Raw genomic sequence first — 72,089 nt, forward strand, 5'->3', positions numbered from 1 at the left:
CTTTTCTCGTTGGTACGCTGAAAATTCGAGGAAATTCGAACTCTCACACTTGAGTTTAAGGTTTCTAAGGGATTGGGTGTGAAACCTTTAGGATTGAATCGATAGAAATTGGGCGAATTGGTTTTCTCTCTCCTAGGGTTCTAAGTGGCGAAATGGAGAAGAAAGAAATTGGGTGCGATTTTGTTTTGGGATAATTCTAAGGTTTAGGTAAAAAGACCATCCTACCCTTACCTTGTAATCTATTATCAAGCAAGGGTTTGATCACACGCTCTCGCGTGCAACATCCAAGTTTGCGCACATTATACAGTAATTGCGACCCTGTCGTCAAATAACTTGTCCAGTTCTACAGTTTCCGGTTTACAGGCGACAGACTCTTATTGACTATATAAGTATTTAGTTATGCGCACACGAATTTACCATGTATCAAATTATTTTATCACTTATTATTTATCTTCTTTTTCGATCTTCGTATATTCTAAGTAACCAGTGATATGAAACCTTAGAATTTTTCAAGGGGTTTTTCCTTAACTAACTTGGTTTCTCGGTTGGTGTTAAATTAATTTACGTTACGTTAGGCTAACCGTCTATCCGACTGGCCACATACATAATCGTCCCTAAGGTTCAAATATCTTTTTCTAATTTATCCTTAATAAGAATTCAGGACTTTACAAAGTTATTCTTGTAACTGGAGAATAAGTGTCAAAATAATCTAATCATTCCTTTTGTCTAAAGCCTTTAACCACAAGTCTAGCTTTATACTTGTCGATTGATCCATTAGTCTTAAATTTCTTTGTGAATATCCACTTATATCCCAAAGTCTTAGAACTTGGTAAATTAATCCACCAATTCCCATGTATGATTTTGCATTATGGATTTAATCTCGTTATTTATTACTTCTTTTCAATAAGTAGCTTCTGGAGATGACATTGCCTCCTTGAACGTTTGAGGATTATTTTCTAACAAGTATGTTAGAAAATAAGGTCCAAAAGATGTTGACCTCCTTGACCTTTTGCTACGTCTAGGTTCCTCCTCAATTTCGCTCTGTGTAGGATGGTTACTAGTTGTAGCATCTAAAGTTCTCTTTGTTGAACTTGGCTCTATATACATGTTATACGGAAATATATTTTCAAAGAATGAAGCATTCCTTGACTTAATAATTGCATTAACATGTATATCTTGAATTTCTGATTTATGAACCAGAAAACAATATGCACTACTATTGTTTGCATATCCAATGAATACACAATCAATAGTCTTGGGTCCTATCTTTACCTTTTTAGGTTTAGGGACTTCCACTTTAGCAAGACACCCCCACACTTTTAAGAATTCATAGAAAGTCTAATGACCTTTCCACAATTCGTATGATGTTTTAAGCGTCTTCTTGTTAGGAATCTTGTTGAGAATGTAATTGGCAGAAAGAAAAGCTTCCCCCCACAAATTCTAGGGTAAACCAGAACTTAACAACATAGCATTCATCATCTCTTTTAGAGTTCGGTTTTTGCGTTCCGCAATACCATTTGATTGAGGTGAATAAGGAGCCGTAGTTTGATGAATGATTCTATGTTCAGAACAGAAACCTTCAAAAGGTGATTCATATTCACCTCCTCTATCACTCCTTATAGCCTTAATCTTTTTGCTTAGTTGATTTTCAACTTCATTTTTATAGTGTTTGAACACTTCAATTGCCTTATCTTTACTTCTCAACAAGTAAACATAACTATATCTAGTGCTATTATTAATAAAAGTAATGAAATACTTTTTACTACCTCTAGTTTGTACGTACTTAAGATCACATATATCTGTATGTATTAAGTCTAGAGGTTCAGTACTTCTTTCAATGGAATGAAAGGATGATCTGGTCAACTTGGATTCTACACAAGTTTCACATTTATGGTGTGGGTCTATTTTTATCTTTGGTATATAGTCCAAATTAATTAATCTACGCAAGGTATCATAATTAACATGTCCTAATCTACTATGCTATACATGTGAAGACTCAATCAAGTAAACAGAAGATTCATCTTTATTGGCGCTCTTTGGCACAATAGTAAAACAAGATATCCTAAAGAGCCCTTCCTGAAGATAGCCTTTTCCCACGAATACATCATTCTTAGTTAGTACAAATTTATCAGAAACAAAGACCAACTTAAAGCAATTCTTGCTCAACAGCAACCCAAAAACCAAATTCTTGCGAATGTCAGGCACATAGAGCACCTCATTCAAAGTTAGTTCCTTCCCAGAAGTCAACCTCATCACCACCTTTCCTTTGCCTTCAACCTTAGACGTAGAAGAGTTTTCCATAAATAGTTGTTCTTCCTTTTCCATAGCATGATAAGTGGTGAACATCGACTTGTTGGAGCATATGTGGCGAGTAGCACCAGTATCCACCCACCATTCCATTTCATTTCCAATCATGAGACATTCAAAAACCACAGCAGATAGGTTCATGTCATTAATATTATCAGAAAGCGTGTCCATTGTCACATTTGCTTCAGTCTTTTGCTTCTTGTACTTCTTTGGCTTGTGACATTCACTTGCCTTTTGTCTAGCTTTCCCACAGTTGTAACACTTGCCCTTGAACTTAGTAGGCGTACTACTCTCTTCGCCTTGAGCTTTGTCTTGGCGCTTCCTCTTTCCCTTAGCACTTGATCCTTCCACAACATTGGCCTTTGCTACCATGGGATCCTTGCCCTTCTTCTCAGATAGGTGGTTATCTTCCTCTATCCTTAGACGGACAATCAGTTCTTCAAGATTCATATCTTTGCGTTTATGCTTAAGATAGTTCTTAAAATCCTTCTAAGATGGTAGTAATTTCTCAATCATAGCAGCCACTTGGAAATATTCTCCTAGGGTCATTCCTTCAGCAATGACATCATGGAGGATTACTTGAACCTATGTGGGGGATTTCTTGAAGTTCTTGGACTTGACTTATGACGGTCTTACTATCCGTCATTTTGAAATCAAGAAATCTGCCAACTATGAATTTCTTAATACCAGCATCTTCACTCTTGTATTTCTTGTCCAACGAATCCCAAAGTTCCTTAGCAGTCTTGAACACACTATACACATTGTATAATGAGTCAGCCAACCCACTAAGGACATAATTTCTACACAAGAAATTAGCATGAAACCAAGCATCCTTGGCCAAAACCTTCTCCTTGTCGGTTTCATCAGGGCTTACATCAGGAGCCTTATCCCATAGAAACCTTGCCAAGTTCAGGGTGGTCAGATAGAAGAGCATCTTCTGTTGTCAGCGCTTGAAATCAGTTCTATTGAACTTTCATGCTTCTCCCCATGAGGAACAGAATGGGAAACAACAGTAGGAACAGTAACAACAGGAGTAACTGGTGGTGTTGCCATATTATGAAATACAACTACACTTTGTTATTCCCTTAAACCAAAAATTAAAAAAAGAAGAAAACAGAAACAAATTCTGTTCAGTAAAGAAGAAGAAGAAAAAGAAATATGTCTTAAGTTGTTAGGAATATACAACTTAATTGTACTTACTCTTTACCAATTACCAAACTATACAAACCTTTTGTCATGTAAGTGTCTTGTACTTCTTAATTAAATCCGAGCCTAGTGTAGATACACTATGTCCTTAAGACAGATTTTTCCCCTCACGGTGCTTGAAGGTTGATAAAAAATTGTCTCCCAAGATAGAACGGATTTCCTTCTATAGAAAGCTAGCACTTCAATTCTATAGAACCAGCAAACACAGCATAGTATTTGACTAAGAACAGAGGGAGAAAAGAAAGATCAAAACTCTGTGTGATCTGGTGTGTCTTTCTCTCCAAATTCATCCACTATTTATAGGTGAGTGGTGCCTTTTCGAAACAACACAATGACTTTTGGGAAAAAGTAAGCAACTCTTTGAAAAGTCACATGTTTCGAAAAGACATACCATTTCGGCATAAAGCACTGTTTCGAACCAGTGCTTATTTCGAAAGGTCACACCTTTTTGGTATGATGCACTGTTTCAAACCAGTGTACATTTTGAAAGGTCGCACCTTTTCGGCATAATGCACTGTTTCGAACAAGTGCATTCTTTTGAAATTTTTTTTCTCACTTTACGTACTGTTTCAAGAAAAACCCATTTCATCTCAAATGAGATAACTTGGGAGACAAACTACTCATTTATATTTTAATGGATTTGTGCAAATTCAATTTTCTAACATCTTTGGCAAAGGTTCTTTGTGTTAAATTCATTCTTCAAGTTGTGTCAACAAGAAATTGGTCCTAGTGTCCATTTGTTTAGTGAAAATCACTCTCAGAACAAATAGTGTCCGAATTTAAAATAAATATTTTTCAATTTTATTCTTTTTGTTGCTTTGCAATGAACAATGAGTGTTCATACCTTATGTTGATGTATGATTGTTCATACCCAATAAGTGAACGTACCTCATAAAATATATTAATGTATGAACAATAATTGTTCATAGTTAATGTTGAGATATAAACAATAATTGTTCATACAATATACATCGGGTCGTTTCGGTTGGGTCGGACCTTTAATTATTTCGTGTTAGGAGTATACTTGACTTTTCATCTATCCAAACCGTTTTTAATTTCGTGTCAAAGTATACTTGACTTTTGATCTACCCAAACCGTTTTTAATTTCATGTTAAAGTATACTTGACCTTTTATCTACCGGAACTGTTTTTAATTTCTTGTAAAAGTACACTTTACCTTTCATCTACCGGTCGCGAGTGATTAAAAAAATATAGATCTTAAGAGGTACTTTTTCCCGAGAGAGTCACTCCCGGTATGAATTGATCAGTCTGACCTTTCACTGTGGTACACGCATATCGCTGGTAAGCGTGTTCAATACCTAAATATTCTAGTTGTCAAGTGATTTGAAAATTGAAACACTGCCTAAGAATTAGGACAATCCAAAACTATAAAAGTTGAATAACCGATCAGGAGACACTTGCCAGGGCATGTGATTTTGGCATCAAATATAAAACATGTTGAAACTTATACTCCATCCTCCTATCAGGAGGTCCACATATTGTTTATGGATGTACACCTATCATATATGAAACTTATCCAAAAATAAATATTTCATAAAATATTTTTTTTAAAAATAATTGGAGATTATGTCTACGAAAAGATTTTAGCATGATCTAAAACTTATAAGTGCACTAATAAATATACGACTTTGTTAAGTTTTGTTAAGTTTACGTGTCAAATTCACATATATTGCCAAAACCTGTCATGTGTCAGTGATCGAGATGTGATTTCCCACCTTACCTTTTCATATTCTTAAGAATTAGAGTGAATTTTCCGAGCTTATATCAATAATTGCCATAGATAACTTTGAATAGTGGATCAATCAGGCTAGAATGCTATATCATGGCTAGAAATGTGATGAAAGCTTGCATGACGTTGCTGATTGTGTATTCCTCAACATCTTACTATAGCAGGGACCAGTTTAGAGGCGAGTACAATACCAATCTGCCATCATTCCAAGTCTCCAAGTAGGATATGATCAACAGTGTCCACTTTACTAGTGTGGATTCCATAGAAAAATGAACTTAGCCAAGTTAGGGGGTTTGCTTAACTTGGCAATTGGAATAAAGGAATGAAAAATGGAATATTACCAACTCTCAAAGTTGAAGAGCATATCCTGTATAACTTAATAAAGATCAAATTCCTTCTGAGCTTAATTCATCCTTTAAAAGCAGTAGATAACCACTGCTCCATATCAAGTTCTTGTTTGTTCTTTAATATATATACTTGCACCGCCTTTTTAGACCGCTTCACCTTCATCTTACCTGAGTGAAGTTCAATTCTAGCTTTCTAGTTATTTGGCCAGATGGCTAGACCAGGGCACCAGTGGGATAGTGTCGTCGACATGTCTATTTTATCAGCAGAAGGGATTGAATTCCTGATTTCTGGGGAAGAAAAGGTAAATTTTGTAATCCGAATTTTTGTATAAGTTTGAAACCTTTCTTTTTAACAATACATACTAGTTTAAGACAAAATAAAAATCAATATGTACTAGCTTAAACTATGTTTTGGTCCTACAGTTGTTTTAATAATCATGATGTTGTACTGTAGTCTTGTTTTATGATGATCCATGATATATACGTTTTCTTCATGAGCGCCCTGCTTTGGTATAAAGCAAAAATTTGTGTGAACTAGTTATGTTATAATTCAAATACTTGAGTGCCTGTACGTATTACTAAAAGGCTTTACATATGAGTTCTGATAATCTATGGCAATTCGACATTACAGATCAAAATTTATTGATTGTTTTCAGTCCTTCCAAGGATTCAGGAGAACTACTCTTATAACTCCTCAAAACAATTGTTAGGCTGTATTTGAAAGTAGAAACCGACTTTAGTCTGCTTTGCAGTTGGTTCTTTTAGGAACTTGGACCAGATTTAGACATACCTCTGATATTAACAGTCTTAATGTGCCTCTTGATTTCTGATGTTAGGTACCTATATCATCCCTTAATCAGCATACAATCTGTCTGTACTTCTCGGCGAATTGGTGTAGGCCCTGTAAAACATTTACTCCTCAGCTGGCGCAGCTCTACAAAACCCTGAGAAGCATAGGCAGAAAGCTAGACATCATCTTTGTTTCCTTTGATCGAGACGAGGATAGCTTTAAAGAACACTATAAGTGCATGCCATGGTTAGCAGTCCCGTTCAACTTAAATATTCGAAGACGTCTGTGTGATATGTTCCAAGTAAACTGCATCCCTTCATTGATTCCATTAGGGTCAAATGGAGGATCAGTTGAAGAAGATGTAGTAGGATTGATTGAAGATTATGGTATCGACGCCTTTCCCTTCACTAGGGAGAGAACAGAGGAGTTACAGGCCTTGGACAATGCAAAGCGTCTTCGTGGGAGTCTAGAGGACCTTTTAGTGTATGGACAACGAGATTATGTCATAGCCGCAGATGGAGAGAAGGTGAATTCATTGAAATGTTGTTGTTGATTTGTTTTCTGATGATATCTTAGTAAAATCACAATTCATGCTTTGCAGGTGCAAGTTTCTGAACTCTTTGGTAAAACAGTTGGCCTCTTCTTTGGGGCACATTGGTGTCCTCCATCCCGTGTCTTCACCACACAACTAGCAGAGGCCTATAATGAGCTCAACATTATTCAAAATAGACGTTTCGAAATAGTTTTTGTGTCAACAGATAGAGACCAAGACGAATTCGATATCAACATTAGTTCCATGCCATGGTTAGCAATTCCTTACGAAGACAAAGCCAGACAAGTTTTATCTCGGATTTTCAGTGTCAAAGGAATTCCAGCTCTGATCATCTTAGGACCGGACGGGAAGACCCTTAGCACCAATGCGAGGGCCATGATCTCCTCTTATGGTGCTAAGGCTTTCCCCTTCACTGAATCAAGGGCGACCGAAGTCGAGGAGGCCTTGAAAAACGAAGGTGATAGATTACCACAGCAAGTCAACGATCCAAAACATGAACATCAACTTAAGTTAGATACAGCCAAAGCCTATTTATGTGACTCTTGCAATAGGCAGGGTAGATTCTGGGTTTTTACCTGTGACGAGTGTGATTTCGACCTTCATCCAACATGTATAGAAGAAAACATAAAGTAATAAATAAGACATGTGATAGAGCTTGTCATGAATTGAAGCTTATAGACTTGGTAGTAGAATGTAACAATAATTAAGAACCCCATGTCTAATGTTCATTGATCATGCTATGTTATAATGTGTCTGATTGGGCAGGAGAAACTACGTCCATGAACTAAAACTTTTTCCATTCTCACCATGAGCTTATCATGTTGAAATTCTCATGGGGGTAGGATAATTTTCCCATGAAAAATTTCAGCAAAATTAAGTCACCTGAAAACATGAAAGCACATGGATTAATGGACACAATGTAAGAGAGACAAATAGCAAGAAAATTAACAGCCTATGTGGTTTCTCGCGTAGTGTAGATGCTAAACATATTATCACACAAGAATGGTATCCTGTACTTGAACAGTTGAACATGGTAGCGTTCCTGGCAGAATATACCCTGCCAATTTGCAACTCTATTTAGCACATTAGAGTATTAGACCAAAATGCAATATAACGGAAAGTTTCATCCGCTTTCATGCCACTCAGTAAAAATAGTAAGATTAAATATGAAACTTGAATATATTTCACAATGTTCTGATTCGTTTGCAGGATGCATTTTGTTAGGATTATGCCATCTTCCAGAAATAGTTACATGCATTTTGTTAGGATTATGCCATCTAAGTGCTATTTGGGAGGCTTTCTTGGAGAACAAAGAATAAAGAAAATTACCGGAGTGGGATACTTGCTACTTTTCACTACTTTCCTTAGAACTGAGATTGGTTCAATACCTCAATTAGTAGTTTGCAATGTTTGTTGTCCTGCTATTTTCTGTTGTTGACTTCTTGTTACTGTTGCTTTTATTTTCATTTTTCTCAAAATTATCAATGAGAAATAAAAATAAAAATGACTACTTCTAGAGAATTGAACTCTTAGAAGGTTGGGTAACCTTGCATCGAAAAAAAAAAACTCTTAGAAGGTTGACAAGGAGAATACAAGCAACAAGTTCTCTAGATAAAAGTTTTTATAGGACCTGGTCTCTGGGAATTGACCTGCTTTGCTATTTTTAGTGAATAAAAGAACAGTCCGGTAATTATGGGAGGAAGAGAAATAAGTTGAAGGCCATCATCTGGTTGCTATTTTGGAAACTACTCCATACAAAAAGTAAGCAAAAAGTTTACGCCCATCTGTTTGCACCTCTAACAATCTCTTTCTTGAGAAATCATAAAAAATCAAAAATAAATAAAAATAAATTGAGGTTGATGGATACATTGAATGAGATTGTGGCTTTCAAGCCTATGCAGCATTCCTAGCTAGCTAGGTAAAGAACAAAAGTTTAGTGTCTTGATTGGAAGGGAAACCTTATTGGTTAAGTATATCTGATTCTGTTTGAGAGAAAGAGAGAGAGAGATGTGGCTCTCCAAGGGGAATGCAGAGAAGAAGGAAGATGGGAATGGGTTGGTAGCAGTTGCCATAGACAAGGACAAAGGCAGTCAGCATGCTTTGAAATGGGCAATAGATCATATCCTTGGCAGAGGCCAAAGTGTAATACTAATTCATGTCAAGCTAAAAGCAATGACATCTGTTGCTGGTACTCCAAGTAAGGCCCCCTTCTCCTCTTCTCGTTAACAATGAAAATGAACGCGAACTGATTTGATGTTCCTGTTTTACTTATTCTGACGATGATGACAACAATTATTAGCATCATAATATAACAAGAATTACCCTAATGACAAAGAAAACATAGGCATGCAGTTTTTCCTGATCAATGACATCCTCAATTCAACCAAGTTCTTGACAAAGAATTTCAGGAAGAATATATATCTTAAAATTTTCAAACAAATAATATGTTATCTATGTCTGCCTCATTGAGCATTTGTAACTTTTGTCAAATTTCAAGAAAGACGACGATCATAGAAAGCAGTCCTATATATGCTACAGCAATAATATTTCTTTTGTTTATTTTGTGCCTTCAGCAGGAAACCGTGGCTTCCATGACAATGTAGTAACACTGACCAAACAACAGATTGATCAGCAAACTAAAGAACTGTTCCTTCCCTTTCGCTGTTTTTGTACCCGAAAAGATGTAAGTACTCAAGCAACTTTACTTCTATCCAACAAAAAGTGCGGTTTACAGTATTTCATAAAACCGATAATTGTTTTTTACCTTCTCATAGGTTCAAAATCACTAAATGTCGAAGAAAAAAACAATACTAACCTTTGTTTTACCTCCTCAAATGTTCGTCTCAGATAACATGTCGTGACATTGTACTTGAAGACATTGATGTAGCGAAAGCATTAATTGAGTACGTCTCCCATTCCGCCATCGAGACTCTGGTTGTTGGTGCCTCATCAAAAAATGGATTATTCAGGTAATTACTTCCGGCAATCGTACCTTCAGAGAAAGCAAAAATTAGCAAAATCCTTCTTCATAACCAAGAACTCAAAAATAACAAAGAACTTAAAAGTAACAGATGATGATTTAACAAAAGTTCCATACATATTGCAAAGAGTAGAACACATGGTGGATGCTCTTGCAATTTTTTCTTGAGATTCTATTTTTGGTATTTTCATGGTACCTTACAAAAAATAATACAGATGAAGACATTCCATTATTATTTTGAGTACTGTTGAGATCATTGATCATTAACTTGAGTATAATATGTCCAGTGAATTATTATAGCATGCCCCAAAAGTAATAGTTTCTCTTTTTCTAACATCTCATTATTCACAACTGCAAAAGTAAACTATAAGAACAAATAGTGTTCTCTTGGCTTCTTTCAATTCACAAATGATTCAGGACATTCTCCTTGTAGGGTGCAATTATTTTTTGCATCACAGTTAAAAAAATAAAGACACATTTATCAAATCTATTTTGACTTATCATTGGAAAATGATTGTTCACAGAAAATTCAAGGCAACAGATGTCGCGTCCATTGTCTCAAAAGGAGCACCAGATTTCTGCACCGTGTATACTATCTCAAAAGGGAAGATGACCTCTATGCGATCTGCATCTCGACCAGCCCCCACTATCTCCCCCCTCCGGACCCAAATGCAGAACCAAGTCAGCAACGTAAGATCAGAGCCAGCCGAAGCACACTTGGTGCATAATAGTAGTAGAAGATGTCAGTGTTATGAATCAGAAAACCGTTCATTTCTTAATATCATTTCCTTAATAATCATTCTAAAGAAAATTTCTGGTTACTGTTTCAGCTACAGCAAGCGAAATGACACCTTCTCGTCAGTCGTATGAAGATGTGGATTATATCAAGTACGTAGCAAGCACAAGTCCTTTTAGTCATACGAATATTCTGTAGGCAGAAGTGGGATGAATTTTCTTGTTTACTTGTTTTTATTGGGAAGCAAGGATGATCAGCTTATACTCTAAGGCAGGATATCTGGACATTTGGTTCATGGGAACGAGTTGCAAAACTTAGACAATGGGTAAAACGTAAGGATATAATAACATCAATGTGTTCTGCACCTGGAGTCATATTAATTACCACAAGATAGCATATGTCCAGGTGGAGACAGTCAACGGTGCTGCAACTCCTGTCTTGTGCCAACGGTCCCAATAGTATGATACAGACAACATGACATTTGACAGTTTCCTGATGATTATGACTAACAAAACGGAAAAGAAAAAGATATCGAAATTGTAACTAGTATATAGTTAACCACCACCACCGGAATCTTGCTTTTATGAAAGGATTAAACAATCTTCATATTTGGAAACAGGTCACCATTCACCAGAGGAGGCAGGATGAACGGAAATTCCTATACTGGGGACCTTCCTCTTCCAGATGCTGATATATCCTTTGTGAGCTCTGGAAGGCCAAGTACCGATCGCATGTTCCCTTCCCTCTACGATCACTTTGACTCTGGTCGTACCCCTTCTCGGCTCTCAAACAGCTCAGACATTGACAATCGGAGTGTTGACTCGATGAGGTCTGGAAATAGGTCACCCGATCTTTCATATGCAAATGAGTACTCAACATTCTCGCAGGAGAGTGGAACATCTTGGTCATCACAGAACATGGTAACACTATGAAGTCCTAGAACAAAGTACACATAGAGACAAAAGCACCTATATTCTAAGCTCTTTGCTGAAAAACATTTATTCCCATAATCTTCTCAGTCTCAGTGATACACAAAACACTGCAATCTGGCTAGGAGATCTCTATGATTAGAATCTCATGCCAAATTTTTATACTCAGAGATCTCTATGATTAGAATCTCATCCAACCATGCACGCCTACAATTGTTTTTGGGAAGTCGGTGGATAGTGCACTTGTCCTGACATTCTGACCAATTGATACCTAGCTTTTCTGTATATCAAGCTATATGCAATCCCCTAATAAGTGCAGCTAAGCAATTTTTCATATACATAGAAGTAGTTTATCATGTCACACCAAGTTCAATTAAATTATTAGCGGGTGTGCAAAAAACAACTGCAAGACAAAATGAAGGAAACAAAAGGGGATATTACACTCACACGGTTATAGATGAAGAAAACAAAAGTGGCCTCAAATTTATTGTGTGAAACTGCAGGAAGATGTGGAAGCTGAGATGAGAAGGCTAAAGCTAGAGCTAAAGCAAACGATGGACATGTACAGCACAGCATGTAAAGAAGCACTGACAGCAAAACAGAAGGCAAGACCATCTCTCATCTGACTGCTTTAAGCTTCACTCACCATTAATTACATGGTTTAAGTTGACGCAATGAAACACAGGCAATGGAGCTCCACCGCTGGAAAATGGAAGAACAGCAGAGGTTAGAGGAGGCCAGATTAGCTGAGGAAGCAGCTTTATCAATTGCAGAGAAGGAGAAAGCAAGGTGCAGAGCAGCACTTGAGGCAGCAGAAGCAGCAAAGAGGATTGCAGAACTGGAAGCCCAAAAGAGAATAAATGCAGAAATGAAAGCGCTCAAGGAATCTCAGGAGAAATTGAAGGTATTGGATGCTCTGGCACAATCTGATGTCAGATACAGGAAGTATCCAATTGAGGAAATTGAAAATGCCACAGAATTTTTTGCGGAACCTCGTAAGATTGGTGAAGGGGGTTATGGACCTGTATATAAAGGTTATCTTGATCACACAGCAGTCGCCATTAAGGTTCTACGCCCAGATGCAGCTCAAGGAAGGTCGCAGTTCCAGCAGGAGGTGAGATACTGATAAATTACCCCTTAATGCACATAAGTCAATTCCTTAGCTTAAATTATATGCATGATAAACCTTCAGTGCTCTTACTGCATGTTTTAAGGATTTAATCATAGCTACAATTCCTGTTTCGAGATTCAAAATGCTTAGAAGCTCTAAATCCTAACTTATGTGCCCTCTATTTAGGTTTATACATTAACCTCTTACCTAATAGATTATGTGTCCTATATTTCGGGTTATAAATACCCCCTCAGACCAATTAGGCTCAGAGTACTAAGAAACATTAAAAACATTTGTGATAACTTTGTTGCTACTTTCTTTCTCTGGAAATTTAAATGCAGATCGAAGTCCTAAGCTGCATTCGACATCCTAACATGGTTCTGCTACTCGGAGCCTGCCCAGAGTACGGATGTCTGGTGTATGAATACATGGCAAACGGGAGTCTGGATGACCGTCTCTTCAGGCGAGGGAACACACCAGTTCTCCCTTGGCAGTTGAGATTTCGAATTGCAGCAGAGATTGGTACTGGCTTGCTCTTCTTACATCAGACCAAACCAGAGCCTTTGGTGCATCGTGACCTAAAACCTGGAAACATCTTGCTCGATCGAAATTATGTCAGTAAAATTAGTGATGTCGGCCTCGCCAGACTGGTCCCTCCATCCGTAGCTAACCATGTCACCCAGTACCGCATGACATCAACCGCTGGAACATTCTGCTACATTGACCCGGAGTATCAGCAAACAGGCATGCTTGGCATAAAGTCAGATATCTACTCCCTTGGGATCATGCTCCTACAACTAGTAACAGCAAAGAATCCAATGGGCTTGGCTCACCATGTTGAACGTGCAATTGAGAAGGGGACATTCGATGAGATGCTGGACCCTGCAGTGCCAGATTGGCCAATTGAAGAAGCCACGACCTTTGCCAAGCTAGCACTCAAGTGTGCAGAATTAAGGAGAAAAGACAGGCCAGATCTTGGCCATGAAATCTTGCCAGAGCTTAACAGATTGAGATCGCTTGCAGAAGAAAACATGCCCACCATCATGCAAATTGGAAGTGGTTGTGCCTCGCCAAGCTACAGCCATTCATCTATGACTCAGGTGACTAATGACTAAAGACCTAGAGATAAGTCACATCAGTAACCCTAAACTTTTTGCACTGATAGGAGATAGAACTCGAGAGATGTCCTCTTAGAGCTCTAACAAGAAGAAGAAAAAAAAAAAAAAAAAAGGAGGAAATCCCATCTAGAAAAGAGCGGACTGATGTTAATGTTTTCTAGATCAAGTAGGTTGTCTATTAAAGGTTTAACGGTACCTGTGGAGCTACACAGGGCCCTTAACTATCTTGGGATGATTCTGGCGAATCACTAATTATTCTAAAAGCTTGAACTTGTAGTCTTCTTTTTCAGAACCCTGTAGCTAAGATGAACAAACAAATTTAGATACCTTACTAACTGTATACAAATTACAACAGGACGTGATGAGTGACCCAGTACACATTCCCTCGGGATATGATAGCTCAAGGAGCCGCTCAGGTGGATCACCTTTGCCAGAAAGACGTAGTGTGAACTGACAGAGACTCGGATGGACTACTATTCCGGTACACATTCAGAAAAGTAAAGCAATGGTTGTCTGTGTAGGTTTTGTGTTCTTTTTACACTAGATCTAGAGTATTCAAACTGGGAGCAGAAGCCAGTTTCTTACTACATCATATATATATGTATATGTACCATCGATATGCTAACCTAGATGGTAGCAATCACTTTTTTTTATCTCCAGCAACATTAAGAACATATGATAGTGGAAAAGGCAACTACATAAATTTTCAAGTTCATGAAGGGAGGGTCTCAGTTTTCGTCAGGAAAGCAACAAGGCACCTTCACGCCAATTTTCTTTTATTTCTTTCTGTAAATGATACTGCTGATTAGCAATGTATTCAATCAAAGTAATAGATCAAGCGACATAAGAGTGTTCCGGACTCCGGAGAATCAAATTAGAAATTTAACATATTCTCGCTTCCAGGGCCTTCTCTTAGGCATCAATACACAAGCTAAGGCGCTTCAACAGATCAAGAATTTATACAGAAAGTAAATGTGGAACTGAAACTAGTACAGGGAGTTGGAGCCCAAGATTATGGAGAATAGGTAATGATACACTGGAAGATAGTGACCGGAAGAACAAAACAGTTTGGCAAACTCTACCACTATCCAGTCTCCTTGAAGCATTTTTTGAGCTTGAAAAGTCTAATGGGGGCCACTGCTTCTTACAGAAGAAAACAGGATAGGGGAAGATCCTTTCATTGGAGAAGCAGAAGGGTTTTTTGTAATCCACAGTAGCATAAATTTATACAAATCACAGACGGTGGGAAAGCGAGGTACCAGTTTCCCAACTGTGTTTACAGAAACTCTAGTTGAAACCCATCTACCAGGAAAGCACATTTCTCTTTGGCAAAGCTCTAAATGCTTTACCATAGGGCATTCCCTTTCGTCAATGTAACAATGGAGACGACTAGCCCATATATGTTTTTACTGGAAAATCCTATCTATCATGGATTAGAATAAGGTAATCTCAGTATATAGAGGAAAAGGACTATTTATGGACTATAGAGTTGTAGCTTGTAATATGATTATTCAAAAAACAGGATAACATGGGGTTACCAGAACCAGAGATCTGATCATTCTTATGTATTAAAAAATGCTTGTAAAGATTACATGAAAAAAATTGAAAAGTAATTCTTGTACCTTAGCATGAGGTTCATTCTTGTTGGCCTGTTGTATTAAGAACTAGAGGTTGACTATTCAAACATGTATATTCCTGGCTCCGGCAAAACAGATATTGAGTCATATACTCCAGACCAAAAAGTTCCAACAGAGTACCAAAAATTTTGCATACAAAATCATCATGACCTTTGTAACTGGAAAAATTGCACATACACACAAGATGGTTTGAAGCAACCACGAAATCTCTATCCCTAATGTAACCATGAAAGAAATTTAATAAGGCCCTATGCTCTTTTTATCTCTTCTTGTCCATATTTCCGTCTTTTTCTCCTATTCAATAACAAAATGACTATAACAAAGTTAACTTTAGGATACCTAAGGATGTTCCAGAGATATTTCCAACATTCTGCATATCAAATGCCTTGCAAACAAAAGTGTGCCACAGAGAGAGACCTTCTTTCCTTTTTATTTGAGGAAGTCACAAGCCTTCTAATATTTTTGTTTAACGCTAAGAGAAAGGCTTTATCAATTCTCTAAATGAGAGAAATGAACCTAGAAACAACAAAAATAAGTATATCTGAACATTGGTATATGAAACTCTGAGGAAGCTCCTGAATAAGTGATCTTATCTAATATTAAGTACTGTTTCCTTATTCTATGAGAAACTTTAGGTCATTTCAGGCAACTAATTGCAGCTCGAATCACTGTTGGAGAACTAAAGTTAAATTTTTCTACTTACCTGGACATGCAACACTTAATAATTCCAAAAGATCTGGTTACACCGGTACTTTTTCTTGAGATAAATTATAATTAGCTCTTTGTAAGTTGATTTCCTTCGCGCTTTATACTCCAAAAGTGCCTCTGAGCTTGAATGGAAATCTCCTTTTCCAAACACTTCAAACACTAATGGATCTGTCGATACATGTGGAGAATCATCAGTACTCATTTTGTTTAAAGCAAAATTCAAGTTCCTTCCAAGCTTCCTGTCCAAGTATGCATCAACTATGCACCCATATGTCACAAGATCAGGGGTGACCTTTTCGTGTTTCATGTGCTCAAGACTTACATGGAGATCCCAGAACAAGGACATCCTTGAAAAAGCTAATGCCCTAATATTAAATGTAGTAAGATCAGGAGAAAATCCAGCCTCCACCATATTCAAAAATTCTTTTTGCAGACTTTTCATCTTAAAATTAGCAGCATAGGATAACAGAAGGAAGTTCCAGAGAAGATTTCCAACATTCCTCCTTCCCAGACCCACGTCCCTTAAAAATTCACCTAATTTATAGAACTTCCTCTTTTTTATATATGCAGAAGCCATTGCTCTAATCCCTTCTTCCTCTATGAGAATTCTAGATTTTTTGAAACGACCATATGCAACTTCCATCTCTGTTAAAGAACCAAATACGCTATAATATCTTAGGAAGGCATTTCCAGTGGCCGAATCTACGGGTAAACCACTTGAAACCATATCCATCAATGTAGACTCCATCATCTGAAGCTGTCCTGACTTCCCAAAACAAGAGATAGCAGAAGAGTAAGCCTCAGAACACAAGCTGAAATCTCTTGAAATCACTTCATGCAAAATCCTAACCACCTCATCAAAATGTCCCATCTTTCCATATGCATCCATCAAATGTGAAACTACTTTGATATTTGGCACAAAAGAGCTATTTATAATTTCATCCCATATAGCCCGGGCCTGGGAAAAAAGCTTCTTATCTGCAAAGCGTAGCATTAGGGTTGACAAGGTCGCATAACAAGGGATTTCTTTGCTACCTAACATGCTCATCGGTGACGCAAAATCCAGATAATAGTCCTCTCCGGTAACACTTTCATTCTGCTTCCAACATCGAATTTTCACCTATTATATAAGCAATGCATTAAAACTTGTACATCAACATTTGCACCTTTCCAAAATAAAGCCATAATCAATATATAAGGAATAAAGTAAAGTACCTTAGTATCTGAGCTATTTTTAGGGAAATGACTGAAAGAAGAAAATATAAGAAGGGGTTTGTTTTGGATATTGTGAAGGAGAGAAAGGGAAGAAGATAATATAGCTACTCCCATGTTTTTTCAGAGAGGAAGAAGAGTGAGGTGTAGATTGTTGAATCAAGGAAGCCACTCAATACTGAAAGAGTGATGTGATGTGATTGGTTCGCGGCATTCAAACAAAGCCCATTTTATACTCGACAATGATTGGGCTTGAAGGAACATATCATGGGCCGGATCGGTTACTCATTGCTGCTGGCGAGAGTTTTTTTTTTTTTTTGGTAACAAATGGTTACTTGTTGATTGTGTTTAGCCTTGGGGAGACTTGTGGAAGGACATGTTGGGTGTTTTGTGTTCTGGTTTATTGATGTTTACGTTAGAAAATGTTATTTTGGGATGAACAAGAATAGCTTTATGTACTATTTTAGATTTCGTAAACAAAAATAAAGTTGCTGCTTATTAGCTTATTAGCTCTGCCAACCACAAAGCCTAGATTTTAAACCAGGAAATCACAATTCCTTGAAAAAAATATTTCATCCCTCTCACTGATTGTGATCTTCTAAGAGATTTCTCTACATACGATGGAAGCAGAAAATAAAGATAATGAAGAGATATTCCAATTTAACCTACAAGACATACAAACTAAACTCCAAAAAAGTCTTGTAGAGAGTCAATCACACAAAGACATTACTCTCAAACCACGACCACTGGAAGAAGAAAAAAACTGGAAAAAATCAATTTTTGGAAGACTCTTTGCGTCACGATATGTTACAGAGGAGGATATTGCCGGGAGTTTGAGTTAGAACAAAACTGGAAGATAAGAGCAAGTTTTGAAATCACAAAAATGGCAAAGGGATCCAACTTATTTGAATAGTTTGGAATCAAATAAGGAGTTTGTTATGGAGAATAGACCATGGAGCATCCAAGGCTACCTCCTCTCTTTCAAGAAGTGGGAGCCAAACATCCCCCTAGATCACTATAAGTTCTTCCTCTAGGTTCAAATCTTTGACCTCCCCCTAGAATGCCATAACAAAAAATATTATGGATATAGGGAAGACTCTAGGCCCGATACTAGACACAAATATTTATGGTGAGACTAAATTAAATAGGACGTCTAGGGTGCGTCGGGTGCACCCAAATTTCGCATGCGCAGGATTTTCAGCCACATATTTTGAAAGGTAAAATCGGAATAACCGGGTGAAGAAGTTTCAATTGGGTCACTAAGCTACCCATTAAACCACTAGTTGCAGCATACTTTAGTTAAACTACTACATATAGTATATACGTTAGTATCGAACAATAAATGACATATTGAATCTAGTGAACGAGATTAGGCACAGCTGAAAGAGGAGATAGTGTTGATGGAAAATTCGGTGGGACAATTGGAGCTTCAGGAAGCACCTATGACCTATTAGCGCGAGACATAGTTGCATGTGGCTTTTTGAAGTGTGTGGTGAAGTGTTGGGGTTTATACCAATACCAATCGATTTCCCCACTATATATGTATTTGAACACAATTCAACTCCAGACAAATTTCTAAATATCAACTACAACCCTATGCTAACATGCCCAACTCGCTAAACAACTATTAACAACAGATAATAATGTAAAACAGAATTAAACGCATACCATAACACAAAGATATACCGTGGTTCGACCAATGATGTCTACTTCTACAAGAGCTAGTCCTTTTATAATATGGGAAGGAATATTACAATCTCTCATTTCAGTCTCTCACCTTACTAGATCACTCTTATCTTTTTATAGGGTTGTCTCTCTGTAAATGTTATCTCTCAATTTCAAGATTGGGGTTTTCTTTGACTTTTGTGTTGTCTCTCATGTATTTGGTTTTGCCAAAAACCCAAACTTATGATGCAAAATTCGCGGTTCCGCAAAAATAGAATCCTGCCAAAATAGGCATGGGCACGTGGTGCGTTCAGAATTGTTCTACAACGGCACAGAATGCGCTCTTGCCTTGGACGATGTCCAGGCGCTTGAGCGCTGGGTGCACTCCAGATTTGCCTATGGAGGGCGCGGGGTCATGTCTTAGACGATGTCCAGGCTCTTGAGCGCAAGGTGCGCTTCAGAATGGCTTGTGGAGGGTGCGGGTTGCGTTCTGTCTTCTCCACACAAGCTTAAAATGAATTTCTCTCCTCTCCTCATGTGAGGGATAACTCTAACATGAAGCATTGTGTTGACTATTGTAGAGAGTCCATGCTCGTTGCCATTCTATAACTTGTTGTCCTTTCTCTATAAAAGCAAAACTTTCGTGCAAAGTATTCGGAAACCCCGTTACTTGCTTGTGGCACTCAAACCATGGACTCAAGATTAGGTACTTCACGAAGGACAACATGAAGTACCTAATACTTCACGTTATAAACCCAAGATTAGGTACTTTAGTAATATGATACTTTTACTCACATAGTCAATAATATGGTACTCAAAGTTACATATACTTCAATAATATGATACTATAAATCACATATTCCATAATATGATACTATTCATTACATATATTGTAGGAATATGATACTATAAAGCCCATAATACTTCAATAATATGATACTCTTATTCACAAATTCAATAATATGATACTCTAAGTTACATATACTTCAATAGTATGATACTATTAATCCCATATTCAATAATATGATACTAGTAGTTTCATATATTTCAGGAATATGATACTATCAATCGCATAATACTTCAATAATATGCTATACTTAGTCATATTTTCCATAATATGATACTCAAAGTTACATATAATTCAATAGTATGATACTCTGAGTTTGATATACATTTAAGTGCTACAAAACTGGTGTTGAGATTGCGTTTAATCATATGATAAAAGTTTGTGTTTAATCATATAATAAAACCATTGTATCTCAAACTATTTTTCCTAAAAAGTCGGCATACTACCTGAGATTGCGTCTAGTTAGTGCAACTTTGTTTTGTATCTCATTACATTATGGATTCCAAATAGTAAAGAAGATTTATGTTAAAAAGAGAGTTATGGAGTTCTGACAAGTTATTTTCATACTTGTCATGTGTTCACAGTGCAAATGTGTTATATCAGATTGTATCTTAACTGCTAGCATGGCTGAACAGACATAACAAAATGGGCTATTACCGAAAAAGTTACAGCAAAATGAGCAAAAAGACACATATAAGTGCTTCAGTTTAAAAAAGTTGTCAAGCGCTTGTCGAGTGTTTCAGATACATACATCGTGAGCATTATAGAGTTGCAATCATAAAAATGTCAGGTTACATCTTACCAAGTTAAAACTTGCAATCAGAAAAAGAGAGAAAAATGTTAGAATACATCTTACAAGGAGCCATCTTACAAAGCTATAATGTCGCGGAAGTTCAAAGTTGAACTTTGCATTACACATTACATTTTTCAATTTATTTTTAGGTTTGAGAATTCAGACAGAGTCATTTTCAGTGTAACAATGGGTTCCGCAGTCAAAGTGGTTGTTTTCTTTCTTGATGCCATCTTCACTACATCACGAAGCCATTGAAATCCCTGGTAGCTCTTACATTTCAAATACCTTTCTCCAACATTTAATCCATACTTGGTAGTCTTAATAGGCTTCCTCCCCTTGTAGTCTTTTGTATTGCATTCACAATTTACCCAAGGGCACTCGTTCATCCAATGGCCTGGCTGACCATACTTAAAGCATTCGTTTGTTGATGAGCTTGATCCATAAAGTTGATCAGAAACAACTTCATCTAACCATTGCAAATAACTTCGACATGAATCATGCTGGCACTTCAAGTACTTCCTTCCTGGATTGCTTGTTGTTTGCGATTTGCCCAACAATCGGATCCCATCACATATAGTTTCTTTACAGCGAGAGTACATAAATTGGCACTCATTAGCAAAGTGTCCAAGTTGATCACATACCTGACATTCAACCTGTGGTGAACGAAACATGTACTTCTCAATTTGAAACTCATGAAGATAGCGACAATGAACAAATGTCTCGATCAGCAATTAATTCAGAAATTAAACTTCTTAATAGGCTACTTCAGACCAATAACTCAACCAAGTTCAATTATTCAAGAATTAGTAATCCATGAAGGATGGAAAACCTTCACACAACCAACAAATTTTTTCATGCTCTTTATACTTGATAAATTAAAATTTATCTCTCTTAACATTTCAAAGATCAAATTCTTCGTGCTCTTTATACTTGATAAAATTCTAAGTGAAGAATGACACTCAATAACTCAAAATTTTCTCTTATTTACCCCTAAAACTTAAACTTAATCAAACTCATGAATTTAAAGGGAAATTACATTCATTTTTGCAAAATTAACGTGCTCTTATGCTCGCTTCATGCTTCTTATGCTTGATTGGATCTTATGCAGTAGCAATAACTGAGATTTTTTTTAAAAAAAAAGGTAAAAACCCAAAACCCTAACCCTAGATGTTTATATAAGAGAAAGGTAAATGGAGGGATGGGTTATACTGTTGGAGCATACGGAGGGAACAAATGTATTGACTAACTTATATTAAAACAGTAGATGTAGCATACTCCAATTAAGTCACTAGATGTAACATACTACTATTAAATTACTATCTGTAGCATACTCCTATTAAACTACTACCTGTAGCATACTCCCATTAAATCACTATATTGGATTTAATAAGTATTGCGAGCGATGGCAAAGTGGTAGAGCTATATTGGAATAAAAGTCTTTTCCAATGCGTACATCATAATGAAATATGCATGTCGACGATAATTTGAACGCGAAAACGTAGCCGTAATTTGAATGTGAACACTCAAGTACCACACATACCTGTAATTTGAATGTGAACACTTAAGTACCAAATATATTCGTAATTTCATTTAAAAACATAACCGTGATTCAAAAACCAAACCACAATGTTTAGGCATTGAAACACAAGCTTAAACACTTAAGTGGACCCAAGAGTGAAACACCAAACTACGTTACAACCAGTCAACCACAATTCTCATATGCTATTTATTATATCATAGACACATGCTATAATGATTGAAAGAAGATGATGGCTGCTCACATTGTGTTTTTCTGCATTTTGATTTACATTTCTTTTCATAGTTGCTTGTCATACTTTCTACTATATGAGGCCCTAGTATATATGCTATTATTTGATACTAGGACTACCAAATGGCATTGCATGTAGTAGCCTAATTACAATTTAGTAGAAAGTCCATTCTCTTTTCTCTTATTTTATGGCTGTCTCCATCAAATGAAGTCCAAATGTATGTTAATTACCAATAAGAAAAGAAAACAATACAAGTTTACAATTTGATATTATGAAGGTCAGCTATACAATATATAATATTTATGTTCTACCTAATCTAACATGAGCAGAATACTTATGCTGTCATTTTCTTTTCATATGCAGAGTACTTATGTTGTACCTAATCTAACTTGAGCAGCCATCTAACTTCTCTAAAAAAAATAAAGTAAATCAAAATAAAAAACAAAGGCTCCATCAATAAACAAGCCCCAAATCTGAAACAATTATATACCTAAGATACGTGACTTTTCTAGAAAAATTTCGGCAGAGTCTCCTCTGTCATTTTCAATATTTTCATAAAAGACCTGTCATAATCTGAAAATTAAAACAATGTACTTCTCAGTCATTAACCCAGCTACTTAACCGTCTTGACGAATGCCAGAGCAGTTAAATAACCGGTTGACAAAAATGAGATCATTGCAATAGAAAGTACGCCAAAGAACTTAAATGTCTCGACTAATTACAGATCATCCAAGCACCTCGTACAAAGCCATTACCGAAAACACAAATTAAATATATACTTCTGTGTCCGATAGCTATCAAAAGGTTTAACATAATTAACAAATGGTACTTACTATACAACTTTCAAAAAAAGAAACAAAAGAGGTCTAAAGATAATACCTAGGGACCTTCTGAGTTCTAATGGTAGTTACATCAGAACCCTCCAATTGGTTTGTATAACACACATGTTCTGGATACTAAAAAGCATACTCCATCTAAGAACTAATACACGATATCCAACCTGCGACATTACAATTGATATGTCGAAAGTAACCTCTAACAAAAAGAAAAAGTTTCCTGTTTTTACCTAGAACTCTACCCCACATTACCTACAATGGTACCACATCAACTATCCAACATTGCACCTCCATTACACAACTTACACAGATATGGACATAAGTTATAAAGTTGTATCATCCAAAAACAAGTTTTATTCCCAATCTTAGCAACCTAGCTCTCATTGTTGTAACAATTACCTCTTTGACCTAGTTACTCTGACAAGTGCTTGTTCTTTTACATCCTGCTACACTGGTACTACTTCCTCCTGCCGTACTGGTATCGGTTCATGGGATCCCAACATTGCTACTGTGTCAGAGACTAATGGAAGCGTAGCACCTAAGGGAGCAAGACATGGAGGCATAGTCAGAGACCTAATGTGAACTAGTATAATGTGCTATACAGCTGAAGCTAGGTCGTATAAGAACAATCTTACATAAGGAATTACAAGCTATTCTTAATGGCTTGAAATTGTGTATACTAATAGGTAGGTTATAAGAAGATAGAGATTGCAACTGACTCGAGATTCTTAACAAGAAAGAAACCATGCCATAGTCTGTTAAAAATGAGGCGATAGAGATTTGGGAGTTAATGCAACAGCCTAGCCAAGTGAAGGTTGTTAATTTTTTTTTTAAAAAAAAGTCTAATAGAGCAGCTGACTTTTTAGGCTCCCTAAGGGGTCCAAAAGGGAAAGATAGATCTTACATGTAGTAATACTGTTTATGTAGGAAATAGAAATATGTTGTTATTAGCACGAAAACATAAAATATTCATTAAGTGTTAGTAGAGTTTCACCAAGTTTTGTCGGCAATGCATTTGTCTCCTTCAAAGTCTTCTTTTTATGCTGGTATTTTCTCTAATACTTTTGGTATTCCACGGTGACGTTGTAATCAGGTTGGAGGAGCTCTAAAAATATTTTTAATTCATGTCATTACCACTTGCAATAATAAGATGCTTTAGAGTAGTGTGGCTTATAAAAGCCCCACGCCGTGACGATAACAATCTCATTAGGAAATTTAAAATTAATATTGGTTAGACAAACTACCTGGAGTGACATCAAGTGAAGAATGTCCGGGTTTTCGGCGCAGGCAAGTTTTATTTGGGAGGCCAGCTTTAATTGCTTGGATTTCTCTATGTTTGTCCATATCTGGCTTCTTCTTCACTGGACCAACTAGATAGGGAAATAATAAACATTTTAGATGATAAGTCCTCAAGTCCTTATACCTTATAAATTTTTTGGAAAAATTTAACTTTCATGATACACAAATAGATAAGGATGATAAGACATTATCGACTTACCATCCATTCCACAATCCCCGGTGCTTTCCACAGTTGTCATAACAGGAGGTGGACTTTGTAGATGACAACCTGTTGAACCTGCTGCCTCATCGATGGAGATTGGAGCTGCTTGCTCAATCGTCTTGGACCTCTTTTTCACCAGAACATCTATATACGCCACAAAATGATATATAGTAAAAAGGCAGATGAAATAGGTGTATATAAAACATCTTCTATTTAAAGAAATTCACACTCTATAAAGTAACAACCTCTATTTTAACATTCTCTACACAATCTTAGAACATTACTTAATTAACTCCCCATAATTGGTCCATGTAAAGACAAGAGCAGGAGTATTTCTGTTTTTTAATTTATCAAGGCAAATTCAAACTTTGAAGATGGTAATAAAAACACATTAAAGTTGCTACGACAAACAGACTTCCTTCTCCTTTCTCCAGTGCGTCTTTCGTGTCCACAGAAGTAGGGAGTGCCTCTGTGCTGCAAAAGGCAAACACGGCCAGAGCCCAGGAGTGAAGAGTGACGACACCCTACTTCATTGGAAAACCCTATTTGTCACACCCTCCCATGATTTTGAACACATAACCCCTAACCTCCTCGCTAAGAGCATCTCCATTAACCAATAGTGAAATTGTCTTTTCATAATTATAATTGTAATTGTTTATTGATTTTAATTATTATACACATATATTACTTTATAATATAATAAAATGCGGGGAACACGTTGCTCAATACTTGTTCTCGGTCACTTTTAGTGGATTCTTAGCTTCGGCATAGCACCAACCTTGGATAACATGTAAAAGCCTCAAAGGTGTTCCTATGTCACGAAAAACCGCATCCAACATGCCCTGTGTTATTTTTCCAAACTCATTTTCAATGGAGTTATTATGCACACAACCAAGTTTCAAATTTTTAATAGAGCCCAGATTAGGTGATCATGAGACTGTAGAAACTACATAATCCTCTACAAAACATCCACATCACATGAAATGAAAATAAAAATATCGAAGACCCGTTTGGTGAAGAAACTACGTATACATTCCAGTCCAAATATTTCCAAAATTTTACCACTATAACCCAAGTGCATGAGCATGGATCACAATCTAAATCATGGTTTAATCCTAGGTACAAAAGTAGTTTCCAACTTGCCACCACAGAATGAGCATGGTTTAATCCTAGGAACATAAAAATGTAGGGCATACAAATTGTTTTGCGCTATAAGATGTGGGACCACATTAGGATCACTGGCCACAGATCCACCCCTGCAGATCTCTGGCTATAATATTAAGGCTACTCTGATGTCCCTTGTAAGACCAACCGCATTCTTCTATATATCCGAGTGCTAGACAAATCTTCAGCCTTTTTATTTTCTTATGGCTATCAGCTCCATTTTCAACTGTTAGGACCATGATCGAGCTGTCAAGCAACACCCTGCTTGTCCATCATGATCCATGAGTAATCAACTTAGTCCCTGGCACTCATCCTCGTAAGACTGCCCATGAGTTTTGAGTTTTATAGTTGACCTCTCCGGAGGTGTCAACAAGAGACGCTTTGGCATCCAAAGAAGCAAGGGTGAGCTAAAACCCCGCATTCCATAATGGCATAAAATAAGACTCTAAGGGCTTTCGGGCTTAGCATCTGAACAAAGACACGACCTGTATTCTTTTCTGTTTTCGGTTAGTATTTTGTTTTTTCCAAATCAGAGGAGCAGCCAAAGGGGCACATATTTGCATCTGAAAAGCGGTAGAGTCCTCCCCTTGTTTTTGAGTTAGGAAAAGACTCTAACCTCACCATCAAAAAAATTGAAGAAAAGTATACCATATCAAGCGAAGACCGATAGATTCGGATCTGAGATTGAGCCATCGCTTTTCGGCGACTACAAGAAAGCTAGAGTCATGGACGATCTGAGACACTTTTCGATTACCCTTTTCCACTAATTGATACAGGACCTTTGGCTTAACACCAGAAATGCTTTACCCAAGGGAAGTAGGTTCGAAAAGACTTGTTCCATCTGGCCCAAATCAGCTTCATCACTAGTTGCAATAATGAATGATAATGGCCTTTTCTCGTAAAATTGAATGTAGTAAATATTTTCTTACATAAAGAAATATACGTCTGGATGTGGATGACATATAGATATTCTATGGGTCTATTTTCTTCTTTCTTTCTTATTCAATTGATAGTTTGTGATCGAGGGCGATACACTGAACACTAATATGAGATAGGTTGCAGCTATAGTCAGAACTCCAACTAGGCCAATATATAATAAAACATGACCATAACTATTTTTCTCTTTATATCGTTCTATTATATATAAATAAAATATAGGGTAGGGCTTTTGCCGCCTCCACTAACACAGTACAACACGAATTTGGAGAGGTTTATTTTCTTCCTCTCTTATTAGTATTAATGCCTTTGCCCGGAGGCCTTCTTGCACCAGCTCTTATAGATAAAAGACTGTCTTAGTGTATGTCCCACGACAAAAAGGGACCGACGGATAGTTGGAATCATCAACTTTATCGATCGCTGCCCTTTATGGGCACCACTCTATATCCAATTTTACGAATCTAATAGCCAATCTTGAGGGAAACCCACGAGTGGGCTCATTTGCAGATGAACAAGGAGCCTTCATAAAAGGTAGGCTGATTTATTACAATTCACCGTTTGGAGTCTTTTCACTTTGCGGGGAGAATCAGCCATGTTAATCAAACGTCGACATGGCAGCGACATGAAGTCGACCTTTTTAAAAATGAAGCGAGAAAAGAAATAGCCTTAGCTGAACCTCTGAGAAAATGGATCAGAGCATGCATAGCTAATCAATCTATTGAACCCTTTTTTTCAGGGAGCAGGATTCATCCATGCGACCAAGAGCCTAGGGCAGGGATGTCCGTTATCCCCGTAAGGAGTTAGTGGCTGAAATGTTGAATAGATCCCTTAAGAAAGAACAACAATAGGGGAAACTTATGGAACTAAAAAAACTGGGGATTTCGGCTCCCCTGATTTACCAATTTGCTGATGACACTGTCATCATAACGGACATCATAACGGACACTGGGGGAATTTAATATTATTATAGTAAATAAGATTCTATTTTTGAATGTTCCGGTACTAGAATTAAGGATACTAAACCCTTGAGAGTCAGGATAAAAAAGCTCTATTTCCTAAGACTCTGTCGATAAAGCAGCTATAGAGCATAGTTTTGTCTGGGTAGAACGTAAGGTGCATCGAGTGCTACTTCAATCTAAAGAGAAAGAGCTAATCTGAGTTTGTAAGGAGGTTGTAATTTCCTTCTGGCTTCCACCCTCGGATGAAAGAAGTGCACGGGTAGAGCAAGAACTATGAGTGGGTAGACCGGGGATGGGAGTTGGCTATGAGCTAGACTAGAGGGAAAGCTACGAATCTAAGAGCAATGTGCTAATCAACCTAGTAGGATCGGGTAGGTAAATTAATTAATCTCAGGGCCTGGCGATGAAAGCTTTTCAAATAAACCTAATAATGTTAAGAGGGGGTTTCCCGATTCCTTATCTGATGCCTTTATTTGATCCCGTCCTGAAGTTCCTTTGGCATGATCGTTTCGAAGTTCTTTCTTTCATAAGATAGTATTTTGATTTTCGGAAATCAGAATAGCTGTTGAGTGGAAGGGTTTCATATTACTTGGTTGGGATAAAGGTGCAACAGCAGTGGTAAGAGCAGTAGAACCGATCGCAATGGAAACAACTTGAGCAAATCCCTTTCTCATTATGAACCTACTTTCTTCCGTCACAGTAAGAAGCCCAAGCAAAGGAACTACATCAAAAGACAAAGCATTTCCCTCCCTCACTACCATCTCGAGAGCAGACGAAGAAGAAAAAGACAGACGGAAAAAGAAAAGTAGCTTAGCTTTCTTTGGGTTCGCTTCCAACTAAAGCTAAGGGACTTGGATAGTAAACCTGATAAAAAAAAAAGCCACCCTAGTGAGGTGCAATGCTGAAACTGTTACCAGTAAACCCTACAGAAGTCGGAATGGGATCGGGTAGAGAACTAGTCCCTTGCCTGGCCGGGATTGGAGGGGGTCTATTAGCACAAGGATAGACCTGTTAGAAGAATCCCTACGGCATCCTTAAGAGGCTCAAAGATCTTGAAAAAAGAACGAGTGAGGACGTGTCCAATCTCTCTTGAGAGGAACCAAGCGAAAAAAGAATAAGGCAGCACACTCTTTGTCAGAACAAAGGTGAACTGGCTTTGATGACAAGATACTTCTGAATAGTCCTACAAGGCTGATAGATAACAAGACTAAAGAAAAGAGGGGATATGTAAGAACATATTAGTATGTATCCTAGGGAATCACGAACCAAGGGAGGAATCTCACAAGCCAATTGTCTTGAACATTGTCTTTGCGGAAATTATCGCCCTAACTAGAGGACTTATATTGAACACAAACATGTGTATGCCTTCCAAAAGCCCTTCCCATAGCAATTAGATTCTTTACTTCTCAATACTCAAAGATTGCCACGGAAATCTAACCCATACAAGAGCATGATTTTGAAATTGTTTATCACCAGAAAACTTAGGTGACCACTGATTTAATCTCAAAGATGGAAGTGCCTTGTTCCCAAACCCTATGGTAGTCACTTTCATCAGAAAATATTACCATGATATAGCCTCTACCGAGAGGGGTTACCAAACATTATTTTTTGGGTGCCCATAAAACCTTAGTGATGAACCCTTTAAATTTTGATATTTTGGAAGTCTAGTCTACCTACTAATGCAAACTTGCAAAAGTCAGGACATTTATCCACTTCTTTAATTAAGTTAAGTTAATACAAGTTGGGGTGTACTAAACCTTATATATATATATATATATTTATAAAAATATGCATATATTATATATAATATAATTATATTTGAAAACATGTTTGAAAACATGTTTACCTTCATGTCTTGCATATCACATTCTGCATGCGAGGATGATAATGTTGTCAACCGGACTCGAAGAATTACTTGTATAACCAATTGTCATAAATTCCAGCCTATAAGCATCAATGATAATTATTATTTTGGGAATTCAATTCTTTGATGCCTATATGTATTTAAACAATTCCAGGTTACCATTACGTATTTCTGGCTCGACTTGGGGACGACCACTAGCAATGCCTCCTTCAACATTCTCTACACATCAATTCAAATATGTGTTTATTCATTTACACTAAAGAGTACATCATTAATTCGATAATACTGTACATCACAACCTAAACTTACCACCACGAGAAGCAGGCAGTGTTGTAGTCAGCGACATATTTTCATCTAACAACCACACATTGACTGGAGATGGGACATTGACTGGTTCATTTACTACATTGATCCGCTCACCTTGTTCATTGACTTCTATGTCATCAGCGATGTCTTCACTTTCATAAGTTGGTGCCAAAAAAGGATCAAACTCACTGCTCATGTCATTAGAGCCTTCCTGAACACCACTCGCACTCTCATCACAATGCATATCTTCACTTACATCAGCATCACTCCCGGCTTCACCAGCTCTTACTATTTTTGAATGCACGGCGAGCAAATCTTCTAGGATTACTTTCTCAGTGATACTATCAAAGAAAGGCACAAGCAATTGAGCAAGGCGGAAAGAGCGCTTCCTCTAAACCAAAACACAAAAACAAATGCAGTTTTAGCTTCACAAGATATACATGGATAACTATCCACATAACAAAGGTTGAAGTTACTAGCAAGAAGAAGTTTTAAGAGAAATCTCATCATATCATAATCAAGCTACTTTCTAAAAGCATGCATTCTAAACAAATGTCATTAAGAACATGCATTCTAAGCAAACGCCATTCTAAACAAAAACATAGTAAACACACGGAATGAATTCATAACATATTAACCTCTTCAGTCAACTTTTCCCTCAGCAATGCCTCGTGAGGGTGAAAGGGTCGAATCTGCGTGACACTGTGGCTCCTATACCACTCCAAGTAAGCTGCATGACTTGCCTCGGTGAACTCTACTTGTTCCTCCCCAGTACAGTCAGACGTACACCAGATTTCCCAATCTATGCATATTTCTTTGGACGGCTTCCGGGATTTAGGATCATCTCTCCACCTAGGAGGTGGATCCGATATGTGTTGCTTCCGCCCAAACTGCCTCATGCATCTTTATGGCATATACCTCTCTACAATGTCAAAGTCTATAAGCCATGTCGATATGGGCTTCGTATATGAAGCGTTCAAAACAAATTGGGGAGCATTCACCCAGGCATCCCATGGCTGCCATATTATCTAAAATAGCAAACATCATACCAAGATTAGCATATACACTTATTTGGCATTCACATTCACACATAAATAAGTAGTGATCAGCTCCAAACAACCTAATTGCATTGGTTTTTTATGACGTGGCTAATTTGTTTATGCATGACAAATATCAAGTATAAATGCATATCGCTAATACCTAAATATCTACTTAAGACAACCATTGCACGACTAACCTTATCCTCACATAGCGTGTCCATCTTTGCACTTAGATGCTCATATGTGAACTTTGAAGGTCTATATTTGACGTGTTTCCACCGCAAGCAGCTGGGAATTTAACAAAAGCAGGACACCTTGGCTGACACATATGAATCTTTTCGTAAAACCATGCCTAGAAGCAAACATCCACAATTACAATCCAATACATATTTAATTAATAAAGAACAGTCCATAAAAGAATTTGAAGCTACAGTGTTACAACACTTACCAATAGTAGAGTTGAAGAGCCACAAACGTTCAAAACAAAATTACAGTCACTTTTGCGGCCTTTGTTATTTTCTTTATGACGAAGTGATGCCCGCATGAGTGACCTAAATAGGAATGCAAGCACAGCAATACCCCAAGCATACGAGGCACAATTCTCCGTATCGGCCAGGAATGGTAGATACTTCGTATGCACATGATAACCTCCTAGCTCTGAAAAAATTGTGCTTCCAATGAGGGATAACACAAATGCAATCACGCATTGTGCTTCACTCACACCTGCTCGTCGGCGTATGAAGGTAGTTTGCAGCCAGCACAATTTCACTGATTTCCCTCTTACCTCTGACTTTGGAGGACTTAGGCCCAAATATTTCTTACATACTTCATGAGCGTCCAATTTTAAGTTTCCCACAATTGGTTTCCCAATTACATTTAAGCCTAGAATATAGGCAACATCCTCTAGTGTAATTGTTGCTTCAAAAGTTGGAAAGTGGAATGAATTAGTCTCTGGTCGCCAACGGTTAACCAAAGCAGATATCAAATCCTGGTCCCCATGGAACTAGTCTATTTTTCTCAGGTGCTTGAAGCCCCCAAACCGACCATTTTATTTTGGGCTTTAGATAATATCCGATCATTTACCTTTTGATTGTGCTCATGTGTACGGACCACTGGTCGAACCTGTTACTCATTTAGACAATTTATTGAATATTAATTAATAGAAGCAAACTGAAAACTTATAATTAATAAATAGTTGAAGATAGCTAGTTACCTCTCCATCCATGAGCAAAGATGATATATGATCATCTTGTAAGTATAAATCTTTGCATAATTTGTAGTCCGTTGTCCATCTTTGCAGGTGTAGTAGGAAGTACATTAGTAGAAAAAAGTTAGAGCCGAAATAATTAAACTAGAATAGTTCATACAAGAGATAAGAGATTAAACAAATTGCACGTTCCAAGGCAGAGTCAAAAGGGAAAATATTCAAAGCATGGTTGACAAAGTGCGGAAAAGGGCTAGCGGATGGGCTGGGCGAATGTTATCTTTCCAAGGTCGGGTAGTCATTGCTCAATCTATTCTAAATAGCCTTCCGGTGTATAACATGTCAGTGTACAGGTGGCCAACTAAAAGTATCAAAGAATGTGAAGCAACTATTAGAAACTTTATCGGTCGGGGGGATCCCTAAGAAGGAAAGGCATCACGCTCAAGTGGGAAAAGGTTTGTAAGCCATATGAGGAAGGAGGACTCGGGATTCGTAAGCTCAGAGAGCTCAATCTAGCCCTCCTCATGAAGCTCACTTGGAGTTTCCTCTCCGAAAATTCCGAATGGAGTAACTTTATGAAGGCAAAATTCTCTATGATATCAGGTCGATGGCTTACATACTTCAAAAAGTCATCAGTATGGCCAGGCATTCGATGGGCTCTAAAAGAGATGTCACCTCACATGGGTTAGGAAGTGGGTCAAGGTAAGAACATCAGGCTTTGGCAGGACGATTGGGCAGGAATTGCAATAACAGAACGAGTACACCAAGTTTTTGAAAGAGTGGGAATAGATCTAAATACTCTCCAACCTCCAACTGGCGAAACCACCAATAACAGGATCTGGAAACCAGCAAAAGATGGGAAGTTCTCAGTGAAGGAGGCTTTTGATGCTATTAGGAAAAAAGAACAAAAGGTCCATTGGAACAAATGGGTCTGGAACAAGACTCTACACCCAAGAACAACAGCGCTTGTATGGAAACTTCTACAAAATGCAGTGCCCACTGATGACAAGGTCAAGAAGAAAGGAATTCTCATGGCTTCTCGATGTTGGCTTTATCAAAAAGAGGAAGAAAGTGTTAACCACTTAATCTGGGAATGTGTAGAAGTAAAGGATTTATGGGGATGGCTAGCTAGTATCTTCAAGGTAAGGATTTCGTTGAACTTGCAGGACATGATATCGGCCACAAAGCTTCTTAGCCCCATCAGGAAAGATCTATGGAATGCAGGAGCGATGCAACTAATGGCATAGATATGGAAAACTAGGAACCACATTCTTTTTGATGAGAAGAAGATGAATATTATTCTTATCAAACATGAAGTACTCAAAGGAGTTCAAGCTGCAGGGCTGGTTGCTACTGGGCACATGTTTAATTCAGTGGAAGATTTGGAAGTTCTTCACTCTCTAAATATACGAGGCATCCCAAAACCACCATGCTGCCTAAAAGAAGTCTGCTAGAAGCTCCCACAACCGGACATAGTTAAAGCCAATACTGATGGCTCATCTAGGGGGAACCCAGGAAATGGGGGAGTGGGAATTATATTTCGAGATCACAATTGTCAAGTTCTGGAGGTCATGGCTTCCTGGTCTAGGAGTTACCACCAGTTTCGAAGCTGAATGTGAAGCAATTGTTATGGCGGTGGAGACAACAACATTAAAAGGTTGGAGAAGACTATGGGTAGAATCAGATTCACAATCTGCCATCCTAGCTTTCAGCAAGGGGAACATTCTGTGGACTGTTAAAGCAAGATGGATACAAGCAACTCAGAAGATGGATTCTTGGAAACTCTCTCATATCTATCGCGAAGCTAATTTTGGAGCTGATGCGACATCAAAGAAGGGCACATCTATGCAACGAGGAACATCCTGTTCGAGCTGCACCAAGCCAGACTTCATCAAATTCTTAGAAAATCCTCATAGAATCTACTATCAATTTTAATTTGCTATGGTCATGTATTAACCTTAGTTTTAAGCTCTTATATCTCCTGTAACATTATTATTATATTAATAAAATATCCTTACTTGTGTGCAAAAAAAGAATATATTATGATAAGGTAGTTAAAATTAATGAAGGGAAAGTAATGGCCAAATCACATATCAAAATCATATATCGAAAACAATCTTAGGCAAAGGAGTTGAATGTTCTTATTAATTGAACATTTAATAGTTGCAACATAATTTAATAGAGTTTGCGCAGATGACTTCTGCAGCTGATCAGCAAAACGCAGCCCCAATTTGAAAATGAATAAAGACATCAGAGAACACAAGCAACGAGAGCATGACAGCTTCTCAAATACTTCTTAGTAAGTTTCACATTAAATTGAATAGAATATAGGTGTTAGTCGAATCATTTTGCATGTTGTATAGGGAAAGAGTAAAAGTAATCTACACAGTTTAAAAGGTTACGCAGCTCACAATTTAGGATAGTTCTTCTTGTACTCCAAATACTCATAATATACCCACACTACAAATATTGGGATAATCCCAATGAAGAATGAGACCTGCAATAAATACATATTTCCAAAACCATATCAGTTACAGACTAACATATAATAAGAAAAAAATGTGACAATTGACAAAGAAAGGTATTGATAGAGGACTAGACGATACACACACCCACAAAGATAGAGCATTAAAAATAATTATCATACTTATTATGTGATAAAAGATATGTTGCAAAATTAAAATATACACGATCTAAGAGTTATTAATGGTCTCATAATTCTTCTGTTAAGTAATTTGCAAATGAGAGAAGGCAAATAGTCATCTTCTAACTATTCTTTTATTATTTACATGATCAAGAGGCAGTCATGACTTCATGGGAGTTGGGGCTACTTTGGATGTATTTTAGGTCCATAATTTGGATTTCTTACTTCCCTCAATCTAGAGTACTCTCCTTATCTCTAGTCTGAAAAATGATGCAAAGAGTAGACCAATGGGAAGAAAAACGTTATCTTTGTAAGTCCTTTTTACTCAATTTTTCAATTTTTAGGTTTGATTAAAGGAGTAGTAGCTACTATATATATCAATGAGGATGAGATAAAAGACAATTACAAAACAGACACCACGAAACACAAAAGTAAGACATCAACAAGACAGACCACACAAACAACAAAATCGCCGAGGAAGGTACAATACTTCAAGCTATATATCAAAGATATCCAACTGGAAAAAAAATAGTAAAAATGGATATCTCTCTCAACCTGTGTTGCATAAGTACGGCGTGGAAACAACATATCTACCCTCAAAATGCATTGACAGCTTTCTAATTGTCTTCTCATATGACTTAGCCGTTCCCTCAAAATGCAATGATAGAGCTCTAATCGTCTTCTCATATGACTTAGCCATTCCCTCAAAATGCAATGACATAACTCTAATCATTTTCTCATATGACATTGCTCTTCCCTCAAAATGACTCGATAGAGCTCTAATAGTCTTCTCATATGACATTGCCCTTCCCTCAAAATGACCGACATAGCTCTAATAGTCTTCTCATATGACATTGCCCTTCCCTCAAAATGCAATGAGAGCTCTAATTGTCTTCTCTAACAACATGGCGAAAATGGCAATGCTTCATAAACCGGTGCCCTTTTAAGGAAAGTATTATTTGGAACCAAGCAAGAAACTATAACTCCTTCACCAATCCAGGGGACTTCCAAATAAACCTCAAACAGAGAGCAAAATGACACCAAATATGCCAAGAAAATGGAGATTGAATGAGAGTGACTAGCACACTCCCCATTCAACATACACAAAGGCCTAAAGTTAGTGAATCAGTTTTCTCCTCCCAAAAAGGATATCTCTAGTACGGATATTATTCTTGGTGGTACAACCAAGTAAGAAATGAGAATCAGGAAAGGACTTACCATGCACAAATCTATGCTTCTTAGTTATTATGGATAGAGAAGGCCTGCACAACCTTCTCAAATGACGGAAGACTCTCCTCTGAAAATCTAGCCATCGCCTATTCTCAAACCTATACGTGAACTCCCGCGAAAAGATCTTAAGACCTTGGCGAATACCGCATCCATAAGGATCAGGTGATGACCCATTAATATCTCGTTTCTATCTCTCTCCAATTCATCATTAACCAAAGCAGATATCAAGTCCCGGTCCCCATGGAACTGGTATATTTGGGTATTAATCATCCAAACAAACATTAAATAGATTGCCCATGACCAAGGCAACTGTTAAATATATTGCCCCAACTAAATCATCAACTAATTAGCCGAGTCAAAATCGACTTGACGAGTAAGGAAAATAATTTGTTTTAGTAATTGAAATAATGAAACAATGAAACAAAACAAGCTTATAATGAGCATATAATTTTTTTATAACAAGTTTATTTGTGATACGTACTATTTAATAATATCTTTCACTCCACACTTCTTTGTACATTGAGGACATTATAAATTACCCACACGAGTTAGTAGTATAAGTACAAAATAAGATTTAGAATCCACATACCGCTTCTACACAAGAAGAAACAACAAGATAAACCCGTCGACCTCAAAGCTTTGATGCATTTTTCAAAAGATTGTTAACCAAGACGATATATATATATATATATATATATATCAGCCCCGCTCTTAGATGAACGTCCGTTTATAGACTTTACTTAAAAACCAAAATTTCGAAATACTAAATATACTCTCAACGAAGGATTTTCTCATGACTCGCTCCTTTTCTCTTGAAGTCCAAACTTACATTACAATTTCCCTCCCTCCGGTACTCTCTTTCTCTCTCTCATGGGGTTCATCTTCTCTCAAATTCAAGGCCTTGACCCCGACCGCTTTGTTTGTACCATGTATTTGAGTGTTTGGCTGCTTGGAAATAACCGACTTATCCATGTCTAGTAGGCTCTCTAGGCTCTGTTGGTATCCGTCGAACAAAGCGTGCCATTGCTTGCATCAAATTTTTATGTGCAAATCTTGGCAAACTTGTTGTTTCGGTGGGAGTTGATCTATTTATGTAAATTTGATACTAGAAAAATAATCTTGGCATGTTGTCGGGTTGGCGACAATTGGAATAAGGGAATTAGAGAGAGGAGGACGGTCGAATGAGAGACTCTTCTTTGTGTTTGACGTTGGTTTGCTTTGGTTTTGCAAGAACTAAGTCGACATTTTTGTATCTATCTGCGTACAAGAGACAGACACGAAGACTACAACAACAAGTGACCTTTTCATTTTTTTTCCACAATCCGGTGGTGCTCTTCGGAGCCTTCGCTTTAACAACATGTATATTTCAAATCGTTCCACATCAAATCTATAAGTACATTAAAACACTTTAATAACCGTCTCACATTTAACAATATAAATTCATCGTTAGTAAATCCACAAATGCTGCTCCATCATTTTATCTGGGTTGGTAACTTGATCTAAATCAAAACTAAAGTGAAGTACCAATCTGTGAACTAGTATGAATTACAAAATAGATTGGGTAGATTGGGATGAGGCAGCAAGTTAAAGATGTATTTTGTTTGTTCTTGGGTGGAGTTTTGTTCTCATCTACAATCTAATTTCCATGTTATGCAGAGGAAACCATTTAGCTACTAGAACTTAGATCCTTTAAATCGCAATACATACAAGTGGAATCAAGAACCCAAGTTAAACTAATTACCCATGCTTCCAAGAGACATTCTCTGAGGTTTAAGTAGTTGAGGATGAAGTCCACTCCTCCACTAGCAACGAGTTAATTCTGTCTTAAAACCTATGAGCTCTGAGCTACCTTCAAAAAAGCACATTGTTGTCACAAGCACCAAAAATAAGAGGAAATAAAGAAGGTTGAAGAAACTAAAAAACCAGGGAATTGCCAACTCAGTTGAAATGATGTTAATACATCATGTTCACTGAGACTAATATTTGCTAATTTTTCTTGGATGAGAAGTGAAAAGGATTGGCCAGATCTCGCTATTACATTCCACATGAGAGATATTTTGGCTGGTCCAACAAAAACATGAAACCTTGGGCCTTGCATGAAGAGTAGAAGTGAGCTAGATAGCAGATTTATGGAATCTACTGCTACACGAGGCACTATATTAGGATTCACGAAGTTGAGGAATGGCGAGGAGATATTACTAGCTTCTTCCATTAAGAACAAGAATAGACATACTGTCCTCGTATAATTGCTCTGGATCCCACCTAGCAATCATTAGTTCCTTAACAGAGTAATGCTCAAATAAGAACATGAGATTGAATCAAAAGCATTATTCCTGATATGAAGAACCAACACTATTCCCCATGAGAGAGAGAAAGAGAGTACCAGGAGGGAGGGAAATAGTCACGTAAGTTTGGACTTCGGAGAGAGAAGGAGCGAGCCATGAGAAAACCCTCCGTGAAAGTATATTTAGTATTTTGAAATTTCAGCTTTTAAGTAAAGTCCATAAACGAACGTCCGTCTAAGAGCGGGGCTCATATATATATATGGAGTACAATCTCTAATTGTTTCCACAGCTAATTCAAAGCTAAAAACACAAAAATCAAAACAAACTAAACTTAAACCAATAAAACTCAAACCTGGACCTGAAAATCCGAAATATTCATTGGAACTCCCTATACCAAACTCATCCAAATTAGTGTTCCCAAAAACAATCCCACCACATTCCCTCACTTTCTTAACTATCGTGGCATCAAAAGTCGTGACTCCCCATCTTCAAAACACTATTTTTTGGTGGAATGGAGATAGAGGGTGGATACACCATTGGACTCGGCCTAAGAGAATTTTTTTTATCCAATTTTTTTTATAATACACATATTTTAAAATATTCCTAATGAGAGACAGTATCCAAATCCTTTAAGGTTTGAAATCAAGCCTTACGTATCTCTTAATTCATTTATAGAATTATTCCTCTTTCTAGGTTTTCTAGGCAACTTGTCAAAGCAATAACTTTCCCTTCATTCATCCAAATGGTACACCAATTGTTAGCATGCCAGTTTTAACATGTATTGGAAATTCAGAATAAATTATTAGAAGATACTAGTAATTAGAGATAACTTCTTAAGAATATAGTCATCCTGTGTAATATATCCTTTACCGAAATACACGTAACTAGTATCTCCTTCTTATAATTTAACAAGAAGATTAGAATATGTATTTTCTTAGAAGATTAGATAAGATGTATTTTTTCGGTTTCTTCCGGGTAAGAATATAGCCATCAGAGTTTTCTATTATCCTTTAGCCCCGAGTCTAATATAATTTACCAAAAATACTGCTACTAGTTTTCTTCTCAAGAATATAGCCATGCATTATCTTTACTTAAATGCGAGAGGAATAGCTTGAACCCATACCTGATAAAAAACATCAGCATCTTCTCAAACCAAGCGCTTGTAATGTAATCACCAACGAGTTTTGTCTTCGAACAATCCAAACTACGATAACTCGTTGGTGATTACGCTACAAAAGTTTGGTTTGAAAAGATGAAGAGGTTTTTAACAGCAATGGTTCAGGCTACTCCTCTCGCAATGTGATCATTGGTGAAGCCTACAAAAGGGTAAATGAAAGTTGCCACTCCAAATTGCCCAAAGGATTACCTTAGCATGCCAATTTTAACAGGTATTGGAAATTCAGAATAAATTATTAGAAGATACTAGTAATTACATGTAACTTCTTAAGAATATAGTCAGGAGATCCCGAGTAATATATCCTTTACCAGAAATACCTGTAACTAGTATCTTCTTATAATTTAACAATAAGTTAGCCGTTCTTAGAATATCCATTAAAGTATTTACGGTGTATTTAGACTAAAGCTATATTCTTAGAAGTTTGATGGCTTCTAAGAATATAGCTACCCGAGTCTAATTTTAAAAAAAACATTGGCATTTCTTCTTAAGAATATAGCCATCCCGAAGTTTTCTATTATCCTTTACGAAATACATGTAACATCGCATTATTATCTTATTTCTTGAGAGGATCTTTTAATTCATTTCTAGAATTATTCCTCTTTCTAGGTTTTCTAGGCAACTTGTCAAAGCAATAACTTTCCCTTCATTCATCCAAATGGTACACCAATTGTTAGCATGCCAATTTTAACTGGTATTGGACATTGAGAATAAATTATTAGAAGATACCGGTAATTATGTGTCACTTCTTAAGAATATAGTCGAGGAGATCCGAGTTATATATCCTTTACCGAGAAATACGTAACTAGTATCTTCTTATAATTTAACAATAAGTTAGCGTTCTTAGAAGATCGATGAATGAGGTATTTATGGTAAAGTATATAAGACTTCGGAATGGCTATATTATGTAGAAGTTACGTAATTAATTATTAAAAATATAGCCACCCCGAGTTAAGAATATAGCCATTAAGTCAAATATAATTAACCGAGAAATACATTTACTATTTTTGTTAAGAATATAGCCATCCCGAAGTTTTCTATTATCCTTTACAAGAAATACCTATAACATGCATATCACAATGCGCGAGGAATAGCTTGAACCCATACGATAAAAACATCATCATCTTCTTCAAACCAAGCCTTTGTAATGTAATCACCAACGAGTTTGTAGTTTGGATTCCAAAAGCCAAAACTTCGTTGGTGATTACATTACAAAGGCTTGGTTTGAAAAGATGAAGAGGTTTTAATAGCAAGGGTTCGGGCTACTCTATCGCATGAATGTGATCATTGGTGAAGCCTACAAAGGGTAAATGAAAGTAGATCTCCACTCGAAATTGCCCAAAGGATTACCTTATCATGCCAATTTTAACAGATATTGGACATTCAGAATAAATTATTAGAAGATACCAGTAATTACAGGTAACTTCTTAAGAATATAGTCAGGAGATCCTGAGTAATATAATTTTTACCAGAAATACCTGTAACTAGTATCTTCAGCCACCTACTCCTTAACAACCTGCTCGCTCCCAGGTATTACTATCACCAATATACGTTACTAATAACTTCTATTAACATACTTAGAGTTACCCAAATTCTCCTAGCACTAAATTGAACTTTCACATCACGTTTTTTTAACTCTCTTTCAAATATTTATAGCTTCCTACGCAACCAATTCTTGACAAAGGAAAACTCCCAATGGACTCCTATAAGGAACCTTCAAACCATAACAAACATGTCTTTGTTGCCCCCCAAGATAGGCTCAATGTTCAACCGCCTCTTGGCTTCCAGGTATTTATTGCTTGCATTGTCTTATGCTAAGTTGCATTGCCTTATTTATTTTTTTGCTTTATAAATGTGCATAGCCCATCGGATAGGGTTCCTCTATCTAATCTCCCGCCATCCGGTTCCCATGTTAGATGAGTTTTAATTTTTAAAAAAATGTAATGGCCTGATGTATCATGTCCATAAGGTGTTTCACTGCCATTTAATATACTGGCTTTATGAATCTCATTTCCCCACTTGCGAATTATTTTTCTACACTGTTCCTTATGTATATTGCATTGTCTTATTTATTCTTTTGCTTTATAAATGTGTAGCACCCATCAGATAGTGTTCCTCTAACTCATCCCTTGCCATCCGGTTCTCATGTAAGATGAGCTTTAATTAGTGTCGTTTCTACTATAATTGCTCATGCATTGTCCAAAAGTTTCAGTTTGGTTATATATTGTGTCACTTAGTTAGGGGGGTGGTCATCGAGTCGAGCAAGCCAAGTATTGGCATGCTTTTCGATTCGAATTTGTGAGTTTCGAAGTCGAGTTCAAGCCGAGCTCAAACTCAAGGTCGAGCTCCACTTTGTGCTCAAACTCGACTCGTACTGAATTACAATTAGCTTGAGCTCGACTCGGCTCGACTCGTAGCTCATGAGCTTGCAATCCTTGCATCTGGAAACAGTGGCATATCCGCATATATACTCAAAATTATTGAATAAACATCATTTTGTATGATTTAAGTGCAAAAGTTCCAAAAAAAAAAAAAAAAAACATTACATTTCAGTTTTCACAATGTAGGAAGCAAGAATAAAATAAACCTTAATTCCTGAAAACACCCCTCCCTCCTTTAAATACCTTTCTTCTTCCCTTCATGGAAACAATCATGTTTAGTGAGAGAAAGAAAAGAGAGAAAGGCTAAGGCTAAAGCCTTCTCGAAAACTCGTAACCCCTTAAGCGGGTTTGGTTCGAAGTTTACTTTAAACCCATGTCTAAATCTCAATGTGCTCAACCACCTTTATACAAACAACATTCTTTATCATCCGACATGTATCAAGATGAAGCATGGTTAAGAAGAAGACAAAACAGCAAAAATAGAATAAGCAAAAGTGTTACAGATGATGATCTAGATGAACTTAAAACATGTATGGAGTTGAGTTTCGGATTTGATTCACCATATTTAGATCGGAAGTTATCTGATACTTTTCCAGCTTTGGAGTTTTACTTTGCTATTAACAGCGTGTCTAAAATCCCATCTCCATGCCGTTTTTACCTTGTGGGTTCATAAACATTACATTTCAGTTTACCTTGTGGTTTAATATGTTTATGGGCTTGGGTATTTTTCTGGATCATATATGATATATAGAAAAAAAAAATTAATAAAATAACGAGTAGCTTGCGAACTACTTGACTCGAACTCGAACTCGAAACGAGCCTAAAACTAAGCTTATATTTTACTCATATTTTTTCATGAGCGAGCACGAGCCGATCTCAAAATGAGTCGAGCACCGAGTCTCATGACCAGCCCTACGCTTAGTACTTCTCCATGTAGGAAAACAAAGTTTTAGTTTCGCTGCGTATCTTTTTACGTTCGTTATTTCTGCTGGATAAGGGTAAACGTTGTCTAATGAACCCTTCTAGGAATCCTTAGGACAAGAAAACAAATTTTTGTTCCAGTCCAAGATAGACTCTACCTACAACCACCTACTCTCAACAACCTACTTCATTGGTTATGTAATCGGTAACTCTCACTAGCTTCCAACTTTTTTGAGATAAAGCTTTTTTTTTTTTTGTGTATATACTTTGTAAAGACAGATTACTCTTGGTTTTAAATGGGAGATATGACTGCCATTTGACATGACATTTCTTTAACTATTAACCTACTAGGAGAACCTTAGCATTCACCTCCCTCACTTCTAAATGTTTCCGGGTAACTATGTATGTAAGCTCATAGCTAGTCTTAGAATTAATTTTTTGCATTTAGTTTACATGGGTTTATACTCATGTTCCTAGGCGGTATTTTTTGAATATTCTCTTCTAAATACATGGCCCTCCACCCATGTATGAAAATTAAACTCAAGTGCTGCTTGTGTGTGTTGTACTTTTGTTAGTGTATGTCCCGCGAAAGGTTGTGAGATGGTTAAGGAATCATCAACTTTATCGATGCGGCTGCCCTTTATGGGCACCACTCTATATCCAATTTTCTGAATCTAATAGCCAATCTTGAGGAAACCACGAGCGGCTCATTGCTGTGATGAACAAGGAGCCTTCATAAAAGGTAGGCTGATTTATTACAATTCACCGTTTGGAGTCTTTTCACTTTCTGGGGAGAACCAACCATATTAATCAAAGCGTCGACATGGCAGACATCTGAGTCGACCTTTTTAAAAATGAAGCGAAAAAGAAATAGCCTTAGCTGAACCTCACAGAAAATGGATCGAGCATGCATAGCTAATCAATCTATTGAACCACTTTTTTTTTAGGCGGGATTCATCCATCGCGACCAAGAGCTTCAGAGCGAGGATGTCCGTTATCCCGTAAGGAGTTAGTGGGCTGAAATGTTGAATAGATCCCTTAGAAAAAGACAATAATAGGGGAAACTTATGGGACTAAAAAAACTGGGGATTTCGGCTCCCCTGATTTACCAATTTGCTGATGACACTGTCATCATAACGGACATCATAACGGACACTGGGGGAATTTAATATTATTATAGTAAATAAGATTCTATTTTTGAATGTTCCGGTACTAGAATTAAGGATACTAAACCCTTGAGAGTCAGGATAAAAAAGCTCTATTTCCTAAGACTCTGTCGATAAAGCAGCTATAGAGCATAGTTTTGTCTGGGTAGAACGTAAGGTGCATCGAGTGCTACTTCAATCTAAAGAGAAAGAGCTAATCTGAGTTTGTAAGGAGGTTGTAATTTCCTTCTGGCTTCCACCCTCGGATGAAAGAAGTGCACGGGTAGAGCAAGAACTATGAGTGGGTAGACCGGGGATGGGAGTTGGCTATGAGCTAGACTAGAGGGAAAGCTACGAATCTAAGAGCAATGTGCTAATCAACCTAGTAGGATCGGGTAGGTAAATTAATTAATCTCGGGCGGCGATGAAAGCTTTTCAAATAAACCTAATAATGTTAAGAGGGGGTTTCGATTCCTTATCACGATGCCTTTATTTGATCCCGTCCGAAGTTCCTTTGGCATGATCGTTTAGAAGTTCTTTCTTTCATAAGATAGTATTTTGATTTTTCGGAAATCAGAATAGCCGCTGAAAGTGGAAGGGTTTCATATTACTTGGTTGGGATAAAGGTGCAACAAATGGTAAGAAGAGATAGAACCGATCGCCGATGGAAACAACTTGAGCAAATCCTTTTCTCATTATGAACCTACTTTCTTCCGTCCGCGATGAAGCCCCAAGCAAAGGAACTACATCAAAAGACAAAGCATTTCCCTCCCTCACTACCATCTCGAGAGCAGGCGAAGAAGAAAAAGACAGGAAAAAAAAAAAAAGTAAGCTTAGCTTTCTTTGGGTTAAGCTTCCAACTAAAGCTAAAGGGACTTGGATAGTAAACCTGAAAAAAAAAAAAGCCACCCCTAGTGAGGTGCAATCTTTGAAAGCTGTTACCCGGTAAACCCTACGAAGTCGGAATGGGATCGGGTAGAGAACTAGTCCCTTGCGGCGGGATTGGAGGGGTCTATTAACACAGGGATAGACTGTTAGAAGAATCCCTGGCATCCTTAAGAGGCTCAAAGATCTTGAAAAAAGAACGAGTGAGGACGTGTCCAATCTCTCTTGAGAGGAACCAAGCGAAAAAAGAATAAGGCAGCACACTCTTTGTCAGAACAAAGGTGAACTGGCTTTGATGACAAGATACTTCTGAATAGTCCTACAAGGCTGATAGACAACAAGACTAAAGAAAAGAGGGGATATGTAAGAACATATTAGTATGTATCCTAGGGAATCACGAACCAAGGGAGGAATCTCACAAGCCAATTGTCTTGAACATTGTCTTTGCGGAAACTATCGCCCTAACTAGAGGACTTATATTGAACACAAACATGTGTATGCCTTCCAAAAGCCCTTCCCATAGCAATTAGATTCTTTACTTCTCAATACTCAAGACTGTGCCCTGGAAATCTAACCCATACAAGAGCATGATTTTGAAATTGTTTATCACCGTAAAACTTAGGTGACCAGATTTAATCTCAAAGATGGAAGTGCCTTGTTCCCAAACCTTATGGTAGTCACTTTCATCGAGAAAATATTACCATGATATAGCCTCTAGGAGGGGTTACCAAACATTATTTTTGGGTGCCCATAAAACCTTAGTGATGAACCCTTTAAATTTTGATATTTTGGAAGTCTAGTCTACCTACTAATGCAAACTTGCAAAAAGTCGACATTTATCCACTTCTTTAATTAAGTTAAGTTAATACAAGTTGGGGTGTACTAAATATATATATATATATATATATATATATATATATATATATATTTATAAAAATATATGCATCATTAATTAATAAATTTGAAAACATGTTTACCTTCACGCATGTCTTGCATATCACATTCTGCATGCACTGAGATGATAATGTTGTCAACCGGACTCGAAGAATTACTTGTATAACCAATTGTCGCAAATTCCAGCCTATAAGCATCAATGATAATTATTATTTTGGGAATTCAATTCTTTGATGCCTATATGTATTTAAACAATTCCAGGTTACCATTACGTATTTCTGGCTCGACTTGGGGACGACCACTAGCAATGCCTCCTTCAACATTCTCTACACATCAATTCAAATATGTGTTTATTCATTTACACTAAAGAGTACATCATTAATTCGATAATACTGTACATCACAACCTAAACTTACCACCACGAAGCAGGCAGTGTTGTAGTCAGCGACATATTTTCATCTAACAACCACACATTGGTGGAGATGGGACATTGACTGGTTCATTTACTACATTGATCCGCTCACCTTGTTCATTGACTTCTATGTCATCAGCGATGTCTTCACTTTCATAAGTTGGTGCCAAAAAAGGATCAAACTCACTGCTCATGTCATTAGAGCCTTCCTGAACACCACTCGCACTCTCATCACAATGCATATCTTCACTTACATCGACATCACTCCGGCTTCACCAGCTCTTACTATTTTTGAATGCACGCGGCGAGCAAATCTTCTAGGATTACTTTCTCGATACTATCAAAGAAAGGCACAAACAATTGAGCAAAGAGCGGAAGAAGCTTCCTCTAAACCAAAACACAAAACAAATGCAGTTTTTAGCTTCACAAGATATACATGGATAACTATCCACATAACAAAGGTTGAAGTTACTAGCAAGAAGAAGTTTTAAGAGAAATCTCATCATATCATAATCAAGCTACTTTCTAAAAGCATGCATTCTAAACAAATGTCATTAAGAACATGCATTCTAAGCAAACGCCATTCTAAACAAAAACATAGTAAACACGGAATGAATTCATAACATATTAACCTCTTGATTAACTTTTCCCTCAAAGAATGCCTCGTGGAGGGTGAAAGGGTCGAATCTGACATTGACAAGGGCTCTATACCACTCCAAGTAAGGCTGCATGACTTGCCTCGGTGAACTCTACTTGTTCCTCCCCTCAAAGATCAGGGCGCATACCAGATTTCCCAATCTATGCATATTTCTTTGGGCGGCTTCCGGATTTAGGATCATCTCTCCACCTAGGAGGTGGATCCGATATGTGTTGCTTCCTTTAAAATCGCCTCATGCATCTTTATGGCATATACCTCTCTACAATGTCAAAGTGTATAAGCCATGTCGATATGGGCTTCATTATATGAAGCGTTCAAAACAAATTGGGGAGCATTCACCCGGCATCCCATGGCTGCCATATTATCTAAAATAGCAAACATCATACCAAGATTAGCATATACACTTATTTGGCATTCACATTCACACATAAATAAGTAGTGATCAGTTCCAACAACCTAATTGCATTGGTTTTTATGGCGTGGCTAATTTGTTTATGCATGACAAATATCAAGTATAAATGCATATCGCTAATACCTAAATATCTACTTAAGACAACCATTGCGACTAACCTTATCCTCACATAAGCGTGTCCATCTTTGCACTTAGATGCTCATATGTGAACTTTGAAGGTCTATATTTGGCGATGTTTCCACCGACAAGCAGCTGGGAATTTAACAAAAGCGGGACACCTTGGTGACACATATGAATCTTTTTAGTAAAACCATGCCTAGAAGCAAACATCCACAATTACAATCCAATACATATTTAATTAATAAAGAACAGTCCATAAAAGAATTTGAAGCTACTGATGTTACAACACTTACCAATAGTAGAGTTGAAGAGCCACAAACGTTCAAAACAAAATTACAGTCACTTTTTTGCCTTTGTTATTTTCTTTATGACGAAGTGATGCCCGCATGAGTGACCTAAATAGGAATGCAAGCACAAAGATACCCCAAGCATACGAGGCACAATTCTCCGTATCGGCCAGGAATGGTAGATACTTCGTATGCACATGATAACCTCCTAGCTCTGAAAAAATTGTGCTTCCAATGAGGGATAACACAAATGCAATCACGCATTGTGCTTCACTCACACCTGCTCGTCGGCGTATGATGGTAGTTTGCAGCCAGCACAATTTCACTGATTTCCCTCTTACCTCTGACTTTGGAAGACTTAGGCCCAAATATTTCTTACATACTTCATGAGCGTCCAATTTTAAGTTTCCCACAATTGGTTTCCCAATTACATTTAAGCCTAGAATATAGGCAACATCCTCTAGTGTAATTGTTGCTTCAAAAGTTGGAAAGTGGAATGAATTAGTCTCTGGTTGCCAACGGTCAACCAAAGCAGATATCAAATCCTGGTCCCCATGGAACTAGTCTATTTTTCTCAGGTGCTTGAAGCCCAAACCCGCGACCATTTTATTTTGGGCTTTAGATAATATCCAGTCATTTACCTTTTGATTGTGCTCATGTGTACGGACCACTGGTCGAACCTGTTACTCATTTAGACAATTTATTGAATATTAATTAATAGAAGCAAACTGAAAACTTATAATTAATAAATAGTTGAAGATAGCTAGTTACCTCTCCATCCATGAGCAAAGATGATATATGATCATCTTGTAAGTATAAATGCTTTGCATAATTTGTAGTCCGTTTGTCCATCTTTGCAGGGGTGTAGTAGGAAGTACATTAGTAGAAAAAAGTTAGAGCCGAAATAATTAAACTAGAATAGTTCATACAAGAGATAAGAGATTAAACAAATTGCACGTTCCAAGGCAGAGTCAAAAGGGAAAATATTCAAAGCATGGTTGACAAAGTGCGGAAAAGGGCTAGCGGATGGGTCAATAATGTTATCTTTCAAAGGTCGGGTAGTCATTGCTCAATCTATTCTAAATAGCCTTCCGATTGTATAACATGTCGGTTAATACGTGGCCAACTAAAAGTATCAAAGAATGTGAAGCAACTATTAGAAACTTTATCTGGTCAGGGGATCCTACAGTAAGAAAGGCAAAGGCATCAAGCTCAAGTGGGAAAAGGTTTGTAAGCCATATGAGGAAGGAGGACTGGGATTAAATAAGCTCGAGAGAGCTCAATCTAGCCCTCCTCATGAAGCTCACTTGAGTTTCCTCTCCGAAAATTCGAATGGAGTAACTTTATGAAGGCAAAATTCTCTATGATATCAGTCGATGGCTTACATACTTCAAAAAGTCATCGTGATGTATGGCGGGCATTCGATGGGCTCTAAAAGAGATGTCACCTCACATGGGTTAGGAAGTGGGTCAAGGTAAGAACATCGGGGCTTTGGCGGACGATTGGGCAGGAATTGCAATATGAACGAAGTACACCAAGTTTTTGAAAGAGTGGAATAGATCTAAATACTCTCCAACCTCCAACCGGGCGAAACCACCAATAACAGGATCCCGGAAACCAAAGAAAAGATGGGAAGTTCTCATTGAAGGAGGCTTTTGATGCTATTAGGAAAAAGAACAAAAGGTCCATTGGAACAAATGGGTCTGGAACAAGACTCTACACCCAAGAACAACAGCGCTTGTATGGAAACTTCTACAAAATCACGGTGCCTAATCGATGACAAGGTCAAGAAGAAAGGAATTCTCATGGCTTCTCGATGTTGGCTTTATCAAAAGAGGAAGAAAGTGTTAACCACTTAATCTGGGAATGTGTAGAAGTAAAGGATTTATGGGGATGGCTAGCTAGTATCTTCAAGGTAAGGATTTCGTTGAACTTGCAGGACATGATATCGGCCACAAAGCTTCTTAGCCCCATCAGGAAAGATCTATGGAATGCAGGGGGCGATGCAACTAATGGCATAGATATGGAAAACTAGGAACCACATTCTTTTTGATGAGAAGAAGATGAATATTATTCTTATCAAGCATGAAGTACTCAAAGGAGTTCAAGCTGCAGGGCTGGTTGCTACTGGGCACATGTTTAATTCAGTGGAAGATTTGGAAGTTCTTCACTCTCTAAATATACGAGGCATCCCAAAACCACCATGCTGCCTAAAAGAAGTCTGCTAGAAGCTCCCACAACCGGACATAGTTAAAGCCAATACTGATAGCTCATCTAGGGGGAACCCAGGAAATGGGGGAGTGGGAATTATATTTCGAGATCACAATTGTCAAGTTCTGGAGGTCATGGCTTCCGGTCTAGGAGTTACCACCAGTTTCGAAGCTGAATGTGAAGCAATTGTTATGGCGGTGGAGACAACAACATTAAAAGGTTGGAGAAGACTATGGGTAGAATCAGATTCACAATCTGCCATCCTAGCTTTCAGCAAGGGGAACATTCTGTGGACTGTTAAAGCAAGATGGATACGAGCAACTCAGAAGATGGATTCTTGGAAACTCTCTCATATCTATCGCGAAGCTAATTTTGGAGCTGATCGCGGACATCAAAGAAGGGCACATCTATGCAACGAGGAACATCCCGCTCGAAATGCACCAAGCCAGACTTCATCAAATTCTTAGAAAATCCTCATAGAATCTACTATCAATTTTAATTTGCTATGGTCATGTATTAACCTTAGTTTTAAGCTCTTATATCTCCCTGTAACATTATTATTATATTAATAAAATATCCTTACTTGTGTGCAAAAAGAATATATTATGATAAGGTAGTTAAAATTAATGAAGGGGAAAGTAATGGCCAAATCACATATCAAAATCATATATCGAAAACAATCTTAGGCAAAGGAGTTGAATGTTCCTATTAATTGAACATTTAATAGTTGCAACATAATTTAATAGAGTTTGCGCAGATGACTTCTGCAGCTGATCAGCAAAACGCAGCCCCAATTTGAAAATGAATAAAGACATCAGAGAACACAAGCAACGAGAGCATGACAACTTCTCAAATACTTCTTAGTAAGTTTCACATTAAATTGAATAGAATATAGGTGTTAGTCGAATCATTTTGCATGTTGTATAGGGAAAGAGTAAAAATAATCTACACAGTTAAAAGGTTACGCAGCTCACAATTTAGGATAGTTCTTCTTGTACTCCAAATACTCATAATATACCCACACTACAAATATTGGGATAATCCCAATGAAGAATGAGACCTGCAATAAATACATATTTCCAAAACCATATCAGTTACAGACTAACATATAATAAGAAAAAATGTGACAATTGACAAAGAAAGGTATTGATAGAGGACTAGACGCATACACACACCCACAAAGATAGAGCATTAAAAATAATTATCATACTTATTATGTGATAAAAGATATGTTGCAAAATTAAAATATATACGATCTAAGAGTTATTAATGGTCTCATAATTCTTCTGTTAAGTAAACTGCCGACAGAGAAGGCAAATAGTCATCTTCTAACTATTCTTTTATTATTTACCGCGATCAAGACAGTCATGACTTCATGGGAGTTGGGGCTACTTTGGATGTATTTTAGGTCCATAATTTGGATTTCTTACTTCCCTCAATCTAGAGTACTCTCCTCATCTCTAGTCTGAAAAATGATGCAAGAGTAGACCAATGGGAAGAAAACGTTACTGTAAGTCCTTTTTACTCAATTTTTCAATTTTTCGGTTTGATTAAAGGAGTAGTAGCTACTATATATATCAATGAGGATGAGATATCGTACAGTACAAAACAGACACACGAAACACAAAAGTAAGGCATCAACAAGACAGACCACACAAACAACAAAATACTCCCAGAAGGTACAATACTTCAAGCTATATATCAAAGATATCCAACTGGGAAAAAAAATAGTAAAAACGGATATCTCTCTCAACCTGTGTTGCATAAGTACGGCGTGGAAACAACATATCTACCCTCAAAATGCATTGACAGCTTTCTAATTGTCTTCTCATATGACTTAGCCGTTCCCTCAAAATGCAATGATAGAGCTCTAATCGTCTTCTCATATGACTTAGCCATTCCCTCAAAATGCAATGACATAACTCTAATCATTTTCTCATATGACATTGCTCTTCCCTCAAAATGACCTGATAGAGCTCTAATAGTCTTCTCATATGACATTGCCCTTCCCTCAAAATGACCTGACATAGCTCTAATAGTCTTCTCATATGACATTGCCCTTCCCTCAAAATGCAATGAGAGCTCTAATTGTCTTCTCGACACAACATGGCCGAAAATGGCAATGCTTCATAAACCAGTGCCCTTTTAAGGAAAGTATTCGCTGGAACCAAGCAAGAAACTATAACTCCTTCACCAATCCAGGGACTTCCAAATAAACCTCAAACAGAGAGCAAAATGACACCAAATATGCCAAGAAAATGGAGATTGAATGAGAGTGACTAGCACACTCCCCATTCAACATACACAAAGGCCTAAAGTTCGCAATCAGTTTTCTCCTCCCAAAAAGGATATCTCTAGTACGGATATTATTCTTGGTGGTACAACCAAGTAAGAAATGAGAATCAGGAAAGGACTTACCATGCACAAATCTATGCTTCTTAGTTATTATGGATAGAGAAGGCCTGCACAAACCTTCTCAAATGACCGGAAGACTCTCCTCTCGAAAATCTAGCCATCGCCTATTCTCAAACCTATCATGTGAACTCCCGCTAAAAAGATCTTAAGACCTTGGCGAATACCGCATCCATAAGGATCGGTGATGACCCATTAATATCTCGTTTCTATCTCTCTCCAATTCATCATTAACCAAAGCAGATATCAAGTCCCGGTCCCCATGGAACTGGTATATTTGGGTATTAATCATCCAAACAAACATTAAATAGATTGCCCATGACCAAGGCAACTGTTAAATATATTGCCCCAACTAAATCATCAACTAATTAGCCGAGTCAAAATCGACTTGACGAGTAAGGAAAATAATTTGTTTTAGTAATTGAAATAATGAAACAATGAAACAAAACAAGCTTATAATGAGCATATAATTTTTTTATAACAAGCTTATTTGTGATACGTACTATTTAATAATATCTTTCACTCCACACTTCTTTGTACATTGAGGACACTATAAATTACCCACACGAGTTAGTAGTATAAGTACAAAATAAGATTTAGAATCCACATACCGCTTCTACACAAGAAACAACAGTACAAACCGTCGACCTCAAAGCTTTGATGCATTTTTCAAAAGATTGTTAACCAAGACGATATATATATATATATATATATCAGCCCCGCTCTTAGACGAACGTCCGTTTATAGACTTTACTTAAAAACCAAAATTTCGAAATACTAAATATACTCTCACGAAGAATTTTCTCATGACTCGCTCCTTTTCTCTTCGAAGTCCAAACTTACATTACAATTTCCCTCCCTCCTGGTACTCTCTTTCTCTCTCTCATGGGGTTCATCTTCTCTCAAATTCAAGGCCTTGACCCCTGACCGCTTTGTTTGTACCATGTATTTGAGTGTTTGGCTGCTTGGAAATAACCGACTTATCCATGTCTAGTAGGCTCTCTAGGCTCCTGTTGGTATCCGTCCGAACAAACTGTGCCATTGCTTGCACTGTAAATTTTTATGTGCAAATCTTGGCAAACTTGTTGTTTCGGTGGGAGTTGATCTATTTATGTAAATTTGATACTAGAAAAAATAATCTTGGCATGTTGTCGGGGTTGACGACAATTGGAATAAGGGAATTAGAGAGAGGAGGACGGTCAGAATGAGAGACTCTTCTTTGTGTTTGACGTTGGTTTGCTTTGGTTTTGCAAGAACTAAGTCTGACATTTTTGTATCTGTCTGTACAAGAGACAGCACACAGCACTACAACAGTGACCTTTTCATTTTTTTTTCCACAATCCAGCTGGTGCTCTTTCAGGGCACTGCTCAGAACAACATGTATATTTCAAATCGTTCCACATCAAATCTATAAGTACATTAAAACACTTTAATAACCGTCTCACATTTAACAATATAAATTCATCGTTAGTAAATCCACAAATGCTACTCCATCATTTTATCTGGGTTGGTAACTTGATCTAAATCAGAACTAAAGTGGAGTACCAATCTGTGAACTAGTATGAATTACAAAATAGATTGGGTAGATTGGGATGAAGCAGCAAGTTAAAGATGTATTTTGTTTGTTCTTGGGTGGAGTTTTGTTCTCATCTACGATCTAATTTCCATGTTATGCAGAGGAAACCATTTAGCTACTAGAACTTAGATCCTTTAAATCGCAATACATACAGGTGGAATCAAGAACCCAAGTTAAACTAATTACCCATGCTTCCAAGAGACATTCTCTGAGGTTTAAGTAGTTGAGGATGAAGTCCACTCCTCCACTAGCAACGAGTTAATTCTGTCTTAAAACCTATGAGCTCTGAGCTACCTTCAAAAAAGCACATTGTTGTCACAAGCACCAAAAATAAGAGGAAATAAAGAAGGTTGAAGAAACTCAAAAACCAGGGAATTGCCAACTCAGTTGAAATGATGTTAATACATCATGTTCACTGAGACTAATATTTGCTAATTTTTCTTGGATGAGAAGTGAAGAGGATTGGTCAGATCTCGCTATTACATTCCACATGAGAGATATTTTGGCTGGTCCAGCAGAAACATGAAACCTTGGGCCTTGCATGAAGAGCAGAAGTGAGCTAGATAGCAGATTTCTGGAATCTACTGCTACACGAGGCACTATATTAGGATTCACGAAGTTGAGGAATGGCGAGGAGATATTACTAGCTTCTTCCATTAAGAACAAGAATAGACATACTGTCCTCGTATAATTGCTCTGGATCCCACCTAGCAATCATTAGTTCCTTAACAGAGTAATGCTCAAACAAGAACATGAGATTGAATCAAAAGCATTATTCCTGATGTGAAGAACCAACACTATTCCCCATGAGAGAGAGAAAAAGAGTACCAGGAGGGAGGGAAATAGTCACGTAAGTTTGGACTTCGGAGAGAGAAGGAGCGAGCCATGAGAAAACCCTCCGTGAAAGTATATTTAGTATTTTGAAATTTCAACTTTTAAGTAAAGTCCATAAACGAACGTTCGTCTAAGAGCGGGGCTCATATATATATATATGGAGTACAATCTCTAATTGTTTCCACAGCTAATTCAAAGCTAAAAACACAAAAATCAAAACAAACTAAACTTAAACCAATAAAACTCAAACCTCTGACCTGAAAATCGAAATATTCAGTGGAACTCCCTATACCAAACTCATCCAAATTAGTGTTCCCAAAAACAATCCCACCACATTCCCTCACTTTCTTAACTATCGTGGCATCAAAAGTCGTGACTCCCCATCCTCAAAACACTATTTTTTGGTGGAATGGAGATAGAGGGTGGATACACCATTGGACTCGGCCTAAGAGAATTTTTTTATCCAATTTTTTTTTTATAATACACATATTTTAAAATATTCCTAATGAGAGACAGTATCCAAATCCTTTAAGGTTTGAAATCAAGCCTTACGTATCTCTTAATTCATTTCTAGAATTATTCCTCTTTCTAGGTTTTCTAGGCAACTTGTCAAAGCAATAACTTTCCCTTCATTCATCCAAATGGTACACCAATTGTTAGCATGCCAGTTTTAACATGTATTGGAAATTCAGAATAAATTATTAGAAGATACTAGTAATTAGAGATAACTTCTTAAGAATATAGTCATCCTGTGTAATATATCCTTTACCAGAAATACCTGTAACTAGTATCTTCTTATAATTTAACAAGAAGTTAGTCGTTCTTAGAAGATCCCAGTAATATGTATTTCTGGTTTCTTCTCAAGAATATAGCCATCCTGAGTTTTCTATTATCCTTTACCGTAAATAACTTCAGAACATATATCACCACATGTCTAATATAATTTGAACCCATACCTGATAAAAAATATAGCCATCTTCTCAAACCAAGCTTTTACCGTAATGTAATCACCAACGAGTTTTGTCTTGAACAATCCAAACCACGATAACTCATTGGTTTTTACTTGAACAAAAAGTTTGGTTTGAAAAGATGAAAGGTTTTTAACAAAGAATGGTTCAAAGCTACTCCTCTCCTAAATGTGATCATCATTGGTGAAGCCTACAAAGGGTAAATGAAAGTTGCCACTCCAAATTGCCCAAAGGATTACCTTAGCATGCCAATTTTAACAGTATTGGAAATTCAGAATAAATTATTAGAAGATACTAGTAATTACATGTAACTTCTTAAGAATATAGTCAGGAGATCCCGAGTAATATATCCTTTACCAGAAATACCTGTAACTAGTATCTTCTTATAATTTAACAATAAGTTAGCCGTTCTTAGAATATCCCATTAGAGGTATTTACGGTAAAGTATTTCAGGTGGTAATATTCTTATTAGAACTTCTAAGAATATGGCCATATTCTAATATAAATTTACAAAAATACATTCTTGTTTCTTCTTAAGAATATAGCCATCCTGAGTTTTCTATTATCCTTTACGAGAAATACATGTAACATGCGTATCACACTGCGAGAGGATCTTTTAATTCATTTCTAGAATTATTCCTCTTTCTAGGTTTTCTAGGCAACTTGTCAAAGCAATAACTTTCCCTTCATTCATCCAAATGGTACACCAATTGTTAGCATGCCAATTTTAACTGGTATTGGACATTCAGAATAAATTATTAGAAGATACCAGTAATTACAGGTCACTTCTTAAGAATATAGTCAGGAGATCCTGAGTTATATATCCTTTACCAGAAATACCTGTAACTAGTATCTTCTTATAATTTAACAATAAGTTAGCCGTTCTTAGAAGATCCCAGTAACAGGTATTTATGGTAAAGTATATAAGACTCAGAATGGCTATATTATGTAGAAGTTACCTGTAATTACTGTTAAATATAGCCACCCTGAGTCTGAGAATATAGCCACCCTGAGTCAAATATAATTAACCAGAAATACCTGTTACTATTTTTTGTTAAGAATATAGCCATCCTGAGTTTTCTATTATCCTTTACAAGAAATACCTATAACATGCATATCACACTGCGAGAGGAATAGCTTGAACCCATACCTGATAAAAAAACATCATCATCTTCTCAAACCAAGCCTTTGTAGCGTAATCACCAACGAGTTATCGTAGTTTGGATTGTTTGAAGCCAAAACTCGTTGGTGATTACATTACAAAGGCTTGGTTTGAAAAGATGAAGAGGTTTTTTAATAGCAAGGGTTCAGGCTACTCCTCTCGCAATGTGATCATTGGTGAAGCCTACAAAAGGGTAAATGAAAGTAGATCTCCACTCGAAATTGCCCAAAGGATTACCTTATCATGCCAATTTTAACAGATATTGGACATTCAGAATAAATTATTAGAAGATACCAGTAATTACAGGTAACTTCTTAAGAATATAGTCAGGAGATCCTGAGTAATATAATTTTTACCAGAAATACCTGTAACTAGTATCTTCAGCCACCTACTCCTTAACAACCTGCTCGCTCCCAGGTATTACTATCACCAATATACGTTACTAATAACTTCTATTAACATACTTAGAGTTACCCAAATTCTCCTAGCACTAAATTGAACTTTCACATCACGTTTTTTTAACTCTCTTTCAAATATTTATAGCTTCCTACGCAACCAATTCTTGACAAAGGAAAACTCCCAATGGACTCCTATAAGGAACCTTCAAACCATAACAAACATGTCTTTGTTGCCCCCCAAGATAGGCTCAATGTTCAACCACCTCTTGGCTTCCAGGTATTTATTACTTGCATTGTCTTATGCTAAGTTGCATTGCCTTATTTATTTTTTTGCTTTATAAATGTGCATAGCCCATCGGATAGGGTTCCTCTATCTAATCTCCCACCATCCGGTTCCCATGTTAGATGAGTTTTAATTTTAAAAAAAATGTAATGGCCTGATGTATCATGTCCATAAGGTGTTTCACTGCCATTTAATATACTGACTTTATGAATCTCATTTCCCCACTTGCGAATTATTTTTCTACACTGTTCCTTATGTATATTGCATTGTCTTATTTATTCTTTTGCTTTATAAATGTGTAGCACCCATCAGATAGTGTTCCTCTAACTCATCCCTTGCCATCCGGTTCTCATGTAAGATGAGCTTTAATTAGTGTCGTTCTACTATAATTGCTCATGCATTGTCCAAAAGTTTCAGTTTGGTTATATATTGTGTCACTTAGTTAGGGGTGGTCATCGAGTCGAGCAAGCCAAGTATTGGCATGCTCAGATTCGACTTGTGAGTTTTCGAGTCGAGTTCAAGCCGAGCTCAAACTCAAGGTCGAGCTCCACTTTGTGCTCAAACTCGACTCGTATTGAATTACAATTAGCTCAAGCTCGACTCGGCTCGACTCGTTTTACAAAACGAGCTCGAGCTCGAGACTCGTAGCTCGTGAGCTTGCAATCCTTGCATCTGGAAACAGTGGCATATCCACATATATACTCAAAATTATTGAATAAACATCATTTTTGTATGATTTAAGTGCAAAAGTTCCAAAAAAAAACATTACATTTCAGTTTTCACAATGTAGGAAGCGCAAAATAAACCTTAATTCCTGAAAACACCCCTCCCTCCTTTAAATACCTTTCTTCTTCCCTTCATGGAAACAACTGCGAGTGAGAGAAAGAAAAGAGAGAGCAGCTAAGGCAGCTACTCGAAAACTCCGTAACCCCTTAACGGGTTTGGTTCGGAAGTTTACTTTAAACCCATGTCTAAATCTCAATGTGCTCAACCACCTTTATACAAACAACATTCTTTATCATCCGACATGTATCAAGATGAAGCATGGTTAAGAAGAAGACAAAACAGCAAAAATAGAATAAGCAAAAGTGTTACAGATGATGATCTAGATGAACTTAAAACATGTATGGAGTTGGGTTTCGGATTTGATTCACCATATTTAGATCGGAAGTTATCTGATACTTTTCCAGCTTTGGAGTTTTACTTTGCTATTAACACACAGTATAATAACAGCGTGTCTAAAATCCCATCTCCATTCCGTTTTTACCTTGTGGGTTCATAAACATTACATTTCAGTTTACCTTGTGGTTTAATATGTTTATGGGCTTGGGTATTTTTCTGGATCATATATGATATATAGAAAAAAAATAATAATAAAATAACGAGTAGCTTGCGAACTACTTGACTCTTCACTCGAAACGAGCCTAAAACTAAGCTTATATTTTACTCATATTTTTTCATGAGCGAGCACGAGCCGATCTCAAAATGAGTCGAGCACCGAGTCTCATGACCAGCCCTACGCTTAGTACTTCTCCATGTAGGAAAACAAAGTTTTAGTTTTGCTGCGTATCTTTTTACGTTCGTTATTTCTGCTGGATAAGGGTAAACGTCGTCTAATGAACCCTTCTAGGAATCCTTAGGACAAGAAAACAAATTTTTTTGTTCCAGTCCAAGATAGACTCTACCTACAACCACCTACTCCTCAACAACCTACTTCATTGGTTATGTAATTCGGTAACTCTCACTAGCTTCCAACTTTTTCAGATAAAGCTTTTTTTTCTTTGTGTATATACTTTGTAAAGACAGATTACTCTTGGTTTTAAATGGGAGATATGACTGCCATTTGACATGACATTTCTTTAACTATTAACCTACTAGGAGAACCTTAGCATTCACCTCCCTCACTTCTAAATGTTTCCGGGTAACTATGTATGTAAGCTCATAGCTAGTCTTAGAATTAATTTTTTGCATTTAGTTTACATCGGTTTATACTCATGTTCCTAGACGGTATTTTTTTTGAATATTCTCTTCCTAAATACATGGCCCTCCACACCCATGTATGAAAATTAAACTCAAGTGCTGCTTGTGTGTGTTGTACTTTTTTTAGGAAGAAAAGATAGGGCCTAGAACACCCAGGTGGTGCCTAGAGTGAGACAAGAATCTAGATTTATTTTCTCTGTTAGCCGGCCCTGAGATTGTGGGGACCCTAGGCCAACTTTTATATCGGGGCCTTGTAAAACCCAAAAAAGTCCAGTAGAAAATCATTATGCAGATTATTTTTTAGAACATTAATTAATTTTATATCTCTTCTACCATCAGAACATGGTAACCTTATGTTTTCATAGCTCCAGCCCAAGTCGACTCCCTCTGTAGGCATTTTGACACACAAATAACAAAGTGAAAACAAAACTGAGCCTAGTATGTACTGTAGGTAACCTTGAGTGGGGGCCTTTTCATTGGTCTATTATGTGGGGGCCCTAGGCAGTTGCCTATGTTGCCTACCCCTCAGAGCCGCCTCTGAGTGTTATATTACATGCAACTTTTTGGAGTTTGCTTTTTATCCATACATTTAGGCCTTAACTTTAATTAGTCTTAGGAACGACTAGGTGTAATTGTAATCCAAAAATAGAAAATTGATAAAATAAACTAAGCTATTAACCAAACTATTAATATGATTTCGATTTAAAAAATTGACAAAATAAACTAACAATTGTTTGCTTTTCATAAAAGATAAATTAAGAAGAAACCAAAAAATAAAATAAAGAAAAGGCTTGTACACTTCAATTGTGTAAAGGGTGAATACTTGTAGTGCTCACCTAGCTTCGCCACTGCTCACCCTCACTCAAATTTCTAACTCCGCCACTGCACTCAAAATATAAAAATGAATATAAAAGAACACTGGAAATTACCTGGTCTTGAGGCCAAAGCTGTCTCCAACTAGAAAATGAACACGACAATCTGCAACAAATTAATTAGGGGGGGGGGGATTAAAATCCTATAAAAGTGAGAAACAAAAGAAATCAGTGAACAATGGGGTTGTAATACCTACTTGAACTGGTAGAGGATCGCGCAAGAAATATTAGGAGACGGAAGTTTGAAGAGGCCTGAAACAAAATTGTATGAGAAGGGGAGCCAAAAAGACGCGATGAGCAATTAAGTAAAGATGGTTGGTGTTTTCGGAGAATTGAATTTGATTGAATTTATTTGAACCGACCTCAAATTTTAAATTAAATATGAGGCGGTTGAAATACCGATGAAATATCAGTTGAAATAACTGATATCCGAGATATTTGGGATTTCCCACTATTTTAGGTGGCTTTAAGGACACGATTCAATTCAATTTTTTCATATGAACGCCAACAATGAAAAAGACCGCCCAAAAACTTACGGCAAATTTGGGTCATATATCAAACGAACTCCTACTATCAACCCACGAAATATCGGTCCTTATCGACGATTTATCCCATTAAGTTGGGATTAATATGTTATATATAGGGGAGGCAGTTTTGTACACGACCCGCTAACCCGACATGAAATTAGTAGGTTTGGGTTAGGAAAAAAGGCTTTTGGGTCATTTGATCCGCCGAACCCGTCAAATAAATGGGTTGGGTTAGGGTCACATATGTTAACCCGTTGGTAGACCCAATTAGTTCTCGGGGTTAATGGGTCAGGACATCAACCCGTGACTAGGGCTGGAAATGGAGCAGGTTCGGGTTGGGTTTCAGGTCAAACCCCTTTACCATATTATGATCCATCGGGTTTTGGGTCGGGTTTCGGATATCCATATCCATTAAAAACACAAAAAAACACTATTTTAATGATTTTCATATATAAATGTACGATATAAATTAATTTTTAGGCATCAAATTATGAATCTTGTTAAAATGGTTCGAATCTCGGGTCGGATTCTAGTCACAAACATAGAAACCATATCCGTTAAAATGGATTCGGGTTGAATCTCGTACCATTTCCAGCCCTACCCGTGACATGTATAACCTGTTTTAAGATATGGCTATGAGAGCATAGATCCGGTACCTTGTTATGCAATACACCCTCAACTTGTGTGTATGAGTGGCCCAAATTCACTAGCTTTTTCTCTCTCCTGACGCACACTAGCTTTTCTCATTTTTTAAAATCTCACTATCCCAATAACCTAAAATATATGACTAAAAAGAAAAGGATTAGCTGTCATATTGATTCATTCGATAAAGATATGTTTCATTATTCAGTTTTCATTAATATGTAATTAAATTATTGATGGTTTTTGAAAATTAATATATGTTTTATTATATATATATATATATATATATATATATATATATATATATATATATATATATATCCGACCTCTATAAATATAAGAGGGCATCTAGGGTGCATCAGTATGTACGTGTGCGCAGGAATGAAAGCCGTTGATAGTACTTCTTTGTTGCAATACACCAGTACTTGTGTGCCATATTAGTGGCCCAAATGCCTACGCATGGGTACACCCAGCGCACACTAGCTTTTCGGTAAATATAATTGTGAAATACTAAATATTTTGCATACAAGTTGTGTGTGAACCCCCTGACTTCGGATCGGATCGGATAAAGTGCTTTTAGAAAAATTGAAACACGTACTAGAATGACAATATTGATTTCTTGAAGTTGTGATTGATGTCTATAAGAAGACTTTAAAGTTCGGTGCAGTGGTATTGCTGGGCTTTACCATGGCTTCAACATTATTGTTTACACGGGTCTGTACTTTGGAATGTATGATTCTTTGAAGCCAGTTCTATTAACCGGAATTATGGATGATTTTTTATACGGAATATATGATATACTAAATAGAGTCGGTACTAAATATTATTGCTCAATATTTATTCGGTTAATTTTATGGTGTATTTTACATACATGTTATCTATGAATTCGATCCAAAATTGAATTCACCGCTGGCTTAGCGGGTCATATATATGCTCGGTAACCTGTTATATAGGTGGGTTGGGTTTGGGGTTGACAAACTCAACACGATTAGTAATTGGGTTGGGTATCGGTTTGCTCTCCTAACATGTGACCTGAATACACAACCCATTGCCACTCCTAATAGGGACAGAAGCACAGAACTTATTTTTTTCTTTATTGTCCAAATTGACTTAGGCGACATTAAACAAAACAAATTCCAATGTGTCACTTAAAATCTAAATATCTAAGGCTAAAATTATTTAAATTACTTAATTAAATACGTGTATTTTTCAACAAGGAAATTTTGGGATGACTATAGTATAGTACAAAACATAGTACAAAATATGAGGATATGAGGATTTATCGATACCCAATTTCTCGATATGTATCATGGATATATCCCCCTCTTTGGGATATTTGACATTGTTTCACCAATAATACAAAATATCACGATATATCGTGATATTTCACGATAAATATCCATATGTCAACAAAAGATATATAAATATCACGATATGTTTAGAGATATATAAGACTGCAAATATCCATGATATTTTGGCGATATTTACGATATTTATTGATATTTTGTGATGTTTTGGGATATTTGGCGATATTTTGTGTAGGTTATTTAATATTTACTATTATATTTCAAATAAATATAAATTATTAAATATCATGGTATATCAAAGAATATCCATAGGAAGGCATCTAGGGTGCATCAGGGTGTATGAGTGCGCAGGAATGAGTGCCCTTGAACAGTACTTCTTTGTTGCAATACACCATTACTTTTGCCTATATAAGTGGCCCAGATACGATACGCTGAGTACACCCTGCGCACACTAGCTTTTCGGTTTTATTAACCAGATTGATTTCGAATTCGGATAGGTAGCATAAAATAAGCGTGAAAAACAACAAGGGCATCGCGCGTGCCAGAATGTTAGTTCAACTGTAAATATCAACGATATTTACAATATATGCGATATTTTGCAATATTTGAAGATATTTTGCGATATTTTATGTAGTTAACAATTGTATTTAATATTTGAGGTTAATATTTATGAGAAATATTTATTATTATATTTCAAATAAATATAAATTATATATCATGATATATCAAGAAATATCCATAATATTTATGATATTTGTCGATATTTTGGATATATTCACGATATTTGCATGTGAAACCATAGTACAAAATATCAGGATATGAAAAAGTATCGATCCCTGATTTATGGATATGTATCGTGGATATATCTTTCTCTTTGGGGATATTTGACATTGTCTCATATGCAAATATCGTGGATACATCTAAAATATCGATAAATATCATGGATATTATGGATACCGAACAACTTGTGTGCGCAGAGTGTACTCAGCATATAGCATTTGGGCGACTCATATAGGCAAAAGTACTGGTGTATTGCAACAAAGAAGTATTGTCCAAGGGCCATCATTCCTACACACATACACCCTGATGCACCCTAGATGCCCTCTTAATAAAAAACCCGATTCCAAAATTGAAATTTGAATCGATCATTAAAAATTACTTTAAATTTCCGGCCATAATTGTTGTTCTAGATGTAAGGAGGTCCCACTAACCATAGTTAGCAATTCGTGAAATATTCATGAATTATTCGTTTAATTCGGAAAACGTTTAAAAATGTCGTATTTATCAATGATACGGAATAATTCGTTAATTAGGCAAGAAATCATTAATTCGCGAATTATTCGTATTTTCACTATAAGTTTAGTATGTTGTCAAATTTTATCGTATTTTTTCAATTTTAGCTTCGTATTATACTCAAATTACTTACGAATGGGAACTTTTGCCGTTTCCATTTTTTTTAATCCGAATTGAAAAAACGAATTCTTGTCGAAACTTGAATTTTATTCTAATATTTTCCGTATCGAATTTTTGCCATATTACGAATTGCTAACTATGCCACTAACCCACTAATTTAGACTAAATATGTTAAAATTTTCAGGTTAAAAAAATTAAAATAAGAGGCCTCTTAAAATAAAACCGAAATAAAATAGTAATAAATAATTTTTGAAAATTTGTCTTGAATTTCTAATAAAATCGTCGAAATTTCGGATGGAATTGTCAAAATTTCGGATGGCATTGGTTGTAATAGTAGTATTTGGTGAGGGAAAAATCGGAAAAAAAGAAAAAAACAGAGTATGAGAAAAAACTGTAGGTTGGTGTGCGTTCTTTAAAGGAAAGAGATATATCCTGGAGCATATCGTGATTTTTATGTAATATGTATCCTTTTATGATATCTCGATATATATCGCGATATATCGCAATAGTTTGTACTATGAACTATAATATGTCACAAGAAATGACATACCCGAACAATAGTGTAATAGGATATGCCTTTCATACCATTTCTCCTGATCTTTTTTGGATGAGTATAGAAGTGGATAGAAATGAGGACCCAAACAATGTCGATAGGCAGGTGCCATCATCATAGTTCAATTATTGAGTTTTACTCTTTTACCCACTTAGTATAAGAGGGTCAAATTAATTATGGCTAAAGCTAGTTAGCTAGGTAGGGTGCGGTGGCTCTATTGCCCAAAACCAAGGGTTAGAGACGTGAGCTAAGAGTGCCACATGTAAGAAGCAATTAAGTTGAGTCAAGTCAATGAACAACTCCATGCATACTTGCAAGTCTCCAACCGGATTGAATGGCTTTCTCATGTTTTATGAAAATTAATGTAACGTAACCCATAGTCAAAGTCAATTCCAATCAAACTAATACCTACTGAACAATCAAACCACATAATAATTAGTTTATCTGAATTACAAACATTACAAGACAAATCCTCGGCAGTTTAAGCGCCTATTAATCGCCGCTTAATCAGCGATAAGCTATGCCCCCCTCGACCAATCCGATCAACAAAAAATTTAGAAGTCTGAGCGGCTGGTAGTTTAAGCGCCTATTAATTGCCGCTTAATTGGGGCATAAGCGTTATGCGCCCCTCGACCTATCCGATCAAGAAAAATTTAGAGGTCTGAGCGGCTGGGCAGTTTAAGCGCCGCTTAATCGCCGCATAAGCACTATGCGCCTCTCAACCAATCCGATCAAGAAAAAATTTAGAGGTCTGAGCGGGTGCAATAAAATGGGCGATTTCTTCGCTTTAATCGGCGATTAATCGGAAAATCGGTATAAAAAAAGCACCGATTAATAGGTTTATAGGTTTTTTTTTTTTAAATTTAAGCCAACAAAAAACAAAAAATCCCAAAAAAGAAAAGTCCATGAATCTATATATTGAAGAGGTCGGTATATTGAAAACATTTCACTTCACCGAGGAAATAATCAAAACCGTTAAAAGTGAAAACAACCAAAGAAAACTTATCTTGATCCGGCTATCACTCCACCACTCAGGCTTGTAGTTTTTTTACTTTATTTTGTTTTAGGTTGTTATATGACTTATATGTGACATATGTATTATAGGTTAGCTAAGTTGATTAATCGCAATTAATCCCTGATTAATTCCGATTAATCACTATAAGCTTTTGGAGCGACTTGCTCCTGATTAGTGCTTAAACTGCATAGTGAAGCCATAAACATTTTCAACATTTAGTGAAATTACATCAATTTCGACATTTCGAATTCATCAACAAATATCATGGATATTTATTGATATATAATTTATATCCGATTTATATTTATTTGAAATATAATGATAAATATTTCTCATAAATATTAACCTCAAATATTAAATACAATTGTTAACTACACAAAATATCGCAAAATATCTCCAAATATCGCTAAATATCTCATATATTGTAAATATCGTTTAAATATCATCGATATTTACAGTTGAATATATTCTGGAGCATATCATGATATTTATTATGTAATATGTATCCTTTTCTGATATCTCGATATATATCGCTATTGTTTGTACTATGGACTATAGTATTTCAGAAGAAATGACATACCCGAACAATATTGTAACGATGTATTGTAATCGGTAGACTAATAAGGTATGCCTTAACAGCTTAACTTACCATTTTTCCTAATTTTTTGGATGACTATAGAAATGGATAGAAATGAGGACCCAACCAGCCCAAACAATGTCAATAGGTAGGTATGGTCATAGTTCATTTCTTGAGTTTGACACTCTTACACAAATAAGAATTTTACCCACTTATTAGTACGTCAGCCAAATAAGACTTTTTTGGTGAAATTAATCATAGCTAAAGCTAGAGTTAGCTAGGTAGGGTGCGGTGGCTCTATTGCCCAAAACCAAGGGTTAGAGACGTGAGCTAAGAGTGCCACATGTAAGAAGCAATTAAGTTGAGTCAAGTCAGTGAACAATATGCGTACCTGCAAGTCTGCAACCAGATTGAATTTTCTCATGTTTTATGAAACTTAATGTAACATAAGAGAGTAGTCAAAGTCAATTTCAATCAAACTAATACCTGCTGAACTAGTGAACCACACAATAATGAGTTTATATGATTTACCAACATTACAAGCCAAATCCTGGGCAGTTTAAGTGCCTATTAATCGGCGCATAAGCGTTATGCCCCCCTCGACCGATCCGATCAACAAAAAATTTAGAGGTCTGAGCGGCTGGGCGGTTTAAGCGCCTATTAATTGGCGCATAAGCGCTATGCGCCCCTTGACCGATCCGATCAAGAAAAAATTTAGAGGTCTGAGCGGGTGCCATAAAATGGGCGATTTCTTTCGCTTAATCGGCGATTAATCAAAAAATCGGTATAAAAAAAACACCGATTACTAGGTTTATAGGTTTTTTATGAAAAAATTTAAGCCAACAAAAATAACCAAAAAAGAAAAGCCCACGAATCTATATATTGAAAACGTTTCATTTCACCGAGGAAATAATCAAACCCGTAAAAAGTGAAAAACAACCAAAGAAAACTCTTAGGCCAGTTATCACTCCACCAGACCACCACTCAGGCTTGTAGTTTTTTTACTTTATTTTGTTTTAGGTTGTTATATCACTTATATGTGACATATGTATTATAGATTAGCTAAGGCGATTAATCACAATTAATCCCCGATTAATTCCGATTAATCGTTATAAGCTTTGGAGAGACTTGCTCCCGATTAGTGCTTAAACTGCACAGTGAAACCATAAACATTTCCGACATTTAGTGAAATTATATCAATTATGATATTTCGAATTCAAATGACATATTTCGTGAAATTCCGTTGTTGATATCCTTGTGGAAAATACACATATTTTATACTGACATCTATTTTATAAGAGTCAGATTTTATAAATGCACAATTAAGTAATTTAAAAACCGACATTGGGTCTTAAAACATGGCAACCCTTAAAAGCTTAAAACATTTATGAGGAACATTTATAAGTGACAAGTTTGAATTTGTATAACGTTGCCTAAATATTATGGACATAAATCACTAAATTGAAAATAAAATAAAAGATTCGAATAAATGGTGTGGGGCCAAATAATTAACACCAATCAATATAACAAAGAAGGGTGGTGCTGGACATCCAACACCACCCCCTAACCTTTGGATATAGCTTATGAGGTGGCAAATCCTAGGGCTTATGAGGTGTGGGTTGTTTAATAGTGTGGAACAAAAGTGTTGCATTATTTTTTAAGTCAACAAATGCGGCTGGACTTTTAGTGGACTTTGGTTGGGCTTTTTTGTTGGGCTTCTTATGGGCTTCGATCGGAGTTTTTTTTAGGGGGGGGGGGGTGGATGTGCATCGGAGGGTGCCCAAGGCGTGCGTTTATTGCGATCTCAGTCACGGGGCTTAATGCGGCGTCGGGGCCAAAGGTGCGCGTATCTGTGATCTAACCAGTGTTCATGATTCCGAACGAAACCTCGGAATTCCGCCCAATATTTCAGTTTTTAAAAAAACCAAAATTTCGAATATAGAGTCGAAATTTTGATTATTCCGAAAGAGGGCATCTAGGGTGCATCAGTATGTATTTGTGCGCAGGAATGAGAGCCGTTGACAGTACTTCTTTGTTGCAATACACCAGTATTGTGTGCCTATATTAGTGGCCCAGATGCCTGCGCATGGGTACACCCTATGCACACTAGCTTTTCGAATTTCGAAATTAGTCGAAATTCCGAATATAAAGAGGTTGAAATTTGATGAATTTCGGTTTTGGATTTGTCGGAATCCCGAAATCCCAAACTATGTATTTAACCAAACAAAATGGTGTGGGGCCCATAGGGCCCCATCTGGCGGCTACAAATCTTCCTCACAAAATATGACATGGCTAATCCAAGTGATTTAGGGGTTTGTGTAATTTTGTATATTCCAAATCAGTATCCATGTGATCTATTAAAAACACTCAAAAGTCAACAATTGTGGGTGGGCTTAAAAACTAATTAGGCTAGCCTATAAACTATTGGGAATCCAAATTTAACATGGTACTGTATATAAGGTTGGCCCAATTGATGCTATTGGGTTTATAGATAATGACCAATTAGACTGGTAGAGGAGATAGCACCGAAGGCGCATCGAGTTCATGCTAGATAGTGTCGTAGACGCGTCGAGTTCATCAATGTCGTACGACACGGGCATACCCTAGTAATGAACAAAAGATAAAAATAAGAAGAGTGCCAAATAAGAAATAAATTTGTTTAGTACTAATTCGTAATTAACACCAATAATTAATACTTTAATTCGTAATAACACCGTAGTAATTGAGTCATAGTAATAGTAATTAACCACTATGCGATGGTCATAATAGATGGTCATCGAGGCCTACATCATGATCATCATCAAAGCCTACTTCACAGCAAGGCCCAAAATATCGAATTAAGTGAATATTTCGATGTACCCAAAAATGGAAAATTTTTAGAAATATCGAGAGATATGTATTTTTTTGTTGACCAGTTAAAATTTTGTTTATGTCGATATAAAGGAAATATTGTCGATTATATCGGAAATATCATCAATATATCGGTCAAAGTCAACAATATTTGGTCAAAGTCAACAATATCGGTCAAAGTAAAAAATTTATAGCGAATATATCGGGAAAAAAAAGGGATTCAATATTCGGTTGAGATATATCGAATATATCCATTTCGGCGTACTAAAAAAACGATATATATCATATATATCGGCGATATTTTGGGCCTTGCTTCCCTCACTTCACTAACCCAATTAGTTAATATGCTACACCTGGTTCCACACGATTTTAGTGGCACCTTGCTCATAAAAGCACCACGTGGGAATATCTCCCTTTATCTCTTATTCTGATAGGGTGTATTTGAGATCAAACAACACAAACCCTGTTTTGTAAGTACCTCTCGTTACCATTCTATCAAAACCCCACACCCATCAACTTTCTTCTTCGCGCCCTTGCCACCAACAATTAATGCACATCGTATCAGCTGCATACTTGTGTCTCTGTTCTGCCCTGTTTTGTAAATGATTACTCTCACAGCAGACTTGGGGACTCAAAACAAACAAGGATGCCATCAACAATATGTCACTATCTGCTCTTATTCAACCCATGTATATAATGGCTCCCCATAACCACTTCTCTCCAGCACTCTAATCTATTTCTCAAAATTACCACTCTCAAACTCTCTTTACAAACTAAAAGAGACAAGGTCTGGTTTTTAAGAGAGAAACTCTAACACTTTCAAGGTCTTCATAGTTCTGAAGTTCTGAAGCAAACATGGTTCTTCTAAGGAAAAGTAAGGACACTAAACTTGCGCTGACTAAACTTGGTTTGGCGGTATATATTTTTAAATGCCAACACTAAGTGAAAATGATTAGTGTTGTGAGGACCATAATGTTAATGTGAATCAACGCCCCTAAACTTAGTGCTCACTTTACATGGTTCGTGTTCTTGGTTCTTCATATCTATTAATATAGCATATATTACAGCATACTACTATAAGAAAAGGAAAAAAAAAAAAAAATCTGCCTGAGTTGCATGTTCTTAACTTGGTTCAGATATGCATATGCCATATTTTGTTGTATATGTGGAATCCAAGACCTCAAATGACATACTTGTTACTTAGTTCAAATTAAATCACTAATAGTTACATAGTCTATGGATTTTCTTTGATTATTGGCATGTTGTCCACATATTAAATTGTGAAAGATTGGTTCTTGGACAAATGAAACATGTTTTCGAACTAGAAGACTTTTTGGTGTGTTTGTGTTTAGCTTGCTTCTTTGATACTTGTATTGAGCACATATATTTTGATATTCATATATTATGATCTTACCTCTCTTACCTTGGTAGCTGTTTTATATGGACTTGGTTTCTATTGTAGGTGCACAACACCACCGACCACCTAGAGTACCTAGAAACAACTATAATATTTATGAACGGGTCAATTTGGTGCAATCAGAGTTGGAGATTCTTAAACTTGATGTGCAAGATCTGAAAAAGGCTTTCGAATCGGCACTAGCGGAACTCAAGGACAGTGTTACAACACTTCGTAGCCTATTTTATGACTAGAGGAACCCATACTGAAAGATATATATGAAGGCATTGAGATAATTGATGCGGAGAGCTACGAAGAAGATGTCTTTAAGACACCTCCCCTTGTGAGAAGATGCAATATGTTCTGTAAGACCCCTATTTTTATATTTACATTATTTGCGTAACAATATTTAATATTTTCTATATTTGACTGTATTTTCTGGTCAACATACTATCATGTGGAATACCAAATAATAATTTCGAATAATGTTAATATAGGAAACTAGTATTTGAATTTTGAATGTGGGTAGATTATCTTTAATTTTTGGAAAGCTTTAAATAAAAAGGAAATAAGGTATTAACCTAAGGAACATAATATATATATATAATACTTTTAATAGAAATAATATTTCCATAGTTAGGATATAAGAATATTTAGTAATTTGGAAGTTAAGGAGAATATAGGGTGTCTCCGGAGAAACTAGTTTTTCTGAAAAACCACAAACAACACACACGAGCCAAAAACGGAGAAGAACGCGGATTTCATGAGCTAGCTGGGATTGGTTCTCTCGTTTTTTCTTCGATATTTTCTGTTGCCGATAACACAGGAGGTGAGTAGTTTATTTTTCTGTTTTTTCCGTATATAGACACAGTTGACTGTACGTCCAAAACCGTTCTGTTCATCTTTCATTTTTCTGCCATTTTTCTCTTCAAAGAGTATTATTATTGTGTATGTTTAAAACTTAGTAGATTGATAGTATTGTTAACACCATTAGGTGGTGGTAAAGGGAGGCGCGAGCCCCTAACCTCCTCCTCTGTAAAAACGCCATTACTGCCATTACTGTGATACTGAGGAATTTGATTTGTGTATTTATTTTCGTGTTTGAACTGTTTTGTTGTATTGTGGGTTGGTGGTTTGATGTATGGTGGTAGTGGGGAGTTTGTGGGGATTTGAAAGCTTCAAAAAAAAAAAACATTAATGGCGGTCGGATCTGGGATTTGAGGGGGATTACGAAAACTGAAAATTGGTGGTCGATTAGTGAAGTAAAGTTGTGGGGTTTTTCACCCACATAATTTTTGCTGAGTTATTTGTGGGTGGTGTGAAGGATTTTTGGGGGTGGCTGGAAGCTAGCGGCTGTTGCTGCGAAGGGGATGACCGTGAGAGCGATCCAGTGCTCCA

General features: G+C 36.8%; 5 protein-coding genes across 9 annotated transcripts; 4 read left to right on the forward strand and 1 right to left on the reverse strand.

The window, feature by feature from the left end:
* Positions 1-5,100: 5,100 nt before the first annotated feature.
* On the forward strand, positions 5,101-7,622 carry LOC147509412 (protein kinase C-like zinc finger protein). Its single transcript, XM_086601720.1, has 3 exons — positions 5,101-5,911; positions 6,446-6,925; positions 7,001-7,622. Exons 1-3 carry the CDS (start codon positions 5,819-5,821, stop codon positions 7,583-7,585), a joined length of 1,158 nt encoding a protein of 385 aa, XP_086457846.1. The 5' UTR covers positions 5,101-5,818; the 3' UTR covers positions 7,586-7,622.
* On the reverse strand, positions 7,543-17,634 carry LOC147509413 (pentatricopeptide repeat-containing protein At3g42630-like). 4 transcript variants are annotated; one of them, XM_086601719.1, is made up of 5 exons: positions 17,387-17,634; positions 16,167-17,291; positions 15,449-15,521; positions 9,768-9,944; positions 7,543-7,834 (listed from the first exon to the last, which is right to left on the reverse strand). In XM_086601719.1, the coding sequence occupies exons 1-2, from the start codon at positions 17,498-17,500 to the stop codon at positions 16,182-16,184; spliced, it is 1,224 nt and encodes a 407-aa protein (XP_086457845.1). In that variant the 5' UTR covers positions 17,501-17,634; the 3' UTR covers positions 7,543-7,834; positions 9,768-9,944; positions 15,449-15,521; positions 16,167-16,181. The 4 variants fall into 4 exon arrangements, with proteins under 4 accessions (XP_086457845.1, XP_086457843.1, XP_086457844.1 ...); XM_086601717.1 differs by lacking the exon at positions 7,543-7,834 and adding an exon at positions 8,740-9,225; XM_086601718.1 differs by lacking the exon at positions 7,543-7,834 and adding an exon at positions 9,279-9,659.
* Positions 8,960-15,273, forward strand: LOC147509414 (U-box domain-containing protein 35-like). 2 transcript variants are annotated; one of them, XM_086601714.1, is made up of 10 exons: positions 8,960-9,149; positions 9,526-9,635; positions 9,800-9,921; positions 10,457-10,674; positions 10,763-10,820; positions 11,288-11,588; positions 12,101-12,202; positions 12,283-12,711; positions 13,050-13,808; positions 14,182-15,273. In XM_086601714.1, exons 1-10 carry the CDS (start codon positions 8,960-8,962, stop codon positions 14,278-14,280), a joined length of 2,388 nt encoding a protein of 795 aa, XP_086457840.1. In that variant the 3' UTR covers positions 14,281-15,273. The 2 variants fall into 2 exon arrangements, with proteins under 2 accessions (XP_086457840.1, XP_086457841.1); XM_086601715.1 differs by having other exon boundaries at positions 9,529-9,635.
* A 15,270-nt stretch (positions 17,635-32,904) lies between the features above and the next one.
* Positions 32,905-33,514, forward strand: LOC147509415 (uncharacterized). Its single transcript, XM_086597806.1, has 2 exons — positions 32,905-32,969; positions 33,103-33,514. The coding sequence occupies exons 1-2, from the start codon at positions 32,905-32,907 to the stop codon at positions 33,512-33,514; spliced, it is 477 nt and encodes a 158-aa protein (XP_086453932.1).
* A 244-nt stretch (positions 33,515-33,758) lies between these two features.
* Positions 33,759-34,202, forward strand: LOC147509416 (uncharacterized). The gene has a single exon (XM_086597807.1). It carries the CDS (start codon positions 33,759-33,761, stop codon positions 34,200-34,202), a length of 444 nt encoding a protein of 147 aa, XP_086453933.1.
* Positions 34,203-72,089: the final 37,887 nt, after the last annotated feature.

The sequence above is a fragment of the Coptis chinensis genome, chromosome 3, assembly GCF_015680905.1.
Source record: "Coptis chinensis isolate HL-2020 chromosome 3, ASM1568090v1, whole genome shotgun sequence".
Lineage (NCBI taxonomy): Eukaryota > Viridiplantae > Streptophyta > Magnoliopsida > Ranunculales > Ranunculaceae > Coptis > Coptis chinensis.

Excerpts from the sequence above, each read along its gene's own strand:
- LOC147509416 (XM_086597807.1), top strand. The coding sequence starts at position 33,759 with ATGGCTCATCTAGGGGGAACCCAGGAAATGGGGGAGTGGGAATTATAT.
- LOC147509415 (XM_086597806.1), top strand. The coding sequence starts at position 32,905 with ATGGCCAGGCATTCGATGGGCTCTAAAAGAGATGTCACCTCACATGGG. Across the intron at positions 32,970-33,102 it reads GGGTTAGGAAGTGGGTCAAG|GATCTGGAAACCAGCAAAAG; the intron begins GTAAGAACATCA and ends CACCAATAACAG.
- LOC147509412 (XM_086601720.1), top strand. The coding sequence starts at position 5,819 with ATGGCTAGACCAGGGCACCAGTGGGATAGTGTCGTCGACATGTCTATT. Across the intron at positions 5,912-6,445 it reads TGATTTCTGGGGAAGAAAAG|GTACCTATATCATCCCTTAA; the intron begins GTAAATTTTGTA and ends TTCTGATGTTAG. Across the intron at positions 6,926-7,000 it reads TAGCCGCAGATGGAGAGAAG|GTGCAAGTTTCTGAACTCTT; the intron begins GTGAATTCATTG and ends CATGCTTTGCAG.
- LOC147509413 (XM_086601719.1), bottom strand. The coding sequence starts at position 17,500 with ATGGGAGTAGCTATATTATCTTCTTCCCTTTCTCTCCTTCACAATATC. Across the intron at positions 17,292-17,386 it reads AAAATAGCTCAGATACTAAG|GTGAAAATTCGATGTTGGAA; the intron begins GTACTTTACTTT and ends CTTATATAATAG.
- LOC147509414 (XM_086601714.1), top strand. The coding sequence starts at position 8,960 with ATGTGGCTCTCCAAGGGGAATGCAGAGAAGAAGGAAGATGGGAATGGG. Across the intron at positions 9,922-10,456 it reads TCAAAAAATGGATTATTCAG|AAAATTCAAGGCAACAGATG; the intron begins GTAATTACTTCC and ends GATTGTTCACAG. Across the intron at positions 13,809-14,181 it reads GCCATTCATCTATGACTCAG|GACGTGATGAGTGACCCAGT; the intron begins GTGACTAATGAC and ends AAATTACAACAG.